We start from the raw sequence: 72,089 nt of genomic DNA on the forward strand, positions 1-72,089 counted from the left end.
TTGTCCAATTTAGGAGGTAGAGGCACTATTGTTTTGTATATGACAATAATGAGACTGAGAGACAGAAAGTTGTCTAAGGTCACATAGAAAGAGGTATGCGTGACAGTTACAAGTTTTCTGATCCCAAGTCCACTGACCTTTCCACCCATGACACCAGCTCCTTCTGATCATATTCTTCCTTCTATCCAAAAGCTCACTTAGCATAGCCAAATGGAACTTTGTCTAGGATAGTTTATGTATAGCAGAGAATACGATCTTTCCTTTAATCAGATACCACTGACCTACCACAGGACTTGTGCTTTGAGTCTTTCTAGTTTCTCAAATAGGTTCACATTTATCCTCTGCCATTTTTCTTGCTTTTCATGATTAATAGCACATATTTCTAATACTACAAGGGCATTTAAAGTACACCCCTTCTGACTTTAAACAGGTAGAATTGTATGAGAGAATTTTAGTCATCAGAAAGAAAATTGCAACAACAGAGCATCCAGGACATTGAGAATTCAAGTTCAAATCATTTACTCAAACAAATCGATCTTCTTAAAGATAGAATAGCTCTGCCTTCTTTTGTATCTAGGGGCCTCTAGCCTAAAGTGTTAAAATTGTCAATTTTATAAAATAAAGTCTCACAATTGAATAAAATGGAAGGAAAAGCAAATACTTTCTTGAGGAGACAGGCTGAAAAGAATCATAAGAAAACACTCTAGGTTTTCAAACATCTACAGAAGAATCTTACCAAAACTTCCTTTCCTCTTATTACATTTTAATTATCACCCTTGATCTTAGGCCTATTTTAGTTCAGTGCATGAAAATCCTAAAGCAGAAGATCTGGAACTTAGAATTTTTAGCAGTTAAAGATTTTTTAATGTCACTTACATTTATGACTTGCATTTTAAAGATGTGTATGTCTTATATCATGAAGGCTGCATTGTTACCCTTGATAATATATAATATATAAGCATGTTATAGACAAAGGTTTTCTGAGGCAAATAAATTTGTCATTAATGGTGGTGTGTAGTCCATATTTCCCTACATTTAAAAAGAAAATAAATATGTTGAGCGAATTTTTAATACCCACCGTTCTGTGGGTGCAGAAAGAGAGTATTATTCATTAAAGTAATGTTTTAAAAAGGAAAACAAATAACAAGAGGTATCCTTTTTACCAAAATTAAACACTTCCAAAAATCTCTCATGGAAGCTGACACAGCCCTTTGGAGGACAACTTGGAAATACTTTTTGCATGTGGTGAACACTTGTATGTGACCACCCATGTGCTACTTGCTCTGAACCCTTTAGCCCTCTTGGTAGGGGCAGTGTCTAAGGACATATATTAAAAATATTCAAAGTAACTGAACATCCCCTAAGGTTTAAAAACTACTGTTTCAGGTGAGCTCAGGTTCTTTGTATTTGAACTGTCAACCTTCCAGTTTTATTCCATTTCCTCGTTCCGTTCCTCTTCCCCGTTTCCATAAGTGGCATCTGGACATAGGAAAGATTTATATAGCATCATAGAAGCACCGGAGGAGAGCTGTCTGGGTCAAGAGTTAGCTTTCTCTGTGAGTACCTACGAACCTCTGGTTAAGACAGAGCTCATCTCTCCTGGTTTGAGTACATGGTCCTGTATTTTTTCTTCATCTGCTACTGAAGTATCTACAGTAAATATAACTTATGGTGTTTTCTCTTGGTAGAGAAATATACAGGGATTTCGAGGATCATCAGCTAACCCTCCTTGCTTACTAGGCTTCCCATCTTGGTTCTTGCTGCTGTGGCTGAGCCTGATCCTCATTGGTATCCTCCATCTAGACTTCAGCTTTGGGATAGCCACCCTGGGGCCTCTGTAATGTACACCCATGACCTTCACCATCTTGACCCCAGAGAATCATATTGACTTCATTATTACATGCCTTCTACTCTCTCCACAGGATCTGGTGGGATCCTCTGGACCTTTTTTTACGTCTTGTGAAAATTATGGGAAAATTGAGGAGGGGACCTTTCTAGACCATCTTTTATTAAATATGTGAAATCATCATTCGTGCCCTATTACAGCCACTCCAGCTTTGTTTTGGGAAGCTGTGAAGCTATTTTTTTCCAGAGTTTCCTAGGGGGAAAGATGAAAAACACCATACACTTTCAGCGTTTCCTTGTCTTTTAAAAATTATTATTAATACAACATTGTCCCCCTCTATTCCCCTACCTTTTCCACTTAAACACAGGGCCAGAGTTTAGGGGATGGGGGCACTGAACACTGTCAGTGATGCATGCACTATCTTCAATAGAGTCCCATCCCTTTTGGCTCTTTTCATGTTTCTCCCAGCATTGGAAAGTTTTTCCTTCCCCATTTTTGTACAGCAGGAACTTAACCTCATGTCATATTCTCTGTCTTATTCATACTACAGGTTATAGTAAATCTCTGTGCCCAGATCCAAGGTATGTTCTTTATATATAAAGTTTTCATATTTTAAAAATCTCTTTCTCCCTCAAAAATATCATGGTTAAAAGAATATTATCTCTATTTGCATTAAAATTTTAACCTCTAGCTGAGAAGTGGTTTCTTTTTTCAAGGTAGTGTCCAATATCCACCAGAAGCAATGAATTTAATCAAGTCAGGAGGTGAAAAACCTCAACACTTCAAGACTTTTAGAAAATGCAGAATTTGAGAAGTATTATTTTTAAAAGTATTAACAAAGTCGCATTAGTAAAATTAAAAATTCTATTCATATTCTTTGCCTTAAGGTACCCCGAAAGCATCTTATACACAAGCAAAATGTAAACATACAAGGATGTTCATTGCAACATTGTTTGTGATAACTAAATATTGGAATCAACCAAAATAGCCACAAACTGGTCACTAATCCATCATATCCATAGAATATGATAATATAGAGTAATTTGAAAGAACAAAGTAGATATATAGTTATAGGTTAAAATGGCAAAGTATGTTCACTTAAAAGACAATTTTCATAAACTGTATATAATATGCACCCAACTGTTTTTCTCTGGGGATGCTATTATCAGAGATTTTCAGTTTCCCTGTTGTATATTTTTATAATATTTGAACTTTTGTTTAATTCATAAAAATATTTTTATATATACAGAAAGGTACCAGAGTATATCTCAAAACCCCAATAGGCAGTATCACTCTTACTCATGGAATACTAGTGACATTCTTATTAAATCCAGAAGAGAATGATAGACATGTCATTACTATTATATATCTTTCAAGATGAATTAGACAAAATAATAAGAAATACAACAGAGTTAGAAGGCAGAATTATTAGAAGGGTAGAAAAGAAATGATCAGTATTTATAAATAATATGTTTGCTTGTGATATTAAATACGATTAACAGACAAGCTGTTAAAACTAAGAAGAGGTCAATAAAGTGCTTAGTTGTAAAACAAAAATATAAAAATCAATTGCTACCCTGTAAAGCAGCAATATGCAATTTCAAAACAAGCCACTCAGAATGTCAAGAGAATATACAAATAGATAAATAAGTTTATACTGTATAGCACAGGGAACTATATTCAATATTTTGTAGTAACTTATGGTAAAAAGAATATGAAAATGAATATATGTATGTTCATGTATGACTGAAGCATTATGCTGTGCACCAGAAATTGACACAACATTGTAAACTATACTTCAATAAAAAATATATACTAGAAAAAAAGAAAAAGAAGAGAATATACAATATCTATTATGGAGTAAAATGAAGAGAAAATGTGAAAGTTTTAGAAAAAAATATTTGGAAGAGAAATATGAATACATGAAGATAAAATCATAAAACATTGTATATTACTAGATGAGAATTTGATAGCATGAAAAGATGTCGATTAACAAATTGACGAACATTTGGATTGCTTCCAAATTAATTTAAAAATTAAAGGTACTTCTAAACAGTATCAGAGTAATGTGTATGGATATATGAAAAAAATCAACCTCAAGAGCAAGTCGGCAATTCTTCAGTATGGTAAACAAAACCCTTATGGATTTGGCCCTAATTTAATCCACGAACCTTCCCTCAGGCACAAAGATGTTCATTACAAAATAATAAAATCCAATTTATCCACAGCTATGTAGCACTTGGTACATACATCAGGAGCATAAATAAAAAAATTAGGTTTTGTAAATAGCGAGTTCTATGGTAAGCCTAGCTTTACATGCATTATCTTATTTGATCTACACAATCATCCTATAAAGAATAATATTAATTATCCTTATTTTTGAGATTAGGAAACAGCTTAGCAAAGATGCCTAAATCAACTCTACTAGTAAGCAGAGAAGCTAGAATTTAAACTCATCTATGTCTGATATCAAAGCTTTTAAGTATTAACCATGATTTTATATTCCTTTTTTAAACAGCAGAAAATTTAATATGGCCTTCAATATTAATATATTTCAGAAAATTGTGGTACAGCCATATGATTGACTATTATATAACTTTCAAAATAATCTATGAAAAATATTGTGTGAAATGCTTATAATATTGGGTAATTAAAATAAAGGGAAGAACTCTGTATTATAAGAAGCTATTGCTACATATGTCTGGAGGTAAATATGCCAAAAGTCAACAAATTTTATACAATTCTCACTCTGACCATGCATTTATTGTAATAAATGCTAATATTCACTATTAACATGAATTACAGAAAAAAATCTACAGATTAGCAATGTTATGTAAGAAAAATCTATAAAATCTAAAGGAGGACTTTTAAAAAATAAAGGATGCCAGAATTTCCACTTCTATCCATGAAGTGCTAATTGATATAGGAATCGCCCTTCTGCCATGAAAACGAGAAAACCAGACAAAAACCTATGACCTGGTGGTTTTAAGACATTGTACAAGTGGCAATACAGGACTGTGATTTCTGAGAAAGGGAAATCAAATAAAATGAGCCCTGTAGTTGGCACAGCCTATCCCCTAAAGGTGTGTTCAAGAGGGAAACCAAGCAGAGTCGTGGGGCTTTGCTGAGCTGAGACAGCTATCAGAGACTGAGGAGTCCAATGTGGCTAGAATTTGTAGGTGAGTATTGGAGAGGAATGAGCTACACAGAGAAAAACCTCACAGGGCTAGAGAAAGTAACACCAGCAAAGAGTAAGCCGAATAATTGCACCGTGCAGTTATGACCATTACAGGAAATGCCCGTCACATTACAGTGGGTCAGATTCTACCTACTTGGAATTTGGCCTTGGACAAAAACATTTGTCCTCTCTGCTCCTCATAATTATTATTTATTAGTAAAGTGAAGATGAAAATAACTTTCTCTCAAAAGATTGGTCAAGTGTGAGCATTTTTTTCCTTCTAGTTTTTTTTTTATATGATTTAAAAATGTTACACTTCATTTACAGTTATTCCAAAATGTTGGCTATATTCCTCATGTTGTACAACACACCCTTGTAGCCTGTCTGACACCCACTAGTTTGTACCTCTTAATCCCCTACTCATGTGTCTTGCCCCCGCCCTCCCCTCACTGGTAATCGCTAGTTTGTTCTCAATATCTATGAGTCTGCTTTTTTTTGTTTTTTGTTATATTCACTAGTTTGTTGTCTCTTTTAGATTCCACATGTAAGTGATACCTTACCTTACAGTATTTGTCTTTCTATATCTGACTTATTTCACTAAGCATAATGCCCTCCAGGTCCATCTATGTTGCTGCAAATGGCAAAATTTTTTTATGGTCATTTTTAAGAATGGTATTCCATTGTATGTGTGTTCCATTCTTTATCAATTCATCTGTTAATGGACACTGGACATTTATGCTGCTTCTATATTTTGGCAATTGTAAATAAGGCTGCTATGAACATTGTAGTGTATGTATCTTTTTTGAATTAGTTTTTTTCTGGATGTGTACCCGGGAGTAGAGTTCCTGGGTCATATGGTAGTTCTAGTGTTAGTTTTCTGAGAAACCTCCATACTGTTTCCCACAGTGGCTACACAAGTTTACATTCCTACCAATGGTGTGCAAGGGTTCCCTTTTCTCCACATCCTCACCAATATTTGTTATTTGTGTTATTTTTGATGGTTGCCATTCTGACAGGTGTGAGGTGATAACTCATTGTGGTTTTGATTTGAATTTCTCTACTAATTAGTGATGTTGAGCATCTTGCCATGCACCTGTTGGCCATCTGCATTTTCTCTTTGGAAAAATGTCTATTCAGTTCTTCTGCCCAGTTTTTAATCGGGTTGTTCGTTCTTTTCATGTTGAGTTGTATGAGATGTTTATATACGTTGGATATTAATCCTTTATTGGTCATATCATTTACAAATATTTTCTCCCATTCAGTAGCTTGTCTTTTCATTTTGTCGGTGGTTTCCTTTGCTGTGCAAAAGCTTTTACATTTAATCAGGTCTCATTTGTTTATTTTTGCTTTTGTTTCCTTTATTTTAGGAGATGGATACAAAAATATTGTTGCTATTTATGTCAAAGAGTATTCTGCCTATGTTTGCCTCCAGGAGTTTTATAGTGTCTGGTCTTATATTTAGGTCTTTAAGCCATTTTGAGTTTATTTTTGTATATGCTATTAGGTTTTTTTTCAGGGATGAAGAAAATGGGGGTACTCCTCATTCCAGGACTGGGAGCCTTCAGTGACCTCCAAATACCCCAATGGTTACTGTGGCTTCAGGTGACACAGAAGGCAGGAAACCTGGGGTACAGGAGTCCTGGGATCTTTTCAGGGCCACGACATTAGACTGAACCAGAACAAGTCTGGGGATACTTCCCTCCCCCACTTCAAGATAACAGAGCCATAGTGTAGCCTGTTCTGGGAGAAGGAGCGGGGGTAGGGGGGAAAGTTGAAAAGGATATACGATTGGAATTTCAAATGGAACTGGATTCTGGCAGTTCCTCCAAAAGTTAAACCAAGTTACTGTAGGACCCAGCATTCTACTTCTAGGTATATACCCAAGAGAAATAAAAATACATGTCTACACAAGATGTAAACATGAGTGTTCACAGCAGCATTATTCATAATAGCCATAAAGAAAGAGCTCAACTGTCCAGCAACTGGCGAATGGACAAACCGTGCTATATCCATACAATGGAACATAATTCAGCCTTAGAAATGAATGAACTACTGATCCATGCTACAACATGGATGAACCTGGAAAACACCATGCTAAGCGAAAGAAGCACATATTGTAAAATTCCATTTATATGACATGTCTGTAATAGACAAATCCATAGAGACGGAAAACAAGGAGTGGTTGCCTAGGACTGGGAGTATGGAGGGGAAGTAGATGGATGACTGATAAAGGGTATGGGGTTTCATTTAGGGATGATGACAATGCTTTTAAGTTGATTGTAGTGATTGTTGCACAATTCTGTGCATATACAAAAAACCCATTTAAATAGGTGAATTGTATAGTATGTAAATATTTCAAAAAGCTGTTAGAAAACATGGAAGTGGACTGAGTCATAATAAATGACTTGCAAATTATTAAAAAAAGACTGGGTAAAGTCTATTGAACACTGCTTTTCTTATTGGGTTCTTTGGTTGAAATGTAAACTCCGTGAAGGCAGGGAATTTGTTTTCTTCCCCTCTGTATTCAGTGTGCCTAGAACTGTGCCTGGCACATAACAGGTGAGCAGTAAGTGCTTACTGAATTAATTAAGAAACTAGCATATTGACAATAAAACACTTTAATGTCTAGCATTGGATTCGATGACTGCTCTGTAACTAGAAAAGACAAATGGCCTTAAAAGTCTCTTCAATTAAATGGAATAGAAATAGATTCTGCAGTAGAACCCATGAGTTTTCAGTTTGGGAATATCTTAGTACCCCGAGGTGAAGATGATTATGTTGTGGGGACTAAAAAACTATCTATATCTATCTATCTATCTATCTAGATATCTAGATATCTAGATATCTAGATATCTAGATATGTATAGTATATGTGGTTTACATTATATATTTTTCTATATGTATGTTACGTACCCATCTATATATGCAGATATATAATATAGAAAAGCAGTTTTGCCTTGCCATCTTCTGCCTTCATGGACCAAAATGATCTGTAAAAGTTTGGAGAGGTCATATCAGAGAGAAAAGAAAAAAGGTTTCAGTTAATCAAGGACACATTTTTTTTCCAGAGGTGCTTCTCTGTAGGCATTTTCAAATGTAAAATATATGCAGTAATTGTGTATTTTGTTGTTTTTCAGTAAATGTACCATGAAATTCTGTAAATAGAATTTTTTTTTTAAGACCTATTTTTTTTTCCATCACGGTAGTGTATCTAGTTACCACTGAAGCTGCTCATGGTTTACTTCAGTCATATCCCTCCTCTCTCTCTCTCTCTCTCTCTCTTTCTCCCTCTCTCCCTCTCTCCCTCTCTTTCTGTCCCTCCTCCTCCCTCACTCTTCCCCCCTAACCCGCCCTGCAGGGCAGATGGGAGTACAAGAGGGGATTCTTCACAGCTTGCAGAAGATGCTACAAATAGCAGATTGAACGGTGGTGACTGATTGGTCACTCCTGATACCTGCTAATAATCAAGCACTGCCAATTGAGCACTGCCAATGTTCTCTTCCTGGCTAAATCCTCACAGTTTTAGTTTTGTAAATATAGAAATCAGATCAAAATTAATGAGATTTTGCTGCATTTACGATCAATACCAGTAGTAACAGCTGAATCGATCAGAGGGTCAGTGTCAGCCATCAAGATGAACGCCATAAACAATGCGTCTTATCTCTCCAATTAGAATCTCTGATGTGAAAGCTCATCAATAAGACCGGGCATAGGGTCTCCAGCTCCAGACATACTGCATTTTCACGTCTCTCTCTCTTTCTCTTTGAGGCCTGGCTTTGCTGTTTCTGGCTCCTGTAAACCCTTAGGTCTTCCTTCCCACTAGAGGGTCAGGAAATATTCACCAACCACTGTCCTGGCCACAGCTCTCCAGCATTCAGAATCAAACACTGAGTATTCACAACTGGCAAACCAAAAAAGCAAAACAAAACCTTTTATTTCTGTACAGTTGTATCTAACTGACGTGTTCATCACGGATACTGGCATTTTCCTGTAATAAAGAAACCAAATAGATCAATGAAATACTAATGTTACTTTGTCACAGTGTAAAATGATTATGTAAACAAGTTTTTGCTATGACGGTATTTCCTAAGATGGAATTCTACCTATACAGACATAATTGTATTTAAGAAATCAGCTACTCTCTTTGTGCCTAATGGGCAGACTAAATTTGATATTAATTAATGGGTGAATTAAAAATATATTTTCTCAAAATAATCCAGTGAAGGGGATACATGAAACAAGAGTGGTCATGAAGCTGCAGACTGGTTTATAGTGGTTTCTTAAATTAGTTTCCCTCTTGTATAGATTTCATAATTTTCACAACAAAGCATTTAGAAATAAAGCATATTGGTCATGTGAAATACAAGGCTAGGCAAATGTTTATGAAGAAATGAGAGCATGGATTAAGTACATAATTTTAGATTTAGGTAAAATCCAAATGAAACACAGCCAGTTACAATTCTAGTTACAATAATTGCATATTGGAAGTAAGCTTGGATTTCTCTTGCTTGTCCAGCAGAGATCGTTCTCTAAATTTGGAGAACAATATTCAAATTTTATCTTTCAGAGGTTACAGTAGCAGTGTACTTAGGCAGTATTTTCAGATAGTAAGGTTCTGCTCTTAATTCTTTTAAAGAATAGCTTTAGCGTTTTATCAAAATTACACATACATATGTTTTCAATTATCAGATAGTACTAGAATCTACGTAACAAAAATTACTAGTTTCCTATCCCACCACTTCCCAGTCTGCAATCCCACACACCGGAGCCGAGCACCTTGGACTCTTTGCTGTTTCATCTGGTATGCACCTCGCTAGGGTTCTCAATAATATACAGGTACATTTTCTTCTACTGCCTTATTATGAAAGAAAAAAATTTAGCTCCCTTAATGCTGCTCACCCTCATTTATTACCTATGTCCTTGCCAAGAGAGTCAAATTCAAATTTCTAATTAAGTTCTCATTTGTGGATTGCTTATTCCCCATTCCTGTTTCTTCTTTCTCCTCTTATTCAAATTTTTTTTTTTTTTTTTTTTGGCAGTTGCTTACCTCCAGTCTTCTTGCTGGGTGTTAAAATCACTATATGTTAGATTTTTCTGTTCTTTGCAGTCAAGAGCATGTTTCTCTTTTTAAAAAATTATTTTAATTAATTTTTAAAATTAAAGTATAGTTTCTTGTTCATTCTAAGTAGCTGGAGCCCCATTTGGGTGACTCTTGGTTTTGGGCTTCATTTCCTGTTTTACTCTCTCCACACCAAGAGAGGTGACTTATTTGACAGATACACTTGGAAAGAATAAATAAAAGAGCATATTCTACTGAGATGTGCCTTTCTTCCTCTTCAGAGTGAGCTGGTCACAGGAAACAGGAGCTGTTTCGCAGTGCTCCTTCAGGGCCGACTTTGCTCTTCCACGGGGGAGGCCTTCCCTTAGCCAGTGTTGCTGTGAGTGGGTGGGCAAGCTTGCCTGTGGTTTAGTTAGGAGGTCCATTTTGCTCTTCACTACGCTTTATCTTCCACATTTACAAGTGATGATAGTGACATTCTGGCCTCCAATCTACTACTCTTTATTTCTCATTTTGCTCATCGTAATCCAGATAGGAAAAAGAAAGGGCTGTTATTGGGCCCCCTCAAAGACACCAATAGTATCCATTTATTATTTATCATTCCATAAAATGTATTCCCTGCAGAACCAGGTAATGTACTGACTGTATTTCCTCTTTTCTACAACTTTCCGTTTTTCCTGGAGGTAAGAATGTCTTTCTTCCTTTTTTTTTCTTACTTTTCATATGCTTTTAACTCTTTCTTTATGCAGCATAAAATCTCTGGATTTCTTTTCCACAGGATAAATTTCATCCAGCAATTTTTTATCCCTTTTATTTTCCTAGAGTCCTCCTTTGGGGGGCCTAATAGTCTCTTCTTCTAATTTGGACTGATTAGTCTCTAAGCCTGTTGCACAGTTGTCATTCTGGAACTTTCTTTTGGGTCTGTCTAATGTGAAATCACTGTTTTGTTTTGTTTTTTTAAATTTGTTTTTTTCTCTCTGCTCTTCAGATTGGATCATCTCCATAGATCTAATTTTATTTACTTATTTTTTGTTGTTGCTTTTTTTTGGGGGGGGGAGTAATTTGGTTTATTTATTTATTTACTTTTAATGGAGGGACTGGAGGTTGAACCCAGGACCTCATGTATGCTAAGCATGTGCTCTACCAGTGAGCTATACCCTCCCCACCAAATCACTGTTTTCTGAATCTCATTTCTCCCTCATTCTTGTTGTATTCTTTACTTTGGTGGAGTATATTCTTTTAAAAAAAACTTTCTGAAGATAATACCTAGGAGGTAATCATTTCAGACTTCAAATATTGCAAATTTATGTATGGTATCATGTTATTTTCAACCAGGATAGAATGAAGATAGAATTTTACATGAGAAATTATTTTTAACTATTTTTAAAATGTTATTCTAGTCTGTTTTATCTTCCACTATTCCTGTTGAGCAATCCAAAACCATTCAGATTCTTCATCCTCTAATGTTACCTGATTTTTTCTACCTGAAATTGCAACAGATGTTGTTGCCTATCCAACATCTATTCATACCAAATCTATTCAGGTATTTACCCCATCCCTAGTTTCATAAGAGTATCCTGGTTAGTTTAAGACAGTCAGTTAATGGTATACCCTATCTGCCAATATAGGTCCAGAAATGGCCATGTGGCATTAATTACCTCATCAAACTGAAGGAAAGGGCTTATAGCATATTGGTGGAGAGGGTTCTCACTTTCCTCCTGAAGGTGAACTATGAAATTTGTAGCCTTCATTGCTACCGTCAACTATCCTGTGCACATTAAGGAAACCAGATTGAGGGAGATCCAAGAAAAGGAAGGGGCAGATGGAACTGGAGTCCTCGATGGCCTCAACTGAGCTTTTGATCATACTGTTACTATGACTGGCACCTACCCTACTTCTATACAACATTTTATTTAGTAAGATAGTTTGCTTATTATTTAACCAGGTTTGAGTGAGAATTTTTTTCTCCTCCAGTTCAAAGAATCCTGACTGCAAGAGGAAGCTTTTATGGTTTTCCCTGTATCCTGAAATTTCCTGATGAGGTCTCCTAGTTTCAGTCATTTTCCTTCCTATGGCTAGGCATTTGGTTGCCCCTTTCAATCTAGGAGCTCATATCCTTCAGTTGTCAGAGATACATTATTTTATCATTGATAATTGCCTTCCTTTTCTCCCTCTGCTTTCTCATTCTGGACTGTCAACATAAACAGGGTCACAGAGTCAAAAGAACCTTTTGTAATAAGTATTCTTAAATGACTCCTAGCAGATTCATGTATAAATTTCAAATGGAATTGTATCCCTTTGAAATTGTACATGAAATACCATTATTTATGTACGTATTCTCTATTTTTCCTGAAAGATAATCTAAAACTACTTTTTATTCTTTTGTTGTCCCCAGCAAATCTAGTCCTTGAGTGTGACAAGACCATTAGCTTGTAAGAAAATGCAATTGTGAACTGCTGACTGGTTTAAAGATGAGGAGGAGAGAGCAAAAGGTTTGGAGAAGGTAATAGTTCCTGATAGGTACACCTGACACTCTATATGACATGAATGGCTGTTGGATTTGCTTCATTCAATAAAGAAAACAGACGTTAAAAGGTGAGCCAGCTATTTGACTGATTTGAAAGGCGAAAGAAAAACATCTGATCTGTTAGTCTAGTGAATGCACAAGCTTTGTGGCTATCAGTTGAATCTTATTCACAAAATGAATGAGATTCAAGACCTTACTATAAAGAAAGAAATGAAAGAATCCTCAATAATGGAATTAAATTCACTTTGTGTGCCAAAGTCTCATATAATATTTCATTATACTGTGAGATGTGTCTTCTGATAAATAATATTCTATGTATGGCTATGTATTTACTTGAGATTTAATGAAAAAAAAAAAAGAAATTGAAACTGTTTTAATGGAAAATCTTTGCAATTAGTCTCCAAAATAGCTTCTTAAATTGCTCAGTTTCAAGAATATTTTTGGCAAAGCAATGTATTATAGTAAGTACAATAATAGTTCTAAAAAATCCTTAAAATCTTTCACTTTTTTACCATTTAAAATTGCTATTAAGTTAATGTTGGCATCATTTCAAACAAGCCATCTTTAAATAGTTTCCTTTATATACTTTTTCTTATAAACTTGTTTCATCAAAATGCCATGCTAATGGGCCTGCAGCTGGTTTCATATTAGAACAGTTCTAACAAGAGCTCTCTAGTCATTCCCAGAACCATAGAATTATAATTTTTGTAGGAAGAAGTAACTTGCTCCATCAATTATCCTCTTTCCTGTATCTTACTCCCCTATCCTGGCACCCTTTCTTGGCTTGAAAACATTTTCAGATCTCCACCATTTGAAACAAATCCTTGTGAACTCCACTTCCTCCTCTAGCCACTGCATATTCCCTTCTTTGACTCACAGTCAAATTGTCTGAAAAGTATACTTCTGAATGCTGATCATAAATAAGTGGGAAGAGGAAGGTGGCAGAAAGTACAGGATTGCAACCTGGGCTGAAGTTTTTAAGACCTAAGAGCAGGAGGAGGTGAGAGGCTGGAGTAACTCCAGATTAGGCATTAATGGTTGTTAAGAGAATGAGGCTCTCAGGTTATATAGATCTGTCTTCAAATTCCTACTTTTTCACTTGATCGTCTCTGACACTAGAGAAGTCATTCAACCTAATAAGCCTCCATTTTCTTATGTGGAAATGAAATAATAATGGTACCTACCAGACAGTGTTAGAACCAGGACTCAATTTGATAGTATAAGAGCTTAATAAATATTAGTTGCGATTGCTACTATTATCAGAGACTGATACGTTTAGCATGAATTTAAGTAAAACCTGAAGCACAACATTCCAAGGTAAAACAGGCTGGTTAATTCAAACAAATGAGGAAAAGCCAACAGCAAGCAATGGGGCTGCAACTAGAGACTGCGAGATAGAACAAACTGCATTGGGTGGACAGAGAGATGGAAGATCTGAATGCCTCTGACATAGAGACAGGACAAAGAAGTACATAGAAAGCAGCTGCATACAGCACCGTCATCTGCAGTCTCCCCCCACAGTGGGATCAGTTCAAGGATTAACTAGTACTTGCTGCTTAAATTTTCTTTTCTGGGTATTCTGAATGTGAAAGGTGGATTCCCATGACTCCTCCCTCAAGCTATACAATTAATGCACTAGGTAATGAAATGGGCCTGGTGTTCTCCGGGTCAAACATCACTTATATGATGTTTCTAATTACCAAGAAAGTTAGTTATGGTGTAGGACACAGCGTATAGGTCACAAGAAGTGGTGATGATGGTCATAAAGAATAGTAAGAGTGAAAGAAGGAGTGGAGAGAAGTTATTGTTAAGCACTGGATGGAGAACAACAAGTTGTTATTCATTGTATAGTAAATAGATTTTGCAATGCTTTTTTTTCAGCAGAAGATATAGAAATTTAGATAATCTCTGCTATAATTTGTACATTTCTATGCGATGCATGCAGGATTTGGGGGGTATAAACAGCACTACAAAAACCCAGAAGTTATATTATTTGATATATTCAGTTTTGTAAAGATTTTGAATTAGTTTGATTGTGGTGGTTGTTTCAGAAAGTGTGCATGTGTAGATTCTATATATATAAAACTGTCAAGTTCTACACTTTAAATCCATACAATTTAAAAAAAGGAATTTATACTCCAGGGCATTGCTGAAAACAATTAAGCAATCTTGGCCTGTAATTTGTGAAATTTAACAGCTAAATTTCTTTAAGGAAACAGTATATGACGGCCCTACATACTACTATCATCATATGGTTACTGTGGGCATAATCAAACTTGTGCCACCCAGAGAAGAAACAGTAGAGGTTTAACAATGTGTGTGGGGGGTGGGGGTGGGGGGAGAGAATAAATCTCTCTAAAATAATGCATCCCATCACTAAAGAAATAATATGTTCCAGAGTAGGGGACCATACCTAGTATTATAACATTATCTAAAATGTCCAGTTTCCAACAAAATTTATAAGGCATGCAAAGATAGTAAAGGATGACCCAGACACTGGAAAAAAAAGGAGGTAACAAAAACTGTGAGTCACTAGATGTCAGATTAAATAGAAAAAAATTCAATGCAGCCATTATACAAATGCTCACAGAACTAAAGATAAACGTGATTAAAGTAGTGAAGGAAGGTGTGATGAGATGTCAAATTAAATAGAGAATCTCAATAAAGGGACAGAAATTTTTAAATAGAACCAATGGAAGTTTTGGAGTTGAAAACTATAATAACAAATAAAAATTCACTAGAAAGTCTCAGCAATAGATTTGAACTGGCAGAAGAAAGAGTTATTAGACATGAAGATAGGTCAATAGAGATTATGCAAGCCAAGGAATAGGGAGAAAAATGAACAGACGCTAAGAGAAATGTGGGGAATCATTAAACATACCAACATACACATAATGGGAGTACCAAAAGGAGAGGAGAGAGAGAAAGAAGAAGAAATAGTATTAGAGTAACTGATAGCTGAACATGGTCCAAATTTACTGAAAAACAGTAATAAACATATTCAGAGAGCTTAACAAATTCTAAGCAGTAAAAACACAAAGAGACTCACAGATACATTATAGTAAAAAAAAAATGGCTGAAAGTCAAAGACAAGGAGAAAATATTGAAAGAAGAAGGAGATAAATGACATGTCACTCACAAGGGAACCCCAGTAAGATTAACAGCTGAATTCTAAGTGAAAAAAACATTGGCCAGCAGGCAGTGGGGTAAATGCTCAAAGAAAAAAATCTAACAAACAAGAATCCTATAACCAACAAAGTTATTGATCAAAAATAAAGCAAAATAAAGCAAAAAGGTTGAATATGTTTCTAGCAGACTTGCCTTACAAGTAATTCTAGACGTTTCTTTAGTTTGAAAACAAATGATCACAGAAAATAATTCAAATCCATATGAACAAAGCACACTAGTAAATATAATAATGTAATTTGAAAATACAATATAAATGCATATTTTTCTTCTTTCTTATCTTAATTGATCTTAAAGCAATTGTATAAAATATACATATAGCATATTGTTGGGCCTATCACATACAGAAATGCAATACATGTGTAATATATCTACCAAATACACTACAAAGGGAAGTGGGTGGGAATAAAGCTATAACGGGCTAAGAAAATGATGCCAGATGGTAAAGTAGTAAGTCTAGCAATGTTATGTTGGTGAGGATGTGGAGGGCTGGAGCCCTCATACACTGTAGGTGGGAATGTGCAATGGTGCAGAAACTGAAAAAGTCTAGCAATTCCTGGAACGATTAAATGTAGGGTTACCATATGACCCAACAATCCTACTCCTAGGTATGTACACAAGAGAAATGAAAATATGTTCATACAAAAACTATTACACAAATGTTCATAACAGCATTATTTAAAATGGCCAAAGGTGGAAACAACCCAAAAGTCTATCAAGAGACAAACAGATAGACAAAATGTGATATAACCATACGATGGAATATTATTTGGCCATAAAAAGAAATAAAGTAATGTTATATGCTACAAGTTTGATGAACCTTGAAAACATTAAAGCTAAATGAAAGAAGCCAGTTACCAAAGACCAAATATTATGTGATTAAATCCATATGGAAATCCACAATAGGAAACTACATAGAAATAGAAAGTAAACGAGTGGTTAATTAGGACTGGGGAGTGATGTACTTTAAGGGTCTTTCAAAATGATTCCTATTATGTCTATTAATAGGAAAACTACATGCTAGACAGAGTAAGTACTTCCTTAAAATCAGATGGATTCTAAAGTTTTTATCCTGCTCTCAGTTACCTATTCAGAAGGCCCTTAATATCTAAGTTTTATGTATAAATTTGGCTAGCCGATTGTACCCAGATCGTTGGTTAACCATTATTCTGGATGTTTCTGTGAAGGTGGTTTTTTGGGGGGGGCTGGGGATTAATATTTAAATTAGTAGACTTTGAGTAAAACAGATTATCCTTCATAATATGGGTGGGCCTCACCCAATCAATTGAAGACCATAAGAGAAGAAACTGACCTCCCTAGAAGAGGAGGGAATTTTTCCAGCAGACTACCTTTGGACTCTAACTGCAACTCTTCCCTGGGTCTACAACCTACTGGCCTATCTTGCAGATTTTGAACTTTCTAAGATTCCACAATTACATGAACCAATTCTTTAAAATCAATCTCTCTCTCTCTCTCTCTCTCTCTATATATATATACACACATACACAGATATAAACACACACATATACATGTACAAACACACAATATGTGTATATACACACATATATACATATAGACACACACATGCACACACATAGCCTTTTGTTTCTCTTTCTCTGGGGTACCCTGACTAAGAAATCAGAAATTAGCCCCAGAATCAGAAATTAGCAGACCTGGGAACTGGTTACCCAGTTGCAATGAATAATTTTTCATTTTACTCTCCACATCTTCCTCACTGATAAATCATCTTTGGATCTGGCTTCTTCAGAGGATATTATTACATGTCCATGCTGTTACCAAATCACTGCTTTCACCAACTTTCCTCGTTCCAAATTTTGCCTCATTCTTTAAGAATGGAATTTTGCTTGGTCTTTGCTCCTCCTTTGTTGTGATTTCAAGACTGAGCCTTAGCCTGTGCCCCAGCCCAGGCCCCAGCCCAGTATTCAGGGACTTTTGACTATGGTTTGATACGTCAGATGTCAGAACTGCCAAACAACTAGACGTTCTAGCGTCAACTACTGTCTAATTCATGTGTCAGATTTTCGTGTGTCTCTCCTAGGGCTGGTTGATATTTTGGAGAGTTCTTTTATTGCTGGCTCAGTTTTCCAAGTTAGAACTTAGCTAGCATTCTGTAAGTCACATCTATTCATGAGCAATCTGAATGTCCAACTTTCTGACTGAATCATTTATACCTGTATCAACAGAGTAGTAGCTTCAAGAAGCTCCAAATTTTGTTCGCTTTGTAAGTAAAAAGATTTTGACCTCATACAGGAAGAAGGTTTAAAGATAGGCCTGAAGTGAGTCAGATGTAGGATTAGGAATAAATCTCCAAATCCCTGACTCAATCTTGCACGATCCAACAAAATCAGTGTCTTCTCTAAAAAGCTTACTGGCAACCAATAAATCATCTGGAGACGTTAAATAGACTTTATTAAACAACATTTTGACTAAGAGTAGACATATGAGAAACACAGATTAAATTTCTTTTACAAGGTTCCTCAGTTTCTCGTCTAAATGGTAAGTTTCTCTTTAGGTACTTTTTGCTCTGAGCTAAGGACTAAGTGTTAGCATGACCTCAGATGTTTATTAAGCCCCAAATATAAACTCATCTGAAAATAGCTCACAAACTATTGAAACAAAGCTGAATAATTGAGCGCAGCAACTGCCTTCCAAGTCATTGCGGCAGAGTTCCACTCACAGTACCTGCCTAGTTCAGTTTTTGATTTACAATATTGTGTTAGTTTCAGTTGTACAGCAAAGTGATTCAGCATATAAATATATATACACACACATATATACTGAATGTATATTCTTTTTCAGATTCTTTTCTAGTATAGGTTATTACAAGATATTGAATAGAGTTCCCTGTGCCGTACAGTGAGTCCTTGTTGTGTATCTATTTTACATACTGTGGTGTGTATCTCTAGTTAGGTATTAATTCTCACTCTTGCCCATGTTGCTGATTTTTTTTGACAAACCTCAAGCCCATAACAAACTTAGTGTCAGCATTCTTTCCAGTGGACTACTTTTATTTCACACATATGACATTCTCTCTTAATTCTAGGCCTTTATAAATTTTTTCTACCTCTTGCAATATTTATCCCCACCCTGGCTAACTTCCATCATCCTACTTCTGAAATCTTTGTGTAATGGCTCAGGACCCTGTGGGGCATTCCCAGGACAGACCCCTCCCCCATATCCTCTTTTGTAGCTCCTCTCTGAAGTACTCAGATAATACTATCTCATGTACATTTCCTGAGTTTTTCAGATGCTAAAACCAAGACCAAAGGGAGGAAATTAACTACTTGATGATCCTGAACACATGGCCCCCAGGCCTTCTGGCGCCTAGGGATTGCTAGCTTGACCACCCTGTTACCTTCCTATCAACCCATCAGAGAATTACACATGAGCTGATCATGCATGTATCCTGTGACTGCCCCCTCCCCACTCACCTGCCTTTAAATATGCTTTGCTGAAACCCTTCGGGGAGTTCGGGGTTTTCTTGGACACAAGCCACCAGGTCCTCCTTGCTCGGCCCGGCAATAAAGCTTTCTCTGCTCCAAACTCCAATGTTTCAGTTTGTTTGGCCTCACTGTGCATTGTGCACATGGACTTTCATTCAGTAACATTTACTGTATCTCCAGGCTGGGTCAGGTGACCTGTCTTTGTGGTCCCATAACACCCGATGTTTATCACATCAGCCCTTACCGCATTGAACTGTGTTTGTGAATTAATCTGTTTACTTTAGAGTATCAGTGCCTTGAGTATAAGAATAGTATTTATTTTATTCACCAATTCTATGCCTTATTCATCCTGGTATTCCCAAGGACTAGTAAATATCTGTTTATGTATTTATGTCCTCACCACACTGAGCATCTCTGTATCTAATTGCACCAGTAAACATTAACTAAATAGTGGCTAGATAGAGGATGGATGGAAAGATTAACATCAAGAAAACAGGCTGTAGTCTGGACATGTAACACAGGAACATTGGGATTGTGATCCAGGGTCGATTTCTGATCCAGGAACTCAATACTTTGGACCCATCTCAGGTACAAATTCAATGCACGTGTGGGATGCCTATAAAATGTAAATAAACAACAAGTCCATGAGCCACCGCTCCAGTCCTAGGTGTTAAGACGTATTTTACACCGTCACCCTCCACAAGCCTTTGCTTAGTGTTTGTATTCTCTATGAAATGCCATTGGAAATCTCTCAAATCCTAGCAAAAGCTTATACATGTCTTCAAGGAGAAGCACTTTTGACCTTTCCTTCATTTTCCCTAATTTCTTTCAAACAGAGTACTCTTTCCCTTGCCCTCCCATTAGATTGTGTCTTCCTGGATTAGAATTCTTCACATATTCTGACTGGTAGAGGAAAAATAGTCACAGCCCTGACCCCAAGGTGCACAGTCAAGAGAGGACTTGTCCATCACAGAAAGCTGACAACATATAAGGCATAATGTGCCTATGTGTTTGCCTTTGTACTGGGCTACAAGCTATCTGAGAATGAGGACTGCTTTGATTCATCTTTGTATCTTCAATATCTATCTAGTTAGAAACTGACACAAGAGTGTTGTTTAGCTAACATGGATCTGACTTGTAAAGATATCTATTATGTTTCTTATTCTCAGATGAGTCAAGAAGCATGTGAAAATGGATGCATGATAGTCAGCTTTTTAGAAAATATTTTATACACACACACACACACACACACACACACACACACACACACACACACACACACATACATACACACACCAAGGGTTCAGATGCTAGGGATACAGTAATAAGCAAAGCATATAAATTAACTGTCATCATGAAACTGACACTCTAAAAGGGGGATATAGACAATAAATGAGTAAACAAATCATACACTCTAGATATTAATAGGTGCTGTGAAGTAAAAGAAGGGCAAAGAGATAATGACTGAGGGTTGGGAACTGTGGTGGGATGGTGACTGTAATGTGTGGTAGTCGGGGAATGCTGCTCTGTAGAGATGAATAAATTAAGTCATGAAAATTCATGATGGAGGCACATTCCTGGCAGAAGGAACTGAAAGTTCCCCTGAGGTAGTAACGTACTTTGTGTATTTCAGGAGCACATAGAAGGATAGCTCCTCGGGATTATTGCTTGAGGAGTTTAGAGAAAATTTTACAAAATAAGTTATTTTGAGCCAGGATGCATTTTTCCACATGAAGAAGGTGGCGGGGGGTGGGGGGGCATTTCAGATTGACAAAACATCACAGGGGTAAAGGGATTATGTAAGAGTTGGGGACAATAAAAATTCCAGTGGTGGAAATAAAGATTTGTGGAGATAGAGAAACGTTTCACTGGAAGTGAAATTAAGAGAAGACAGTGAAGAACAGAGGCAAGAAAGTGAAGGAACTTGGAGTCCATGTTAATGCATTTGGATTTTTCTTACAAGTATGTTTAAAGCAGCAAAATATTGTGTTTTAGAAAGAATACTCCAAGTAGCCCTTGGAGATTAGATGGGAATGAAAGATATTTCTACACAGGGAGACCATTTAGGAGGATGCTCCAATAGCACTGTTGGGACATGATGTAGCAGTGAATATGGGCAGAAGGGGTCAGACTTGAAAGACACTTCTATGGTATGAGCACTTAATGATTTCAGCCCAAGCTCAAGTTAGATATGAAAAAATAAATACATGGAGTTTAAACAGTGCACTGAAAAATAAGACAGAACTCTGTAAATCAAAAGCATTGCAAACACATAAATGCTATATAGTCTTGAAATCCTGGCCCTGCTGAGCTGTAAGTCCTCAAGCAGATCAAGGAAGCTGGGCATTAAGTACCTACAGAGTAACAGGAAGGGAAATACTGAATATGCTGCTAGAAATCTCAGTCAAGTTCACTGAGTGAAATCAGGGTCCCTGACAGAGTTAGCTTCCTGTGAAAGGAGACTGAAAAAGGCTGTAGCCACTGCCTAATTTTTTTTTAATATAAAGCTAGTACACATGTGGTTGGAGGAACCAAAGAAATTCTCAGAGTCTAGGAAAGGGATCAAATATCCCACTGTTTTAGTGACAGTATCTGCCAATTCCCCATTATCTCTCTGCGATGGAAGAGCCATGACACCTGGGTTGTCAGAGCCGAGGTGGAGGCAACCACAAAGCTGCTAGACAGGGATGGTTAAACAGAGCTGGGGTGGGGGAGAGGGCAAAAGAAAAGCTACAGAAGATGTGTCTGAAAATGAAAATTCCAAAGGACACAAAGAAGAGTCTAAGAAAGATTGCCAACACACTTAAGAGTCAAATAACTTCACTGTCAATAGGGTGCAAATAATAAAAGAATCTCAAAATTATTTTTAAGTATTTTTAGAATGTCCAAAGAGAGAAAGGAATGGACAGCACCCATTGAAAAAATAAGAAATCATGAACCCACAACAGAGAAATAAAATTAAAACAGAGTTATAAGAAACATTATCAATCATTTTCATTAAAAAACTAATCAGCAGGACACACTTGGTCAAAAGGAGTCATAGTTAAAAGGAGTATGATAGCAGAAAAGAAAAATTCACTCTGTGGTCTCAATAGCAGATCTGAGATGGCAAAGAAAGTATCAAGTTCATTACTACCAGATCTGTCTTACACAAAATGTAAAATGATGATGGATTGTAACTTGAATCTATAGAAAGAAATGCAGAGTAGCAGAAATGATAACTATGTGGGTAAATATGTGGAGTAGTTACAGATGATTCCTAGGATTCTGTCATGAGGACAGATGGAAAGGGAATATAGAGAGGGGAGCAAGTTTGGGCAGGTCAGAGAGATGCTCAATTCAGTTTGGGCATGCTGACTTTGATCACCCAGTTTCCTCTAGGCATCCCAGCAGAGACTGGAAATTAGGGCAGCCAAAGAAGCCACAAAAATACTGAATAGTGTCAGGAAATCCAAAGGCCAAAAAAAAAAAAGAAAAAAAAAAAAAAAAACAGAGAGAGAGAGAAACTTAATCTTGAAAAAAATCATGGACAATCCACACAGTATATGTTGCAAGAAGATGCAGAAATCATAGCCTGATTGGAAAGGGTTTGGAATCTTCAGTCTGTAAAGTCAAACAGAAATCTATAAGGATTGAATTAGATAGAAAAAAAAAAAAACCAAAAAAAAACAACGTAAATATCTTTTCCTGTAAAATCCACATATTAATCTAATATCGGGACCAGGGACATTCTGAAAACAGGTCATTTTTGTAGATAAAGATAAAGGACTGCTCTGAACTGGAGGCGTTGGTCATGAAAATGTTCTATAGATTAAAAATGTAAAAAGGATCAGCAAAAGTTTAGATCAAGTCACTGATGTAAGATGGAAAATAGCTGAATCAAGGAGACTCAAACTTGGTTCCTAACCTTATAAGGGCAACTTGCATTTTTTTTTCACAGACCAAATCTTTTTCTGCTGTCAGAATAGTCAGATGGACAATTGAGCAGACCTAATGCTGCATGCCTTATACTTTATGACTTCCTGAAGCTGGAAATTGGCTGCAAGTGCTGAATCCAGATGGAATCTGGCCTTCATTCTAAACTCGTAAGTCAAGGATCAATTATTAAAACAGATCTAGAGAGGAAATGTGATCGGCTTTTAGTCTTGTTAATCACCTGAGCCTGTGAGTGTAGTTTTGTGACATTCTAGAGTTGCCCGTTTCATGAGTATTAAATATTTTGAGTAGGTATTTCTGCATAGAAATATACACCATATTATTATATCACACTGTCTGATTTGAGAACAAAACTAATCATGAAAATTGAAATGCAACAGTCAGAATTGTAGGGTTGGAAGAGACCTTAGAGATTATCTGGTCCAGTTTCCTACCAGGCCTGGGAAAGTTCCTGCCTCGGTTCCCCACATGAGCATTAACTCAGCTGGAAATCCCTCAGTGACAGAGAGGGACGACTGTGTCCCATCAGCTGAGCGCTGTTCCACGTGCATAGTGTCTGCTTTCTTATACACCATTTCATATAGCTTTCACTACATGCCTCTAGCAGTTAGGCCATTCTACAGACAAGGAATCTGAAGCTCAGGCATGTTAAGTAACTTGTCTCAAGTCACAAAGTTAGTAAGTGGTGGGACCCAGATACAATCCCTCTTCTTTATCTGACTACAAGCCACACACTTTGTCCATTAATAATGACATTCTAATTCATCACTTTATAAGAAGACCCTTCCACAATTCTCATTATTATAAAAAAAAAAATTTCTCTCAGTTGGGTCTGAAAATCAACCCCTTTTATTTCCAGATCATTCTTCCACATGGATGTGCATACAGTTTGTAAAGACTATCATTGTGTTATCTACAGGTCTTCTCCAAGCTCAATGTCCCCAGTTACCTCTACAGTTCTTCACCGAACAGGGCACATGCCTCTGAGATGGTGATGGTCTCTGTATGCACTCTAGTTTGTCAACAGCCAATTTCACATAATAAAGTAGTGACTTATCTAGCCTTGGTCCTCACAAGAGCAACTTTGTTCATGAGTTCACATCATCCTGTAGGGCCAAACTATTCTAAAGAATGACAAGACAGAAAGGCTTACAGAAGCTTCACTTAAACTTTTCCATGGATCCATTTCAATATACTGATGGTTATGGAAATGTCACTTTGCGACACAGCGCTGTCTTTTGGTTGACAACCAAAACATGTACACACCTCAATATCAGAGAGAATGGGCCTGCAGGGGATTTTTAGAAGTGACTTTTCAGGTTTCAGAAGTCCATCGAACTGTCACATTCTTAATAAAGAAGACTAGCATTCAAAGCACAGAGCAGAACCTCCTTATCTTCCCTGTCACTGCACCACGAGTATCTAATAGAATATTATGGCATATCCTGACAGAACGTGAACCATAAACAATACAAATTGGAATTTTCTTGGCTAATTTGTCAGTGGAGGGGGCCTACAGGAAAGAGAATAAAGACATGCAACAGTGGATACTTAAAGTGGATACTAAGAAATACTGGTGATCTGTACATAAAGAAAATTTAACAAAACCAGAACATTGAAACAATATGTTAATATAATAGGATTTCTTTTAATTTTCATATTCCTTCGAGAGGAATTCATAAGTAAGTTAAGGTGATTTTTCCTGAAGGATGAAGCACAGAAAAATTTAACTCAATGTCATCCATAGAAATATAGATTTGGCCTAAAGGCATAACAGTTTCCCTTCCCATCAAGTGTTACTAATCTTGAAAGTCCATCATTTCAGTGTATTTTCTATGGGCTCTTTGTCAACTGGTACAGATTCTACAAGACTGGTCTTTCAGCAGTATAATCACATGTGTTCTTTGAAATGGTAAGGATTCTCTCTCTCTGACGCTCTCTTCATCTGTGTATGTGGTGTATAGACATAGACACACACACACACACACACACACACACCACCACTTGGCTGTTTAAAAAACTTTCACATCCAATCTCCCAATTATCATTTCAAAACTCTTGCAAAATACTTAACAGAGATTAAAGCCATTGTAAGTGTTTCTAAGTCAGAAAAGTACTCAGTCGCCATTGGCCTCACATTACCCAAGGTGTCCCTAGAGAGACTGGAGGTTTGTTGATTACTTTGCATGAATTATTACAATGTTCTGAAAAAGAATATTTTTGTAGAAATGTGCAAGCTGATTCTAAAATTAATATGAAAATATGAAGGACCTCAAAGAGCCTAAACAATACTTCAAAGGGAGGACCAGGTTGGAATACTATTGTGCCTAAATTCAACAGTTAACTGTTATGTAACCTGCAGTCATCAGGATGGTATATTACTGCTGTAAGGATGGCTGAATAGTTCAAATGCACAGAATAGAAAGTTTAGAAATAAACCTATGTTCAACTGATTTTCAACCAAGGTGTCGATGGGAAATGCTAGCCTTTTCAACAACAGTGCTGGAAAAACTTGAGAGCCATATGAAACAAAGGTATCTTGAACCCTACACCTTACAATATACATAAAACTCAACTTGAAATGGATGATATACTTGAGCATAAACTCAAAAGCTAGAAAATTTTACCTTGGAGTAGATAATAGTTTATTTAATATGAAATAAATTAAAATATCTAAATCTAACAATATACTGACATACAGAATATATAATTAATATAATTCTACAGTAAGCAGACAAGGAACTGCATTAAAATAGATAATTATTTAAGCAGATACTTCATAAAAGAAGATATATGAATGGCCACTAAGCATATAAAAGATGTCCATTTGTCATTAGGGAAATGCATTAAAAACCAGGATGGGATACCACTGCACACCTGCTAGAATAGCTAAAATTTAAAACAGTAAAAATGCTAGTTATTGGGGAAAATACAGAGTGATGAGAATTCCCATACCTTGTTGATGGGTGCATAAAATGGTACAATCAATCACTTCTAAAAAGTCTGGCATTTTCTCAGAAGACTAAACATACTTCCTTGTGAACCAGCAATTTCACTGCTAGGTGTTTATCCAAGAGACGTGAAACATATGTCCACCCAGAGCCTTGTGAATGAATGTTCACGTCAGATTTACTCATAATAGCTAATATATGGAAACAACTCAAGAACCATTAATAGATGAATAGAAAAAGTGCTTGTGATGTACGCAAACAACGGGCTGCAGTGATAGAAAGAAACTACTGAGATAACAATATGAATGAATCTCAGAAATGTTAGGCTAAATGCAGAAAGCCAGTCGCAGAATTTGACAAATGGAATGACTATTTATATAAAGTTCTAAAAGGCAAAATTAATCTTTAGTGACAGAAAGCAGATCCCTGGTTGCCTGGGCCATGGGTCAAGAGATGGAATTGGCCACAAAGGCTCAGGAAGGGACTGTTTAGCTGACAGAAGTGTTCTGTATCTTGATTGTGGTCATGATTATACAGGTGGATTTGACAAATCTCATCACAGTGTTCACTTAGAATGGGTGTACTCTATTTTATATAAATTACGTATCAAGGAAATCGATAAAGAAAAAAACATTATTATAACACTGACTATTTAAATCCTAAGATTTGAATGACTTTATTTACAGGCAATTTAGGATAAAAATGACAGTACCTCCTATTGCCTGTGATTGAGATACTGACACTGATAAGGAAAAAAGCCTTGTAAGTGCCATTAATCAAGCTTTCCTTGTGCATTCTACTTTCCAATTTGACATTTTCTCAATTTAACAGACTTACATGTGTGTGTGTATATATATATATACACACACAAGTGTGTATACACACACATACTCATTCCATGCTTGCACCAACATTTTCAAGGAAGTATAAATTAGTTGGGGAAATTAATGTATACTGTGAGACATACATGAATGCTAGTCTGGAGGTTAATGAGAGGTGCTGTTAGCTGATGGTATTTACATGATAATCCTACTTGTAACTCTCTTAAAGCAGAAATTTCACTGTTGTAGTCAAAGGAGTGAGAAAAAGTATTGATTTACTGCTACCAACTGATAAGAAGCAGGTGAGCCCCCAGGGATCAAAGTGAGACATGAATGCAGAGTTGCTGGCAGTTTGATTAGAGTGGTTAAGCTCTCTTTTCACTTGCTTCAAAATTATGCAACACTTTTACAGCTTTGAATTCTCCGAAGTCTGTCTCCTCACAGACTCTCACACAGCCTTGGCAGGAATTCTCATTTCCTACTTCATTAGTAAAGAAACCAACACTCAGAGAAGTGAAGTCTCCAAGGTCTCCCAGATCTAAAGTGGCAGGTCCCGGACTAGAGGCCAGGGATTCTGACTCCATTCAAGTGTTTTTGCTCTACAAACCCTACCTCCTTACTCTGGCCAAGCTTACTTTTTTCTGATAGAAAAGGAAACCCAACGATAGGAACTCAGTGGAAAACGCTTACATATATATTTCTATCTGTATCATCTCTATCTGTGTCTATTCATTCCCAAAGTTAAGAGGGACAGAGTAGCCAAGGAGCAAAAGTACACACAAAGCCTAAGCAAAGTACATGAAATGCTGAAAGATATATAGTTATTCAAATATAGTTGATTAAAATGCAACTATCAGAGAATCTAAGTCAGGGAAGCATGTGGAAGTAAGCCAAGCAAACTCACAGGAACGAGGGAATGGGCTTTTGAGTGGCGCAGGGAATTACATGGAAGTTTGGGCCAAATTAAGCGGATTGCTGTGAAGGAGAGGGTCTAGTTGTTCCAGTCAACATGGGAGTCGCACTTGTATTTGGGGCAGGATAATATAGCATAGTGCTTAAAAATCGTTTCGGAATCAGATAGTAGGTTCAAACAGATTTCAGCTATAATTCTTTTTCAACCACTTACCTGCTGTGAGACATTGGGCAGATTGCTTAACCTCTCTGAGCCTTGTTTCTATAATAGGAAATGCAGTGGTTCCTCATAGGGTTGTTTGAGGGGTTAGATTAAATAATGATGTATAGTTATTTTTTCATATAAATATCAGCTATTGTTACTATTATTAATAAATAATAATCATCCTGTTGGTATCTCACCCCTGTATACAATACTGCCTTATCTATATTACATGTTATGTAATATTTGCTGAAACAAATTTTTTCTGTCAATATCAAAAGATAATTTATCATTAGAAAAGGGACAGGTAGAGGATCTGCTATTCACAAAGTGCTATTTCTTCCAAATTCCCACTATTTGGTGCTTCCGGGAAAGGCATCTCTCATCTACTAACGTCTAAGCATATGCCCACTCACCACACGGGGTTTTCCTTAGTCTAAAGGATCCAGGCACATCTTCTGAAACAGGCACGGTGCATAGTGCTGGACAATCAACTTTTCTCCATTTCTGTCATCTCACCATGCCTCAAAAGACCAACCACTGTGTGAAGGCCAGCCTTAACCTTTTCAACATAATAGCATCTTAAATATTTAAAAAAATATGCAATATTCAAGACATAAAAAAAGCATGAAGAATAAACGGCATGGAGGAACTGACCCAGTTACCGCAAAAAGTCAGTGGCATGAAAAGATCAATGGCAGGGGAGAACTCCCTGGATTAAAGACACACGAGATCTAACATCTAAATACCATGTGTGGACCTTATGGGCATCCTGATTTGAATAGATTAACTATAGAAAAGGGATTGTGAGGCAATTGAGGGAAGAATTTTTACAGTCTTTTGCTATACATGATACTAAGCAATTATTATTTTGGTTAACAGTAGTGATGGCACTGTTATGGTTTTTAAAATCTCACATTTTGTAGGTATCTACACTGCAGTATGTAGAAATAAACAACATGTTTGGGATTTGCTTTAAAATACATTTTAGGAAAGAAAAGAAGTACAAAGATAAATGAAGCAAATACGGCAAAATGTTGATGATCGTTGAATACACAATTATATAGGAGTTCATTTTACTAGCACCTCTTCTGTGTACATTTGAAAATAACATATATTAGCACCTTTGATGATATAAAGCCATGAATACAACAAATACTCATGTATCCAAACTCAGCTTAGAAAACAAAAGCAAATTCAATTGAATTCCCTTCCCCAACTACATCCATCCCCTACAAAAATGACCACTATATGGATTTTGGTGTTTATTATTGTCTTGTTGCTCTGTATTTTTCCTACAGATTTATTTATTCCTAAGAAATATATCACATTGTTTTGTATTTTTTAAACTTCATCAAAACACTATCCAATTGTAAGTGTTCTGCAACTTGCCTTTTTCTGGTCAATATGACGCGTGTGTGATTCATCTACAGAGCTCCAAAATAGAGCCTTCCAAAAATATCTTCCATATTCTTTTCCTAAGCTGACCAAAGTTTCTACCGGCATTGTGTGTCTTGTCTGTGCCGCTCCTGCAGCTCCTGCTCTGCTCTCTTTATTGGTAAGAAGCCTTGGAATTTCACTGAGCTAGTGTTCTCTGAATGAGGAGTTCTGTGTAAAGTAATTCTGTCTGTAATTCAAGGTTAAAAGAATATTTTTCCTCCCAAATCTCTCTATTAGTCTTTTGAAACCCTTTTCCAGAATAGATTGGTTACGTTTCAGCTGCTAGCAAGTACATTTTTACTCTCTCAGCAAATGAGTCAAATAAAGCATAATGACCACACATTAATTTGCTGCCATTGTTACTGTAGGAGTGGACACCAACAGTGGATGTAGTATCTGCATCACCTGACTCTGAACATAGGGATGGCAAAAGTAAGTAAATACCCACAATGTGGAGAATTCGATACATCCGTGATTTACTTACTGTGGATGCCTTTTGACAAAGACTCCAAAATATTCACTGCTGTGAGCTGTCTCATTCTAGGAGATTTCTGTGCCCACTCTCTTGAAGGGAGACAACCACCAGGAGTAGATACTCAAGAAAGGGGGGAGATTATTATAAAATAATGCCTGAGATCTAGTCCCAAATAGTCTTGGTCACATGGCAGGTGCTCAGTAAATACATATAAATCATCTTCCTCCTGGGTGGAAATGCAGTAAGGACAGAGTCTCTTGGACACATTAATTGGTTATCATTGAAAGCATGTTCTCAAGGAGAAAAGAGAAGGCGAAAGGCATCTGAAGGCATCTCCATCTCTAATAGCTTGTGCCGAAGTGACCTCAGGAGGGTGAGGGGAATATAAAAGGGGGAAAGCCCCTCATCTTTCCTTGCTCCCTGAGGCTCAGTGACAAACCTACACCAAAAAGTGGTTTCTGTAATGTACAGCAGACAGTGACAGGAGTTCCTTCCTCACCTGCCTAGCAGACCCTCTTCCTGACCCCTACAGTGGTGCGGAGGGACCTCTCCCTGCTTTCTTCCTCCCGCAGCCTGGACCTAATTGCATGTAGATTTTTTTTTTCTCTTTTGTCACCCAGAACCCCACCACTGTCCTTTGCCCTTGTTGCATTTTATAATGATGGAACTTTCTTTACCTCACTGACAGTAATTGAACTGTTGACATCCTTGACCTGTTATTAATCATCTCTCCTGTGGTCACCAAAGGCAAGCTTGGTAAGTACAGTTACTTTTGGCCCGTAATTCCTAATCAGAGATTTACTCTTATTGTAGTAGGCCTGCCATCTTAAAAAGCCAGTTTTCAAAGCTCACACACTCTCCAGTAGAAGTTCTCCTGTTAGGCATAACCTAGAGGGACTTTTTATAGTGTACTTAGATTTCTTATAGTCAATTTTCTCCAGAACTGAGGTCCGGTACATTCTCTGTGGTTAAAAACTTGCTTCAAAAGCCTTTTATGATAATCAAATCTGGTTTGGTATAAGAAGCCTTTGTTGCATGTGGGTTCCACCAAGACGGAATGAATTACTCAAGACTCTGTGGAAAAGTCAAGAGAGTGAGAGGGAGTCGGGAGCCAAGTCCAGGAGCCTCTCACTCAAATCTCCCATGTTTATTGAGTACAGTCAAAGGAAGAATGCAGTAATTTAGGGAAGGACAGGGTGGGATCACAATGAGTACAAAGGCTTTGTTTATTGTTGGTGTTTGGCTCAAGGTCAGAAGACCCTTTTTGGTGAATCATGTTCGTGTTGAGCCTTTCAGCTTATCAGGGCAGAACGTATGAGAATCAGCTGCTTGACAACTTGGACTCAGGCGGTGTGCCTGCCTTAGGTTGCCCCCCTCAGGGGATATTGCCCGTCATTGGCTCACCAGCCTTCTCACCTCTGAGTCTGCAGCTTGTTTACCATTCCAGCCCAAGGCTGTTTGGGGGAGAGAGGACTATCTAACAGCAGGCATGCCCCTCCCATGGTTTATAGCCGAGGGCCTGGGTCATTGTTAAACCTCAACTATGCAAGCAAGGCGGTTACTAAGCACATTTGCTCTTTAAAGAGATAAGCGGCTGAGGGCTGTTGCAATTTGTTAACCCAATCATGGGCTCCCACAGTTGCATTTAAATGACCCACAAGCCTGGCACTCAGACTGAAACCGGCTTGGCCCTTTGTTGCTGGAACGTGTTACGGTTCACCCTCTTTCCCTTTGCTCTCTTCGTCCTTGACTCTTCAATTTCACAGGACTGTATTTTTTTAAAATTTGCTCTTATGAACTACTCGGTCACATCCCTCTTGTTTGGCCTTGAACCCCTGCCCTTAGACTCACATTTAGTAGTGTCTTTCTGAGAAGGCCCAAATTATCATAGCAGTTGGTACAATGGGCTTTGACTTTTTCAGTCTCCTTAGTTACTGACCTTGTTTGACCGACTTTTGTGGGATATACCAAGGAGAGAAGACACCTTCATCACACGTCTTGTCTTGGCCTTGGAGGACAGGACAGCCAGCTTCCCTTAGCAGGGGTGGCGGGGCGTTAATGTAGCAATGTTCCCTTCCTTTTATCTTGTCAATGAGTTGTGTATACTATGGGAACTTTGACACATTCATTGGGCATTTTAACATTTTGTGGCACTGAAACCACAATTCTGTAAAATATTGTCTCTATTTATCTCTGTGGGTATCAATACATTTGTTCACCGGTCACTGAGCTCATAATTTTTCAGGCACTACGCTGCATGATGTGGATGCAGATCTCTCAAGAAAGTGATTTTCCCCCAAATTATTTTATTCTGGGGATATTAATAGGTGTTACATAAAGATAAACTAACGAAAAAGTTTCTGTGGTTAAATAGGTTTGGAAAAAAGGAGAGTTAAACGGAGGTATTTCATTTTCTTCTGTCTCCGAGTCCTTAATGCACTTGACATCTAATTCTTATTTATCATAAATGGCCAACAGGGATGGGGGTAGAATAAAAAAGAAAGTGTGTCCCCACATTACCTGACCAGGAAACCCCTTCTTTCCTGACTGTCTCAATGGGCTACTTTTCTTCAGAACACGCTTTGGGAAATGACTGTCCTAGTGATGCAGAAATCACATCAGAGTTAGTTTGATGTCATTATGATTTGTTGCTTCTTTTCATCCTGGAAGTACTTTTTCCCTTGAAACCTGGTACTGATACCGCCACTGCAGCCTTCGTGGGGTTACTGTTCGTGTGGCGGATACATCCACTTACTTCCAGTCTTCCTGTGTCTGTCTATTAAAGTACCCTGTAGATAGCTCATAGTTGTGTTCTGCTATTTTATTGATTCTCACAATCTTAATTTGTGAGTTTATTCCATGAAAATTGTAATATAACTATTGATGTAATTGTGTTAGGAATATCATTTTACTGTTTTCTGTTTTCCCTGTGTTTTCGGTTCCTCTTTCATTCATCTTTGTATAACTCCCTCTCTCTCTCTTTCGTTTAGAGTAAGTATTCAAAAAACATTTGTTGAATTGATTAATGAACAGTCCTCTCCGCTGTGAACTTACCAGATTCCTCCAGGCAGTATGAAATGTGTCTCCCTTCTATACTTGTACAAAATTGACAAAGTGGCCAAACATTTCTCATAGACACTGGAGTTGACCGCCAAAGTATTTCTAAGCCTGACAAGACTCCTGGGACGCCTCTGATACTCACACACGGGCTGGATATTTGAGCACACACAAAAAGAACACTGAGTCATTTTTCAGTGTTTCAACTGCTTGTAATGACACATGGGTTGACATTAAAATTATTGGTAAAATTGGTTTAGAAGGAAAAGGTTACATGGGATATCAGAGTGGCTTAGGCTATCGCTATAAATTCTCGACTGGCACCAGCCCGTTATCCATCCAATATTCACTTGTCTACAAATCAGACTAGTGTTTGCACTAAACACAGTATTTTTATGATTCCCAAGGCTACCACGAGTGCTGAGGGGACTGCGTGGTGGTGGTGGTGATTTGACGGTCACATTGTAGGGCAGTTATTTGCTTATGTGTTGTTGTTCTTCATGAGATTGGCCCTTTCTTTATGGAGACCACAACGTCTGATTTGATGGTGCATCGCTGCCACATAGCACAGCGCCTGGCAAATAGTAGATATTCAACTATTTGGATTAATGAATAATTCATGGATATATATTGAAGAAAACCTCCTGAAATATAACACTTATAGGCACATATATTTGTTTCTAACCTAGGGGAAATGTACTAGGGATGTTCACATTGAAGACTTGAAACCAGTGCAGTACATTATACAGGATATTTGAGCATACACAGAAAGAACACTGAGTCACTTTTCCACCTTAGTGAAATTTGGACCCATATTTTTGTTCTGAAGCATAGAGAGATAGATTGCATTTGTCAATAAGGGCCCCACTGCACCCAAGTCAAACATCTGTGGGTAATTTTGAAAATGTCTGACAACTAATCTTAGCATCTGATTCTTCAGGGTAGCCAAAAATATGTATATGTGTGTGTGTGTGAGGAGGGCGGGCGGGGGGAGAGGGAGGGAGGGAGAGAGAGAGGGAGAGAGAAGGAGGGAGAGGAAGAGGGGGGAGGCAGAAGAGAAGGGAGAAGGAGCAAGCATGAACAGTTGATGATGGAAAACCATATATTTTTTTTCCTCCCTGACATCAGTGACATTACTTATATGAGAGGGGGGGGAAAAACCGGCACTAGGAGAAGGTCCAGAAATGAAAAGAGGTATTTCTTAGTTTTGTCGACACAGTGGTTGGGCCTTCCTTAAATACTGATGGTCTGAAAAAAGGGAGCAATTCAAAATCAGACTTGACACAGAAACTCTGTCCCTCTGGAAAACTAGAAGGGGAGTTTTGTATACCAAGAAAACAACATTTCCTTGCCCCTGGAGGAGGTGCTACACCTCCTTACTTGCATGAACGATAATTGCCATTCTCATGTTTCACTTATGAATATAAGGGGGTAAACATTCTTAAACTATCAAAATATGTATAATTCAACTATTTTAAGACATGGTTTTATATTCATCTCTTGATGTAAAACCTTAAAAAAAAAAAAGCCCTTAAAACTTAAAGGAAGTCCTATATCTTAAACTGTACATTGTCCCTCTTGGCATAAAAAAAAATTGTATTGAGTACAAAATTGTCCATTGAATTGGTAAAATTGAATAGTTTAAATTGAACTGCCTGTATATCTGGGAAAATTGAAAACATTATCAAGCCCTTATCAGAATACATTTAGCAGTACTTGTAGGTGGGTTACAAAGATGATTCTCTAGGTCATTTTATTTCTTTCCTCCAGATTTGTCATGCACGGCATGTGTCTGAGTGCAGTTACTGAATTAACGATGATTCAGCCATTGGAGGATTTCTAGTAGTGACTGCAAAAATATGTTTCCATTGGAAAGAATGAACTACATCTTCCAAGTTTTCATCAGAAACTAATAAATTGCTCTTTCTGCTTCATGTTTCATATAAATCAAAGATTCTCACCGATGTCAGAGATGCAAAACATGCTACTATGAATTTTGAATTATGCCTAATGCAACAAAGCTTGGTGATATGAATTTAATAGCAAAGTTACTTCTCTTGAAATTCTGGTTAGACCTACTGCTATGAATATTTAACCTGGAAAAGAGAATACAAGTAGCTCACCTGCTCAAGAAATTCACAGCGCAGTTGAGTCTGAACCAGCCTCTCAAACACTGATGATAAACACGATCATTTAACATTTTAGATTTATGATATGCATTAATCAATTACTGCAGCAATCATTCTAACTTAATGAATTCTAGTGTGCTAATGATTTTTGAAAATAAGGCAGAAATATCAAGAGACCTTAGATGGAGTCTACATAGAATATCTGCAGAACATGTTTCTGAGGGCCACTCAGAAAACTAAATTCGTCTTATATATATCTCTACTGATTAATTGAAATTTTCTCTCATTTTGGTATGCCTTCTGCATACTCATAAATATTAGATATTGATAACTTTTTATACCCTTTTAAATATATTAAAATATAGAAGAAATGCATACATACTATAATTTTGCTTTGCATCAAGAAATTCCATTGGCTTAAAATACTTGATCTCATTTGAACTTGAAACCATAATTAGTATACTAACGGCAGGTTTAAGAGTGAAATGGAGCAGAACAAGGGAATCCTTGGGGGGGGAACTATTAGGTGTGACAATGTGATGGTGGATGCATGATTATGCATTTATCAAAACACACAGAACTGTAAACAGGGAAAGCCAACCTTAATGTAACCTAGAGACTTTTGTATCAATTATTATGTTTTCATTAATTGGTAATAATGTACCACACTAATGCAACATGTTAATAAACTGCGAGGAAGCGGGAATATATGGGAAATCTCAGTATTAGCTCCATTTTTTTGGTAAATATAAAACTTTCTAAAAACAGTCTGTTGATTTTAAAAAAGGAGTGAAATGTGTATCTTGTTTTTAAAGCAGTCTCACTTCTCTTCTCTGAATGAACTCTCTGCTCATTGTGTATTTCCATTTGATCTTCAAATCGTATTACACTTCCGCTTGATGCGTATCAGATTTTTAGTGTTACTCTCCAGTTCTGATTGTGTCACCATATAAGATTTTATATTTATATATATATATACTATACACATATATAGTGTATATATATATAAACGTACTATAAACATATATATATATATAAACATGTATAAATGTGTGTGTTCTCTGTATCCTAGACAGTGGAGAAGGAGCTTCTGTGCTATTTACCTTGTGCCTTATTCAGCACAATGAACCGGATTACAATTAACGCTACCATTTCCCAGTGGATTTTCTCTTTAATATTCAGAAGCCACTCTTTCTGAACTCAGGAGAGCTGACGTATACCTTTGTGCTTGACTAGCCACAAATACGTACCACACTAGTGATCCTGGCGGCGACAGACTATAGATGATGGACCCCCTGAAGTGGAGCTGAGAGAGAACGTGTCTTGCCACGTGCAAGGCTTGGCACATGCAGTGGAGCACAGGGGCCACTCTGAGTGTGAACACAGCAGCAGAGGGGGCAATCAGTGTAATAGGAATGTCTCAGGAAGTGGGCTTGAGTTACTCTTCAAAGGTCACACGGCTTAGAAGTTGATTCATGCTCACACTCAAAGAAGGAATAAAATGGTAAAGGTAGCAAGTTACACGGGTTTCTCAGACAAAATCACCACTGCATTTCTTGGTGTCTGTATACAGGCTATCCTTGCGGGGTCGGCACAGCTCAGTGGCAGAGCGCGTGCGTAACGTGCACGAAGTCCTGGGTTCAATCTCCAGTGCCTCCACTAAATAAATACATTAATAAATAAATAACCAAGCTGTTGTGTACAGGCAACTTAACGTTTAATCTGTGGAATGTCATGCTTTCTGTTTAAGGTTTTAATCTAACTTTCTGATTAAAGCATTTTTCATCATAATTTCCTAAGAATACTTGGAAGTGGGAATATGTTTCCAAATAAACATTATGAAGTTACTTGAGAGAAGTTTCCCAAATTGTGTGCGTGGCAGGGCTACAGACAATGATGCAGATTCCGTGATAGTGATATCATGTCGAAGAACCGGGAAAAAGGCTTAGAGGAAACTTCCACACACTCTTTGTGGAAAGGAACAATCCACGGTAGGTCTTCTCATCCAGCAAATACACAATTTTAAAGTACTTGACAGTAATAGGCCTTCCACCATGGATCCACGCAAAGTGATTCAGAGTCTTTAAAGGACACCAAGATCTCTGTGGTCTATTCCAGCTCTTCCATTCTGCGAGGTAAGGATAGACGAATGTTTCTCCAGAGTGGATTTGGAGTACCAGAGACTATTACAAACGTGATTATGAACAACCTATGGTTATAATTTTTCAAAACTGTATATTTGTATGTGAGTATGTGTGTGTGTGTCTCAGAAAGTAAATGCTTGGGGAAAATATAATTATTTGTATCGTCAACACATTATGTGTATCTGTGTATCTGATGACCATGAAAGTCCTCCTGCGGGGCCATCATGAGGACCTGTGCTCGAGAGCCGGTGTCTTCAGGGGATTGCCGTCATAGTCTGCCTGCTGGAGCTCATTTGAAATCACTGCAAACCTAAGGGATTTCCCCAAGAGCCAAAGTTAACATTCACTGAGAGCTTGGTGAACAGTTCCCTTCCAGAGAGCCTACCCCTTTATACTTTAAGGACAGCTTTAGACTGCAGGTTTTGACTGGAGGTCGCAGGGAGTATACTCAACTTGCAATCAGAAGACACGGCCTTCAGCCTCACTCAGCTCTGCAGCTTCTAAGCTGCGTGACCTTTGAATAGTAACTCAAGATCTTTAAAAATTCATTGACTAACCCAGTTGTTTTACAGTGGTTGAAAATAAAAAGAATGGTGGCACTCTAACAGCACATAATTAAGAGAAGGAAAAAGAGGTTGAAATCAATAACTATCCAAGTGATGTTGGGATCACTTTAATTAAGACTATTTTAATTGCCAGTTCTCTGCTGCTGCTTACAGCCAGGCTCCTGGATGAAGTGTCTATAAATCACGTCCCCCTTTCGTTTCCTCCCACTTCGCCTTAGCTCACTCTGCTTTCTCTTTTGTGCCCACCACTCCACCAACCCTGATCAATTCTCTAAGCTTTACCAAGGACTTCCTTGCTGCACAACCCAGGAGCTACTTTTCAGATCTCCTGTTAGCTGACCTGTCAAGGGCACCAGCCAAAGTTCTCAACTCCCTCCTTGCTGGAGCTCTCACTTCTCTTAGCTTCCGCTACTCTGGTTCTCCTCCAAGCTCCCTGGCATCTCCTTGCTGGGTGTTCTTTGGTGGTTTGATGTGATTATTAATGTTTAATATTAACGTTAGCTTTATAATCTACCTGATAATGTTGGATTTTCTCAGCTCCTAGCCTTGAGCCCTTTCTGTAATCAAAATTTTTATCACTTGTCTATGTGTTGAGGACCAGCCAGTATCTTCAGTCTAGGCCTCTTCTCTGACTTCCACAGATGTGACAATTTAATGAAAAGCTCTATTTCGTTACCTCACAAGCACTCTACGGTGCCCTCCCCTATGTTTCCTCTATAGCACTAGTCACAGTTTCAGCATATATTTGTGTTATTGTTGGGCCAGTGTAAGTCTGGTCCATGACACTGACACCCCTTGAGAGTAAGAAACATCTGTTTTGTCCAGCATTTCGTGTGGAGTAAATTTTAGGTCAGGATCCAAATACCGATTCACTGCACTTCAGGTGTGTAGTCCTTTTCTGGCCCTCAAATATTTCCCTCGCTTTCAGGCATTTTTCACTCGCTGTTGACTCTACCTGAACTGCTCTTTCACATGGCCGGCTTCTGCTCAGCACTCAGGGCTCAGCTCAGATGTTACTTCCTCAAGCAGGCTTTTCCTGATGATCTGATCTAAAGCGGCCCCCTAATTCCCCCCCAGGCGCAGCACTTTGCAACACGCTAGGGTCTTCTCAACTGGCTTCCTTGTTTATTTATCCCAGGAGGACAAAGCCAGGCCCCTAAGAAGGAGAAAGCTGATCCGCAGTGCTCACCAGGGCAACTTCTTGTGCCTCACGCGTAGTATCAGCTCAGGAAAGTTATTCTTGTTTTAAAAGAATTAACAAAAATTTTCTTTAACCAACTTATAAAAGCATTATATGAAAGCAAGTGATAGATTATGTGTTACTGGGGGTGTGGGAAGACCTTATGGAGAAAGAAACGGTTGAATTGTGACTTCTAAGATACAGAGGACGGTAACTGCCAGAGCACGGGCGTGGGAGTGTCCCGTTCCAGGCTGTGGGGAGAGCTGCAGCTCAGGCACAAACTGGACAATCAGGGCTTTTGTCCCCCATGCCTGGCAAATAGGTCAATATGACTAGAAGGAAAATAAAGCTGAAAAGTCACATTAAGATTATATTGTATGAGGGTTTGCATTAGAATATGTGCACTAAGGGTTAGAGCAGGCAGCTAGCTAAACATGAGCAGAGAAAGGGGGACACAGGCCAAATGGCAGGAACTGGGCAGGAAGGAGGGGCACAGGCCAAATGCAGGAAGCCATACATCATCAGGTAAGCACCAGGGGTCCCTGGGCAGAGAAAGAAAAGCAGGAATCTCCGGGCTGATAAGTGGTCAGATATTTTGGGGTGACAAGCGCCCTGCAGGCCAACAAAGAAAGGTGGGAAAAAGCAGGAATCTCCAGTGTCTGAATGTAACCTTCTGCTCATTATGCCCTCATCACAATAAAACTAGCCTTGCAGATGAGAAGTACCCATCATGCACCGACGCCATGACACTTCCCATCCAGACTAAACAAGGACACAGATCCGTTCTCCCGTCCGGAAGGTGGAGCTGGGATGGAAATCAGGGAATATGACCCCAAACCCTCCCCTCCCCAATGAACATTCTGCCCATTCATTTTTACACCCTGCGTAACCAACTTGCCAAAGAAACTCAGGGCAGCTGCTCACCTGAGCCTGCCCGCTGTCCCCTTGACAGTGGACTATCCATCCCTTAATAAGTCCCCACTTTACTTTCTTAACCTCTGCGTCTTGTCTCTGAGTTCTTTCTGGGACGGGACAAGAAGCTGGACACTGGTTACATCTACTAGCAACAGAAGGAGCATAAAAAGAAAAGGAACAGGACTGCAACCTGATCAGATCTGTGTTTTAAGAAGATAAGTCAAAAAACAGTGTAAAGAAGGATGGCTTAGAGACTAAAATTAGAAAGTTAGGAGATGATTGCAATACGCCAGGAGAAGAGTGGAGCCTGATTTTTGGCTTTGAAAAACTAAAAGAGGTGGCGCTCAAGAGAACCCAGAAGGCTTTGTTTGCTAACCGCATGTGCGTGTAGAATGGAGGATAAGAAGTTTATAATCTGCTTTGATAACACTTACAGTGCTAAGGAGCTTAGTAGCTGGAAAAAGTTAGCATGGTTGGGAAGATGAATTAAGGTTTGGAGATAAGTGTTGATGATTGCTGGATATATGAGTTCAAAGGTGCGGCTGATAGTTAAGTGTTTGGGTCTGGAATTCAGGGAGGGGAGCAGGGCTAGAAATGAATATTTAGGAACCATCACCACATATGTGGTACTTACAACAGTGGATGAAACTTCCCAGGGATGAGAATGAAAGGAAAGAGAGGCCATAGCTAATAACTGAACATTGGTGGAAGTTTATGTAAAAAGGAACTGGAAAAGACAAAAACTCTGTGGGAGAGTACACCAACAAAGAAAAGGAGCAGAATTCAGCTGAAATATGACTTGCGTTTCAATGAAACCCTCTTACTATTCTTAGACGATTGTAAAAGGCAGTGTCATATGGTGCAGACAGCTTTAAATGATCAAATTATTCCCATTTAACTGTGAGAGCTGATGACTTTTTAATGTCAAATGTAAAGGTTGTTAATTCTGCCAAAAATGCAATAGCACATTGGACCTTTCCCTTAGAACTTCAATGATATCCGTGTTGATGTTTTGTGTGCTAATCCCTATTTAATGCAGCCTTTCCAAGGACAACTGGAAATCTTACCAATGCATAGAATTTTAGAACATTTCCTAAAAATGTGCAATATATAAATTTAAATGGTCAGAGCAGTGATTTTTGAATCTTTATGATGAGAAATTTTTGCCTATATGCACTTTGCATCTGTCCTCAAATTCTAAAAGTGTGCCTGTGTTCCCCTAAATTTTAACTTAGGAAAAAATCAAGGATGCTCAATACTACTTTTTTTTTTTTTTTTTTAAGGCTGATGCTGCAGATAAATGGCCTATTTGGGTTACAGTGGTATTTCATCCTAGGGGAGCAGAGGACATAGATTCAAGATGCATTCTGTTGTGATGATATCTTTAGTTGTGAATTCTTCCATTTGGAATTCATAATTACAGTGTCCCTATACTCGAGGTTATTCTCAGCATTCAACCCTCTGATAAATCTGTCTACACAAAACGGCAGCTGGTCCACTGGCAATTGAACTGCTTTTGGTGACATAATTTCACGATGTTTTTTAGAGTTTCTGAAAGAGAGCAGCTGCCCAGAGCTGTAGAAGCATTGCGCATGGGTTACTTTGCTTACATTTTCTCTAGGGACAAGGAAGCTGAGTAGGGTGACAGTCAGTGAGAATTGTCAGGTAAAAATCATCTTGCGGAAAATATCCCTTTGCTGGTTTTACTTCCCATACTTAGTAGAATTACAAGCATTGCTATTGAGGGAAAAAAAGCGGTAATGAGGTGATCTATATAGAACAAGAAAGAAAAATCAGATTTATCTAAAGTCTTTTTAAAATTCAGCCCCCAAATGAGACTATGATAGAAAAAGAAAAAAATAAAATAAAACAGATGGAAAAATCCAGGTGGTCTGAAGGCAGCAGCTATTCTAAATGGAATTAATTCTCTTAGCACACTTTCAGGTTAGGTTTTATGAAATCTATTTGTTTCACACAAAAGGAGAAACAATTTGCATCTGACCTTGTAGTGGGAAAGACTCTGCTGATTTTAGGGCAGCAAGAATTGAATGTGAACCATAGAATTATTACTCTAACCCTTGCTATTTTGAACATCTTCTAAATGATTCCAGCCAATTTGTCTGACCCAAGGGAATAACTTGCTTTCAAAATCCCCTGGCAAATCCTGCCTTATTGGAGGTCGTTAAACAAGGGATGAATGGATACATTTTCTACAAACAGTCCAGAAACAATTTTGTACTGACCTTACCCTAAATCACCAAAGCACAGAACTGTAAGAAATCAAAGTGACTGAACAAATATAAAGGGAAATTTCCGTGATGATGAATTAGCTTTGCATTTTGATTGTGGTAGTGGTTATACAAATCTGCATATGTGATAAAACTGTATAGGACTCTGTGTAAACACTGCACCATTGTTATTTTCCTAGTTAGGTAGAGTTTCCCCATGCAATCATTGGGGAAGACTGAATGGAGGGTACCCAGGGCATCTCCGTACTACCTTGGCAACTTCTTGTGATTCTATAATTATTAAAAAAGTTACAAGTAAAAAATGTGACAATGAGTATATATATGTTCATGTATAACTGAAAAATTGTGCTCTACACTGGAATTTGACACAACGTTGTAAAATGATTATAAATCAATAAAAAATGTTAAAAAAAAGTAAATATGGAAAAATGTCAAAAAAAACTCTTCCCATCACATTTCACCTGTCTCATCCTTCTCATCCACTAGATTTCAACTTAATTTTATCACTTCCATAGAGACCACTTGACTAACGTCCCTACCTAAAGTCATTTCCTTCTATCTTCCATTCTGCCAGTATTTTTCTTTATCTCAGTCCTCTACTTTCCTCCTTCATTGCACTTCTCAGCACTTATGTATTTCTATACTCATTGGTTTCCTTGTTTGATAAATGTCCATTCATTCTCCACTTAACAAATATATACCAAGAACCTACTATGTACCATGACCTATTTTAGATATTGAGAATATAGCAGAAAAGTCAGAAAGGATCCCTGGCAGACAGATAAGGTCCTTAAATATATACATAGCTAAGAAAAATATCAAATAGCAACATATTTTGCAGAGAAATAGAAGATGGTAATGTAATAATTATTAGATGGCCACTTAACATTGCATTATTGAACTGTGCCAGTGAGGAACAGTGAGGTAGTGTTTGAGCAGAGACCTGAATTACAGAGAAGGAGTCAACCATGCAAAAATCTGAGTGGTATGGGGAAGCGGAAAAGGGCATACACCCAGGCAGAGGGAAAAGCAAGTACAGTAGACTGGGAAAGCCCTTGCTGTTTTCAGTGGTTAAGAAGGAAGCCAGTGTAACCAGAGTGGAGTGAGTGAGGAGGGCCTGTAGGAAGTCAGGTGGGAGAGGCGTGAAGGAGGCAGGTCACACAGGGCTTTGAATGCCGGAGTAAGAGCTGTACAGCAGAGCCAAGGAGAGCCGTTAGCTCTCAGTTTTGTCATTTCTCACTCATCATGGATGCAAACCTAGAAACCTTTGCTCATGAAATAAAGTCTAAGTTACAATAAGCACTATTTTTGGTGAGAAATATGGAACCTTATCCCCTTTGGCGAACAGTTTCTTTTAAACTTTCTGCAGGCCTTCCTTTGTGCTCTAAAAGTGACAGTACAAATTCTAAGTTGTCTTCTTCAAGAGATGTGGTGGCCACAGAGAACTTTCTTCACTTGGTGGCCATGGGTAGACTTTAGATGATTTAATGAAAAATTAAATCCAGGTGGCTCTAGAGGGTCTGAGTCCGATGGCTTTGCTTCAGTCAAATGCTCTCTGGAGCGGAGACCCTGAGAACCACTGGGGATGCCACGCCAGCTCCTCCACTCTCGACCTTACAGCTCACACTCAAAGTGCCGCAGGCATTCGTTTCATCAATACCTCTTTACTGAGCTCCCACCGTGTTCCAGGCAACTCCTTAGGAGCTAGGAAGACAGCAAAGAAGTGTACAAATAAGGTATTGTTCTTATGGAGCTAGTGTTTCATTAGGGAGAGCCAAGCAATATAAACTGAAATTAAAATAAACACAGTTTCTGATAGCAATAATTCTGTCATGAAAATGAATCAATTCATGTGATAATTAGGAGAAGACTACTTTAAACGAGGGGGGTGTGCAGGCCAGGTATCACTTCCCTGAGGGACTGCCACTGCCACTGGGAATGCGTGAGGTAGGGTATCTGGTCCCCCCGCCCCCAAGTCAGCTGCTCTGGTTCACATGAAAGAATAAGTACAGTCAGAGCACAAGGCAGGGAACGTTCATGTTTGCATTTTAAGTTCTCCTCTAAGTCTCCTTTATAACGTTTGAAACAAGTATGGAGATGCCACTCGATTAACAGGATTGCAAGACAATTCTCTGCCATCGATGTGCACAGATCTGAAGCCTGGCAGAGTCCCCTTGGTCAGGCCCCTCCAGCAGTCCGCTGCAGGGCACCCCTAGTCATCTGCACCATCCTTTCAACGTGACCATTTGCCTGAGGGGACGGAGATGCAGTGATGACAACCTGCATAAGGCTCCTGTTCAAATATCCCTTAAGTATGACTGCTGAGACTGCAAACCATCTCTTAAAAGGGAGCACAGTTGAATAATGTATTTGCAATAAAAAAAAAAAGGGCAAAAACAAAATCCTGGCATAAACATATATAATTTTTGGATCTTCTGAATATTCTTGTTTATACTTTGTTGGTATTTTGTTTTGTTTTTATAACAGGTTTTGATTGCATGAGGCCGAGCAGTTTCAGCCACCATCAGCTAAGGCCTGCATGGTCCCAAGACAAGAAACAACATGGACTGTCAGGAAGGGCACGGCTGCAGTGACAGACGCTTACATGCTATATGGCTATGGGAAACTTATGAACCTCTTTGAACCTCTGTTTCCTCATCTGTAAAATGGTGATGCTTACATCTACATCATGGAATTATTATTCAGGTTAGAGGTAATGGCTCTACAGAACTGATTACCAAACCTGGCTCATAAAAATCACTCCTAAAAAGACAGTCATTGTAAATAATATTATTAAAATCAATCGTGATTGTTGACTAAGCTTTTTGATCACTTTCCATGTATGGCCCTTGATGTTTGCCAATTGTTTGAGAATCTGCAAGAATATGGCATATGATCGAACTCTGACAAACTACAGTAAAGGCATATTTACAAACATTGGAATCATGTAATTGACATGATTGGCTGCAGCGCTCTGTATATTAATTCTTCTAAAAGGCATTTATGATTTCCCCCCTGCCCAAATCTCCCTGTAAGACTGGTCCAATTGGAATCACTCACTGACACATCTCCTTATTTTTTTTTGATACTGTGCTGAGTATCAAGTTATTCAAGTTATTGTTCATTTACATGAACTTCAGGTAAAAAAACCACTTTGAGCAAAAATACATTCTTAGCATTGCAGATAATTAATTCTACCTGTTATTGGGCCAGAAAGAATGACAATGGGCCTCCCCTTCTCAGATCCCAATTCCTGGGAAAATGTTTTGGAGAATTTCCTGTCACTCTTCTAATGGTAAATTATGAGGTCTGTGCTACATGCTCAGTTTTAGTCATAATCTCATTTAATCCTCACTGCAACCTTGTGGGGTATGTACTATTATTATTCCTATCTCATAGAGGGGAAAACTGAGGATCAAGACTTTGAGATACCTTTGCTAAAGGTCACAGCTAGTTAGTAGCTTATCATGGGTAGAACAAATATTCGTCCACTCTAAGATTAGAGCTCAGGAAAATGGTAAAGCACAAGGTTTTCAGTGGCTTGATTTTATCTGTGTCAGTTCTGTAGATTCTTGAAAGGACTGTGGAAGGCATATTGCAAGTTCCATTTCTCCAGTATGTGGAGTGAGGACATGTAATTGGAGGATGATGGAGTCTGGCACCTGTGAAAGGGCCCCAGTGGGGGAAAAAAAAATGTATTCTCCCACTGCATCCTAGTTGAAAAGGGGTCAAGTTGAGTTATGAACCCTAAAAATTTCCCCAATTCCTCTAGAGACCTGGTACAAAATCTAGGGCTTTGTCTAAAGGAAAAAGAATGCGGATATTCAAAACCAGAGAGAACATAATAGAGGGAAAAATAAATATTAATAGATACATTGAGAGAGTAGGCAAATGAAAAGTGGATCTTCTCTATATAAATCTAAAATTGCACTTGGTCAAAAGTTACTGATAAGGGCTTTATCATGGACTCCACATGAAGATGATTTGGTAACATGTCATCTGAGAAATTTGTCAAATATTTGATTAATATGTTAGATGTTTCAGTAGTACTGAGAATAATTAAGGAACCAAAGACACTTCCTACCCTCATAGAGCTCACATTCTAATGGGACAGACAGACAATCAAACAGGCAGTTTCAATACAGAGTGGTATATATAGTATATAATATAGGATGTACAGGAGATTATGGAAGCTCATAGTAAGGAAACCAAACATTTTTGTAGATCCTGGAAGGATTATAGGAAAAAGAGACATTTACACTGGGGCCTGAAGGATGAGTAGAAGTCAGTCGGTCTAGCAGTGTGAATGATAAGGTGTGTGTACCTGGGGGTGGCGAGTGATTGGCATACTGATGTCTTGGCTCCTGGGGATATACCAGGAGAAGTGAGAAATACAACTCCTTCCCCCAGCTCTGGGAGAACAGGGGCCATACCAGTTTATACACAAGTGAGCTCACTGCCTCTCTACCCATTTCTCCAGTCACAGGTTTGGAGGAAAGTAAGGAGACTACGTGTAAAGCCTGTCAACAGGGATTAGGACAAATGTTTGCAGAACAGGAGAGGATGGATGATAGTTCCTTGAGTGAAGAAACAGTAAATGGCCTTAATATTGAGAGATGGCGACTTTTCTTAGAGACACTGGATAGAACCAGAGATTGAGGTTTATATAAAATGCTAGGAGACTGACATTTCACTCCAACATAGCACCCATGAGAGGTGATGGGACCTCTGAATAAGTTGTATATGGATACAAGGATGGAGGTAGGGAGGCATAGCGTGTGATCAGGAATGAGCACGAAGCCCCTTGGTCTTAATAGCTAAGGCTAAGATCCCTTTACCCACTCTTGTCATACAAATATCGGTGCTTTCCAGGTTAAGTGGGTCACATGAATTCAGACAATAATGAGCATTTGCAGGATGACCACAATAACTAAAACCAGGGCCCCTCTCATGGTTTTTCAGGACAAAGTAAACCTAGGATTATTTTTATGTTGAGAATTATGTTTTATTCAGTGGACTTACAGAGGACTTAAGCCCAGGAGACAGACTCTCAGATAGCGTTGAGGGACCGTTCCAAAGAGTTAAGGGAGGAGCCAGGATATGTTAAGAGTTTTTGAAAAGAAAAAAACCCAAAAAACAAACAAACAAACAAACAAAAAAAACCCCCAAAAACCCAGTTAGTTGGAACATCAAAAGATTTGAAGAAAACCAGACATCAAGTTATGAATTTACTGTTTTTCTATGTATAGGAAGATGCAAAAGTCTAGGACAATAGTAATCATTCCTTTCATATGCACCTTAACTATCTAGGGCCAGTATCCTTTTCTTCTCCATCCTGAATTCCCCTTGGGGCACACCAGCAGGGAATGGCTACAGTGGCTAATGGCTTGATGGTGGACAACATAAACCTGGAATTATTTTAAACCCAATGGAAAGGGGCTCAAATAATGACTGACATTGAATTTCCCAGGAGCCAGGATAGGTTTTAAAATCAGATTTAATTTGAATTAGAAACATTTAAAAATACATTTTGCTCCAAAAAGTTGGTATAATTCATTTCATACCTCAAGGGAGAACATGGCGTATGTTGTGAACTGAAAGTAATTCAAAATCTTATGGGTATAGTGTCATCTAAGCTAAAAGCTGTCAGATTATTTGGTAGCAAACTAAGACAGAAAGGAGGTAGAAAGTTATCTGGGTATGAACATCTCAGGCTTAAAAAAATGTGCAAAATTAGCAGAAGAGAGAGTACGGCATGTGTGAGTACCTTGAGGAAATGTGGCATATACCTCAAGTGCCAGTAGCATCTAGACAACCATGTCTAGAATACAGAAGAGAGAATTAGGTTGGCGAGTTTGTATTTTTCAGTATATACATGGTAACAGAAACCATGAGAATATCTGGAAAGAGGGAAAGGACCTAGGGCAAAAGTATTAATATTTAAAGATGGGCAGGGAAGGGAAGCCTCCAAAGGAGACAAAGAGAGACACTAGAAGAATAAGAAACAAATAGGAGAATGCAGAATCATTTATGCCAAAAAACAAATGTTTCCAAGAAAGGATTGTTGTTAACCTCGTCAACTCCTGTGAAGTTCTCAAATAAGGCAAGGAATGAAGTCTCGTTGTCATATTTAGCAACTAGAATGATTTTGGTCACCTTGGCAAGCACAATTTTCATGTTGTAGTTAAGGCACAAGCCAAATTACAGTGGGCTTTGCACTGGATAAGATGTGAGGACATAGAGAAAGAAAGTGTCGATCACCTTTCAAAAGTTTTGACTAGAAAGCAAAATAAAGAAAAAATATAACACCTTGAGAGTGATGTGGGTTTCAAAATTGTAGTATGGAGACCGTATCTCTGGCATTTATAATGAAATTATAATTTCCTGTTTTAAAATGGAAATTTCCTAACTAAAACGCATCATTTTACACAATATGACTATATGTTAGAGAAATGTAGTAAGGATCTTTTGTATGTATAATGTTACACTAAGTATTATTGGAGAGAATGAATTTATTCAACCTAGATTTATTGAGCGTGTGCTATATGCCAAATACTGTGTTGGTTGCTGGTGGATATAGAGGTGCAAAAGACAGTGTCCTCCTTCTCATACAGTTCCAAGGCTGTAGGGGATAGGGTTGTGTATTAGCAGTCCCAGCTTCTACGTAAACCATATTATTTCCTGAATTTAGCCATGGCTAGGCTTGGTCTAGTTACAATAGAATTCCCAAAGTCTATAGACACGAAAATAGCAGAGTGCTTGTCTCAATGACGATTCTCTAGCCTATTTCAGTAAATTGATTTCTGAGCTCTGGGTTAGAGGAGGTTACAAGAAGAAACTGAAGAAGCCATGAACACAAGAATACTGAGGACTCTGGAAAACATAGAGTGGCCTCTAACATGTCAGCAGCAGTGGTAGTTGACAGGAGAAAAGCCAGAGAGGAAGAGGAATTCACATGGTAGCTATCAGATAGAAGCGGAGGTCTCATTTATAAACACTTTACTGATACTTTCAGATGTTAACTGAGGGCAGGATGTTTGTAGAGGTCTGGAATTGGAATCAGTAGTTTAAAAAGAGAACCAGCAATATATAGCTTACTCTTGTTATTTTTGATTTCATTTAACGATAAGCCCAGAAATACATAGGTCACACATGCAAACAAATGACCACAACACACAGCAGAATTAAATATACATTAGCAAGAGGTGCAAAGTAATTAAGAGAATGAAAAAAAAAATGCAAGATGTAATTCCAAACAGATGAACAGAGATTGCTTTAGGGAGGATGTGGCATTTGGCTATAGTAAAAAGATAGGATTATTTCTTGTGATGTCATAGTCTAGTTATAAAACTATTGCACATAATTGGCACCAAGTAAATCGTTGTTACATGAAGCCATTTTGAAGCAAACTGAGTAAACCCAGAAGAACGATATGAATGGGAGAAATGGGGTTAATTTGGGAATGCTTCTTCACAAGGGCTTTATACACTGAAAGGATTTTCTGTCCTAGGAAAACACTAGGAGGAATTGCTTCACAGAACAGAAAGCAATGAACCGATTGTAACTGGAATGTGGGAAGCAGGAGGAAGGGCTGCAGCTCAGAAGGGCCCCTGAATGGAATTTGAATTTTATTCAGAAAGCTGCTATTTGACCTCAGCATTTTAGAACCTAAAATATACTCACATTTTTTTTTTAACCTTATCCTGGTTTTCATTCATTTTTAAACCATCTCAAAATTGCAAACTCATTTCTATTTGCATTTGTGTTCCCTGGATAAAGCCTTGATTCATAGCACAGAATAAGAATCAGACCAAGTCATATTTAGAATATAAGGTTTTATACTTTCAAAGAGACTTACAGTTTTTAATTTAGAAAATGTTCCTATGAGATGTTGATTTTTTAAACCTGCTTTTACATTTAAATTGGAGTTAAGCTATTTTTCCCCCATTCAGGGATAAACCCTTTAAGGGAATTTAAATGCATTTGCAAACGTACGTGGAAGATTAATACAGGCCTGAACGTTTAAACTTTTTAAATAACCTTACTAAATATTAATTTATAAATTTCCGTTTGAAATTTTTAAAAGTTCAATGAGCTATTTATAGCAACTGATACTTAATTAAGATAAAGGCCAATTCAAAATAGCTTTATTTTTCTGAAAGCTAGCCAAAATATTTGAGGCAAATTTCATTTGAGACCGCTTTCAACTTTTGAAGTCCCTTATATATATATATATATTCAAAATTCTAAACTCCAATCATTTTTTCCAAGCCTATTTTAATTGTTTTGTTTACTTTTTTCTATTAAGGGTTTTCCATTTTGAAAGCATCAGAAAACCATCTTTTCTATGTAGAAGGCAGGATTATAGTCTTTTAATGGTTATCTCCAAAAGGAAGGACTGGTAATTGCATACCTAAAGAATTGGTTGATAATTACCAGCTGCTTGGCCATTTTAAATTTACACATTTACAGTAAGCTTTTCTCTTAACTCTGAAATTTTTTACTGAAAATCCATTTTCAAGCCATTTTTCCATGGAGAAATATTTACTACTGACACTATCACTAGAGCATCTTAAATTAAGATGCTGAAAGACTTTGAGTGGCGTCACTTCTTTTAGGATGCTGCAACTAAACACGAAACCATTCTTGGTTCTATAGTAGGTTTCTGAGAGCAGTAAAAGATGTGAGGACCACAAATATTGATGAAAAATTCAGGTACCTTAAGTCATCGGTACCTCAAATAAGAGTGGCAAAAAGCAAAATTTCTTTCCACTGCCCTTTTGCTGTTGACCGAAGTGCATACAGAGGTGTGTGGCAGCAGAGGACGGTGCTGCCAACCTGAGAACTTTTTCTTGTAGGTCTGTATGACCTTCTAGCTCCTCCACAAATGTGAGTCAAGGACCCCTCATTGAATTTAAACTTCTGCTGAAATTAAACTCTAATGGAGCGACAGTCATTTCAAGCATTGACCAGAAGCTTTGCCCTGTTTCCTTCCTGTACATTTGAAAATTGATGCATTTCCCCCTGCTCTTCATTTCGCCCATACCCAACTTGCCCTGTAAGTGGGGAAAAGTCCCTTGCCTTACCAGGGATTTATGGAAGATGCATTTGGAGATAATGTTTCAAAGAGATGATAAAAGGATTTCTCATAAAACCCTTTCAATTTCCTGGCCCCTGACTTTTCCAGACTGAATCATAGGTAGAGGATAACTCCTGACATATTTAAAATGTGCTAAGGCCCCTAATCCTTGTTTACTTCCTCCTAAATCTCCTGCGGGGGCAGAAGAAAAATGTGAACATCAAGCCAAACTCAGAAAGTTACTTTTACAAAGAAAAAACTCTAGTCAATTACAGGAGCCTTTAGATGGTATTAAACACATGATATTTTCCCCTTTGGCCTAATTTTGAGCATCGCAGTTGGGACTGTGAGCTTTGCTTAGTTTTATGTTGTCACTTCTATTTAATCCCTTCATGAATCTTTCACTAAAAATGAACTTATTTTAAGATGAAGTGGTGAATTAATGCAGTTACATAATCCAGCAAAGACATCTAATTTGAGACTATGTCAATTAGAATGTGGCAGGGCCTCTGGCCTCTGCAATCAAAATACAAGCCCACTATTGTACAGTATTTTTTTTTTTTTTATCCTCAGGTGCCTTTCACTGGGAAGATTCTATTTTTTACTTCCCTCACATCAGAAGTCATCATGTTGTGCTCTGCAGCTTTCGTAGAGGAAGAGGAAAGGCAAAATGAGAGTTTCGTTCCGTAGTCTCAAGCATGGGGCCCCGGGTGTCCTGGAGTGGGCTGCTCCCCCTTAGCCCAGCAGGCAGCCGGTGGCAGCAGTGCTGAACTGCAGCTGTGAGCTTGATGCTAACTGGAGCCTTTGCAGAGGTGTGCCAGGTCACGGAGTTAGTGCTACTCAGGTAAGCATGTATTTACTGTGGGAGTGAAGTCGTTGAGTATGTTGTTCCAAGATAAATGTTAGGTTGGAAAGAGTGGGCACATCAAAATTGATATTTCCAAACATAATTTTTAAAAATGCGCCATATAAACTTATTCCTCTCCTGGTTTCTAAATGTGATCTGTAGATGGTTTTCTGATAGAATTAACACTATGATGGTGTATGTTTCAGATTGATGTTTGAGCTTTTCACATTTTCAGTGTAGGACCCTGATTAAATAGGTCAAGAAGGGGCCTCTTCTGTGGCCAGAATGAGGGCAAGATGCACATGTGTGCAGGTTAGGGGTAGTGAAATCTACTGGGCAGGGTGGGACAAGGCATACTGCTCTCAGCAGCTGAATCCTTCTCTCGGAGAAAGGGAACCTTGTCTGAGAAATCAGACTAATTACCCTCAGAAAACCTGGTCATCACAGAAGTGATAGTTCCCCAGTATCATCACACAGAGTTTGGGAATGACAGTTTATTGCTACAATCCAATTCTATCTTTTCTTTCCTACCTTACTGACATTGGCAAGATTTTCCACAAAGGAGAAACTACTGAAAATGAGTAGCAAACAGCAACCCTTAAGAGTGGCCACAGATTACAGACATGGGAACAGGGGTACAAATGACAGTTGACTTTTCAACATAACTAATGGAGGACAGAGGATAATGGGTAAATATCTTTAAAGTACAAGAGGAAATAAACTTAACCTAGGTTATCTTTAGCAAATATATCCTTTATAAGTAAGTCAAAGAAAAGACATTTCAGAAGAACAAAAGCTCAGATAATTCATCATGAATTAATAAATGATTAAAAAATTATTTTCAACAAAAGCAGAATATGTATTCTTCTCAAGTGGACATGGAACATTTACCAAGATAGAGCATATTCTGGGACATAAAACAAACTTCATAGAATGAAATATTGGAAAACTAGAAGTAAAACACTTGTTATTCCTAGAAGATTTGTAATGTAAAAAACTTTCTGGAGTCTAAAAACATTTTAATAATCAAAATAACATAAACAATTTTAAAACACTAGTACCAAACTAATTTAGCAAAGCAGCATGTTATGAAGTCAACGTAAAATTTCTATTTCAGTTCTATGCACCAGAAGCAAACAGTTGGAAAAAAAAAAATAATAGCACCAAAAGAGATCAAATATCTAAGAAAGAGTTTAATGAAGATGTGTAATGCCAGTACACCAGAAACTACAAACACCTCTAAGAGAAATTAAAGGATAGTGAAATAAACATGGAAAACTTCCATGTACTGAAACTTGCAGTCTTACTGGGCTCTCATTCTCCTGTAATCTGTCTGTTATGCAATCCTTATCAAAATTTGGGGATGAATTTTCAAAAAATAATTATCTGTGAACCAAAAAGATATAACATATCCAAAACAATCTTGAAAAAGAAAATATGGAAGATTCAACCTACCAGATTTCCAGGCTTATTCTAAAGCTGTAGTGGTCAAGACAGTGTGGTATTAGATAAAGGTTAAACAAGAATAGATCAATGGAACATAATAGATAGTCCAGAAATAGACTCACACACATATAGCCAAGAAATGGTATATCAAGATGCCAAATCAGTTCAATGGAGGAAAGATATATCTGCTTAAAAAAATGGTACTGGGAAATTGCACGTTCACATGGGGAACAAATGCACCAGAACAGCAATCTCAATCCATACACAGCATTAGTCTGACATTGATCATGGACCTGAATGTTAAACCCAGAAGTATAAATCTCCCAGAAGAAAATATTTGAGGATATTTTGTAACCTCAGGGTAGGCAAAGATGCCTAAGAGAGGAACACACAGGAACACACAGAAATACTTCAAATGGAAAAGAAAAAAGCATTACCTGGGCTTCATAAAAATTAAAAGTATATTTTAATCAAAATACACCATTAAGAAAAATAAGAGGCAAGTGAGAAGTACAAAGGAATTCTCAGCACCCCTGCACTAAGAGGCATGACCAACTCTAGCATGGCTTCTGGCAGCCTACGGGGCCCATTCCCTGGCTGACCCAACCCTCCTCTGAGTGCCTTTCTGTTAAAAAAAAAAAACAAACAAAACAAAAACAAAAAAAAACCCTCAGGGTGGTCCAAAGAATTTTCTGTTTGTCCCAACCAAGGCCAGACAATATGCCCCTGACCCAGCCCCGCTTTCTTAGAGCATTTTCTACAAAGAACTTACAGCTATGAACCCTTCCTCTGTCCCTTTGCAGTGTGTATGTATCTTTTGCAACTCAGGCTCTTTCTCAAAGACTTGGAAGCCATCCTTTTCAATGTAATCTTCATGAAAGACAGATGATGACTGTCTCCCAGTCTCTGTGGCAGGATCAAGTCTCAACTTCCATAATTGCCAGCTAGCAGACACTGAGAGCCTAGTCACATTTACAGTGACCAACTCTGTAATTTTTCACTTGAGTCCCTGCTCACTCCCCCTACCTACTGAATAAAATCTGTTTTCACCATTTTAACTATTGTCTGGCTTTGTTTTTGACACACAGAACGGGAAAAGCATTTCTAGTTCACATGTCTGATAAAATTTCCCCTATCCAGGTGTATAAAAATACTGTTGCAAAATAATAAATATACGTCTTTGTGTACCTGGTGTATGTCTCTATGTACATATGTATGTGGCCAATAAGCATGCAAAATAAAATCCTAATGAGATAAAATTTCACATTCAATGTATTAACTAAGTTTTTTTTTAACGTTTGACTACAGCAAATTTTGGCAAGGATGTGCATTGCTAGTGAGAATGTAAAATAGTACAACCACTTTGGAAAATAGTTTGGCAGTTTCTTACAAACACACATTTACCTTATGACCCATCAATTCTATTCCTAAATATTTACTAGAAAGCATGAAAACAGACATCTAAAAACTGACTTATACAATAGTATTCATTCACAGCAACCTCGTTTATAATTGCCCCAAACTGGAAGCCAACCCAAATGCCTATCAATAGGAACATGGATAAGCACACTGAGGAGTATTTATATGATGGAATGGTCCTCAGCTATAAAAAGGGCTGGCGTAGAGATAAATGCAACAACATAGATGAATCTCAAAAACATGATCTTGAGTGAAGGAAGTCAGACACAGAAAGTACATACTGTATGACCCAATTTATATAAAACACGAGAACAGTCAAAACTAATCCATGGTGAAGTAAGTCACTGAGTGGTTGCCTCTAGATGGGTGATGTGGAGATCGGTTTGGCAGAGGCATGAGGAAACTTTCTGGGATGATAGACATATTTGATCTCTTCATTGGGCTGGAAGTTTCAGGGGTTCAAAAACTTGTCAAGTCATTGAACTGAACACTTAAGACTTATCCATTTTATTGGTTGCATATTATACCCTAATTGAAATCAAGTTTAAATTAGCAGTTAGGAGACAATTCAGAAAATGAAATGAGTGACTGGTGTAATGACTTTTTCTTCCATACTGGATTTTTTTTTGCAAATGTCCTATGAGTTCTATATATAGAACATAGTAAAAAATAGCCTTAATCGCACAACTGATTTTGGAAAATACCTTCATTGCTTAAAAATTCTTAACATAGCCTAAAAATCTGTTTATTTCATTGTCTATTTTCTTGATTAACATAGGATCCTATAACTTAAAAGCTGAGAGATTTGGGTAAGTCCTGAAGATTCTCAGTTGTTGAAATGTGAGAATGAAAATACACTTAATGAATGGTAAGTCAACGTAACAATTAAATTAGATAATAGTGTTAGCCAACATACTGAGCGCTTATGACAAACTGGGTGCCCTGCAAAGTGATTTACATGTGTCATATACTTCACTCCTCTGAGGTAGTTACTACCTGCCTATTCATGAAGAAACTGCAATATGGAGAGGTTACCTTAACTTGCTCAAAGCTATAAAGCTAGTAAGTGTATCGCCAGGATGTGATGTCCGTTAGTTTGTTACCACTTCTACCACTGATTGGCAGTGAAACATAATACATCAAATATCCAGTGATACAAATGTCAATCAGTGTTATTTATTACAACTTTAATAAACGTATTTTCATGTTCATTCATGTTAACAGATATACTAATCAGTAGCCACCCCGTGTCAGGTAAGGTGGTGCGATTTGGGTCAATCAGGACATGTAAGTGTCTGAGTCCGGGAGTGCTCGCAGTATATTGCAGCATTCGCAAAGCACGGTGGGAGCACAGATGATCTACGTTCTGTCTGACTTAGCCTAGAATGCGATGTTTGCTCTGGGCCATAATAAATGAAAAATGGTGTTCCAGGGAGAAAGAATGATATGTGCAGAGGTGAAAACAAGGACGAAAGGATTTTGGAAAGGACTTCTATTTATTTTAAAGGGGACATGAGATGATATAGTAAGATAAGACATTGGAAAGATAGGTGGGGAACATGGAGAGTCTGGACTACGTAACATATTTGGAGATTTCACCTTGCACCGTAAAGGTTTACAGACTTTTTTTCCAAGGGGAAACTTATGCAGGATCCAATACATAAACTAGATCTAAGAATTGACTCTAGTTGAAGTGGAGACAGGGCCACCATTTCCCTTGTAGTAGTGCCATTTTATTAGACATTTGAATATTTTCCTCACAACTGAGAATCTTCAAGACTTACCCAAATCTCTCAGCTTTTAAGTTATAGGATCCTATGTTAATCAAGAAAATAGACAATGAAATAAACAGATTTTTAGGCTATATTTAGAATTTTTGAGCAACTTTACTTAGCCTAGAATAAAATATTTCATCTTCCATGCCTAGGGACCTCACCCCTTATGAGCCAGAATAAATGTCATACACTCTGTAGAATAATAGCCCTTTTAGGAAAAACACTTGAAAAACAGTACTGTAGGCAATGGAGGGTTATTTAAGAGTTTTAAATAGGTTGAGGGGGGAGGGGTGATGATCACATTTTTGGTTGAGAAAAAGGGACTGTGGCAAAAAAGGACCAAGAGAGTCAGTGATAAAATATGATGGTGGCAGAAATGGAGGAAGGAAGATAGGTAATAAACATTACTGAAGCCTGCAACTTGAATAGGAGAGAAAGACAGAGGAAGAAGTAAGTTTGTTTGTTGATGTGGTACCATTACCAGAGAATGTTATGTTCGGTACAACACAGGGTTTAGTAGAGATGAAAATCATGGGTTTGCAGAATTCATCACTGGTTATTAATCTCAAGGCAAGGATATAAACAGGTATCCAAAGTTGATATTCAGAATTCACTATTAAAACCTCATAAATACCCTATTAACATAACTTGGAGAGAGCAGATACTTTTGGGGAAAAAAAAAAGGCAGAACAAGGAGATTGGAACAAGGAATTCTAAAGCACGATGGTTTGTATTAAATAACCATGTAAGAGTGAATTTGTTTGCCCAGGGATATACTTGCCATGGTTCTAGCCCTACAAGGAACAAAAGGCACCTTCCAATCTCTTCACTGGATTCATGGATGGAAGAGAAAGAGGAAGAGAAGGAGCGACGATTTGGGTCAGGAGATGTTGATGGTTTCCCACTCAGATGGCAACACCAAATGCTCCTATGCTCCTGACAGACAAATAAATGAATCAGTTTTTTTTTTCTTCAACTTGACCCAGTCCTGGCTTCTGGATCCTTCTCAATTCAGCACAGGTACTATCAATTATAGTTGACACAGGAGATAAACCTATTTGCCATCTCTGATCTGGAAGATACATGTTGAACATTCAGGCGGGAAAGTCAGTGAGCATTTAGATACATGAGTCTGATTTTCAGGAGGGTGAACAAAAGTAGAAATATATATTTGCCAATATTCACTACATAAATGGCGGTCAGGCTATGGATGGGAATGAGATGACCCAGGGAAAGTCTGTCTTAGAGTGTAAGGACACTTCATTCTTTGAGGAAAAGAGGCTACCTTCTATTTCTTTATATTGTCCCTAGACTGAGCACAGAGGTTAGCCTTGGGGGATATTCACTTGTTTCTGCAATCTCCTAAACTTTTTCCAAATATGGACTAGAATCACCTTCATTGAAATACCTAGAGTAGTGACTCTCAAAGCATGTTCTCTGTAGAACACAATCACCAACCCCTGGAAATTTGTTAGAAATGCAAATTCTTGGGCTCCACCCCAGCCCTACTAAATCAAAAACTCTGGGGATGTTTTTGGGATCCAGAAATCTGTGGTTTAGTAAGCTTTCCCAGCGATCCCAGTGCACACCCAATTCTGCTAACAGATACCCTTAGCTGACACAGATAAGCCTGTCTATTATATCTCTCAGGACCAATCTGTGCTCTACCTTGTCTCATTATAGTTAATTTTACACTCTTAAGTGTGCCAAGATGTAGACAAACCATTCACATCTACAAGTTAATAATTCTCTTGATGCCCAAACTCCTTAATCCCTTATCTAACCCAGATGTGACAAAGAGCTTTTGTTCTACAGACTGACTCTACTTGTTAATGACTGATTGAAGATTTATGTTAGGAAACACTCTGGGGGAACACACAGTGTCTGTGTGAAAGAATGCCATGATAAGTTAGTTAGGTCCACCATGGGTGCTTCTAGGGCTAATGTTAGGTACTCCTTTCTCATCCCGCCAGAGTGTTGCACTGAATCTACCAATTTCCTGCAAAACACCAGCCTTCTCAATGCACTATGAATGAATAACTATACATAGGCTCAAATCTTCTCTTTAACTGTGGCATCTTCCTCCAATTCCTAATCATAAATTAGTTCACACACAGAGCCCACTTGGTCTGAAATACAGAAACACAGGTGAAAAATAAATAGGTGGAATTTATAAACCACCAGCGTAATCTGCCATATATATTAGAATGTAGAAGAAAGCTCTCCATTAAGTTATTTCCCTCTGTATGCTCAATCATAAATGATCTTAGAGTTTATCCAGCATCCTGGCGAAGCCTGGTTAGTTCCTGGCTTTATGTCAGCAAATTACCCTAAGGACATATTTTACCAATTATCCTAAGGATATAATTTTACTTAACATCAATTCTAGAGAAGCACTGCAAATGTGGGAAAATATCAAAAGCGTTTTTAAATAATTTATGATATCCATTTATTCAACAAATAATTAATGAGTACTAAGTACTAGGTATTGTGTAAAGGCTTAGCAATCAGAAACGGACCGTCCATAGTGCATGCTTCCGGCGACTCTAGAAGAAACAGTGATAGCGCCCTGTGCTGAGTGATAGTGGTGAGCCCAGGTAGCAAACGGACGAGACAGCATCTATTATATGTGAAGATAGGATGGGAAGGCTAGAAACAGAAGGCTTTTCACGAAGAAGCAGAACAGGAGCTGAGTACAGAAGGACAAATACGAGTTGCATGGAAGAGGGGGCAAGAAGGGAAAGAGTGGGCTAACAGAGAAACTGCTGTGTGAAAAGTTAGAGGGGAGAAACAGCATGATGTTTTATTAACTGCGTGAAGTTTCATGTGGCTAGAGACCAAGGTGGGTTGGGAGGGAAGGAGGAAGTGACTATGATGAAATTTTGGCTGCAGAGATGAGCAGGGGCAAGAATCAACCAATGCCAGGGGGAAAGTTCATTTGAGGACTAACTAGCTTTGAGTTAATTTTGATTTCTGCTTTGCCATCATTTCTCTGTGCTAATGTTCAGAGCAATCCTGGAACATCCATTTCACTCCACATCAATTTCATCCATTTGGAAACTAGTCTGGTAAATATAGGTTCAAAGAAATGATTTTGTCCTGGAAAATTTTGAGGAGCGAAGGTTGCTGGCATGAGTGCATGGCCATTTCTGTCTGGGAAGCATTGCTGCTGGATATGGCTGTTGCTGACCTTCTCCTGGTGTACGTGGGCAATTTGCCTGCCTCCCTGAATTTTGATAGGGGTTACTTAAGGGTTTTTAGAGGAAGTAGAGGGACCTTTTCAGAGTCCCACATTCTCAGAAGAGCCCTCAATGAGCAAACCTTATCAGGTTCAAACATCCCTTCTAGCAAGCCCCTCTGAACCAGTTGATAAAAATAGAAAACTGAAAAACAGGGGATTAAAATGGGATGTTACTTTTTTCTTTTTCCCGAGTCTACAGGTAGGCAGTCTGGGTCTGGGGCAGTAGCTCTGGGAAGTCAATGTCCCAGGCTGCTGCTTTCCTTCTGTTTTGCTTCCCATGGTCTGTCTCCCATCCACAAGGTCAGCTCACGATCTCACTGATCGCTGCTGCAGCTCTAGCCATTTTGCATCCCTCTGGGGAGAAAGGGGCAAGAAAGAGTGGGGAGGGGTCAAAGTCTGTGTGCCAGCAGACTCACATCCTTTTGACAGTTTTGTTCAGAAACCCAACCCACTGACGTTTACTTATACCTCATTCACCAGAACTGCCACAGGACAACTTCTTGCAAAAGGGGAATTGGTCATGTTGCTATCCAAAATCAAATTGTGGCATAGTCAGGAATGAGGAGAGGATGTTTACTGGATAGACAGTTAAGAATCTCTGCCACAGCTAACGTTCCGCCTGAAGCTGGCATCTGGATCTTGTAACTCTGCGAGTTTCACTCTCCCTCTTTCTGTCTCTCAAAATCTAAGCGCTCTGCCAGAATCCTCCAATTCTGCAGTTCCTCATTTGTGTTTGCTGTGTTATCAGCACTGTACTACTGAGCCACTTGCCTCTTGTTGGCACAGTTCTTTTTCATTCCGTCTTCTATTTCACCACTGGCATTAATGTATGGGCTCACGTAGGTGCACAGAGATGTCCATGTATTCAGGTGTTTCTGACTGCTCTGAGCTCATACACAAACATGACACTATCTCCAGAGGCAGGCCAAAATGTTTTGTATTTGTGTTTAATGATCTCCGTCCATGACAGAACTCAATTGTTTTTCAACCCCTTCTCTGCTGTTGGAAAATTTCCTTGAAGAAAACACAGTGCGTTGTGCCATTTGTCAGCAAATGAAATGAAAAGAAAAAGTTAAAAAAAAAAAAAAGGCCCACGTCTTTCATAATTAGAACTTAAGTTTACATTTGTGTCCTGGAAATTAAGACTTTAAAAATAATTCCTTAAGGGCTAATTAGAGGAAAGTTGGGGGTTGTGTGTTTTGGCAAATTTTTTTTTTTTTTTTGCAATAAGATATTTAGAAAAGATGGAAGGATGGTTTCACAGCACTGTTCTGAGTTCAGGGGTCGGGGGAAACTTCAGCTATTGGCATACTGAATATTTTATCAAGCATAAATTTCCAAATTTAGCTCATTCCCTGGATGTTGCCTTCCTGTAATCAGTTGGAGACAGCTAAAAATTGAAATGTAATAAAATTTCATTAGATGACACACTTTCACATGTAATATACAGAATCATTCAGAATAGATACAGGTCATGTTGTCTTTGGAAAAGGTACTGGTTTAAAGGCTCTCTGCAGATGTCTCACTCCTTGGGTATGAGCTAAGGAAGGGTACATGGGAGGTAATCATTTTCAAAACTTAACAGGCAGATGGGAAATTTCTTTATGAATGAGAGGAGTTGTCTGGCAAAGAAGGGGTGATCCTGTTAGAGCAGGCAGATATGAGCAGAGAAAGGGGGACACAGACCACATGGCAGAAATTGGGCAGAAAGGAGGGCCACAGGCCAAATGCAGGAAACCATGTATTAGGTAAGCACCAGGGGTCCCTGGGCAGAGGAAGAAAAGGAGGAACCTCTGGGCTGATAAGTGGTCACATCTTTTAGGGTGATGAGTGGCCTGGTGGGAAAAGGCAGGAATCTCCAGTGTCTGAATGTAACCTTCTGCTCATTATGCCCTCATTTCAATAAAACCAGCCTTGCAGATTAGAAGTGCCCATCATGCACCGACGCCATGACACTTCCCATCCAGACTAAATAAGGACAAAAATCCCTCCTCCCCTCAGGAAGGTGGAGCTGAGATGAAAATCAGGGAATATGACCCCGAACCCTTCCCTAACCAGTGAATATTCTGCCCACTCATTTTTAAACCCTATGTAACCAAATTGCCAAAGAAACTCAGAGCAGCTTCTCTCCTGAGCCTGCCCGCTCTCCCCTGAGAGTGTATTATCCATCCTTCAACTTCACACAAATGTGATAGAATGTAAACTTACTTTACTTTAAAAATTCTTAGATCATACCAGTTCCTGAGTTTCCAAGAAGGAAATCAATAAAAATGCACTTCGGATTCTATAAAGTACCGCCTGAGTGCTAAAAATTATTTCTGGATAAAGGTTGAATTATCCTGTGTGTGCTTAATGCTTATTTGACCTAAGCCACGTGCGTGTATACAATTTTGCATGAACACACACATATACACATGCACAACCGTTTAATGTACATGAGATTATTTCTGTTCAAGTCCTAGAACTGTCTTTGCAGGATTTAAATAGTTTATGCATTTTTCATTTTGATAGATTAATGCCAAATTGCTCACCCAGAAAGGATGCATAAATCTACAGTCTTACCAACCATTCATGAGGTTGCTTATTCCCCCATATTTTCATTAATAGGGCTTGTTAGCAAACATATTTTTGCTAATCTCCAAGCTGAAAAATGTCATTTCATTTTCCTTTACACTTTGGTATTAATGAGGTTGAACAGTTTTATGTTTATTGACAAGTTGCATCTCCTGTTCATATTCTTTTTGTGTAATTGTGGAGAAGACATTACAGGCTTGAGAACTTGTGGAGCAATGGCAAAATAACAGCCCAAGAACTGTCAGGTCGGCCAGCATGTCTGGAGTGCAGGACAAGCAAAGGGCAAGGGAAATGGCACTAGGAAAACTGCTGTACATATCAGCCAGACGGATCAGGTTAACACTATGCATGACTATGCGGACGTTATTCCTTGTTGCCTGGGTGAGACTCTGTGCACAAGCAATACTGCGGATTCATATTCAAGCTGGGGACCACTGTTCGCCAACTGCATGGTGAGACATTTTAGGTACTTTATCAAAGTGAACGATGAAGATTCAAATAGAAAACAAACAGCATTGCAGCAAGCAGCTGGGAAACACTGGCTACAAAAACATCACGGAAGCAGTACACGTGCTTTTGGCAAGACCCCAGTTGGTTTGGGGAGTCAGTAAACCTGGATCAGTTTCAGCTTTGATACTGACTCACGGGGTGACCTTAAGCAAACCTCATCTTCAATTGTCTGGGCTGTTTCCTCATATTCAAATGAGGTGGATCAGACTTTTACATTCTTTATATACTTCTAAATCCTGTCACTTAAATGTATGTTCATTTCATTAGCTAGTCCCACTGCACGATGGGCCTTGACATTTATTTGTTTAATCTAGAACACGAAAGAAGGCTGAGGATATTGTGGTCATGTCTGAGCGCTCCTTGGAACCCCATTCAGTGCCTGCTAGTTAACTGTGGAAGCACAGCAGTAACTTTCCGGGTACATTTCTAGGGCTACAAATAAAGTGGAAAAATCTGACATTTTCAGGGTCATTCTACCTTCTATTTTTAAAGATATATGTACTATTTTCAACTCCTCAGAAAACTCGCTAAGCCTCATATACATTCTCTTTGATTCTTCCTTTAGAAAAAATTTAATGGGGGAAGGTAACTAGGTTTATTTATTTATTTATTTTAATGGAGGGACAGGGGATTGAACCCAGGACCTCATGCATGCTAAGCATGCGCTCTACCACTGAGCTACATCCTCCCCCTAGTACTTCTTGATTAATGCGTTTTGAAAGCAAATCGCTCACTTGTCATACATGTCAAGTTGTGTGCAAACTTCTTACTAGTACGGCATCAGTAAGGAAGTTAGACAAGAATGAGACTTCTTAGAGGATCCAGGCATGACTTCATTATTCTCTAATGGAACATCTGTTGCATCATTAGATGTTTTATGGGATTAAAGAAATTTCTCGTTGCTCTTTCATACATAATTGGTACCAAAACTTGTTTCTGGATAGCTACATACTCATGAGTAAATTCATTTTATCTTAAATTAATAAAAAGAAATTAAGTGGAAAAACAACAACTGGTAAAATGAAGGGTCCAGTATTTCCACAGTCACACCTATAACATTGTATTAGAGAAATTTTGTAGTCTCCAGTATGGGTATACTTGTGTATCATTTATTAAAATACACCAACCCTTTCCTTTCAAAGACTTACTTTGTTGCCATCACTCTTATGCTAGATGAAAAATTTTAGTATCAAAGCTAAACAGTAAAAATGTCTTTACTAATATTTTCAACTGAGCATCAACATTTTTCAGTTATTAAAATTGATGCAAATCTCTCATAATTAAAGTGCTCTATTTTATTTAGGAAATCTTTTTTTTTCTCTGAAAATGTTTTACAGACTATGTATCTATAAATTCTGGCTAATGCCATATTTTGATATGTGCTCAGGAAGTTAACAAAATCTGTAAGAGAATTTTATTTCCCTATCCCTAATCCCAAATTAATACTACAAGTAATAATAAGCAAACAAAAACCTTTTTGATAAATGAATTAACCAAAAGGCTTTCCTTCATAAAGCATTTCAATTTAACAAAGTCATGATATATACACACTAAAGAAGACATTGTCCTTCCATTTAGATTCTAATGTTACAAAAACAAATTACTTTTTGTTTTGTATAAGGCACTTGAAAGGCAAAAGAAAGCAATTCGTTACTCATGGACATTATCTGGACTGAAGCAAAATTTAGTTTTCTTTGTCAAATCGACATCACAAACTTTCTAATAAGCCCGAACCAGTATATCATAAAGTCAACCCAAAAATGATTTGGGAGATAGTGAGATTCTCTTCCCTCACCCTCAATGAACCTGTCATGGTCAAGGTTACAAGACAAATGAGAAAGGGCCTGGGAAGCAGTAGGAAATGAAAGTATATGGTAGGGTCCACAGAACAGGAAAAGGCTAGCCAGCTTTCCAGAGCGCCTCTGGGTCACAAACCGATGAGAGCCAACGGTTTTAGAGACTGAGGAGAGGTAAATACCGTTTTCCTGAATAGGGAGCTTCACCAAGTGGATGAATATAGAAGCTCTAGTTAAACACACAGACCCCAAGCATTTTCCCTTTGCTGATTTTTGGCACTCTCAACTGGAAAAATCTATTGGCAGGGGAGGACCCTTCACACACAAAAATCTAACTATTGTCTCTAGAGTGGCATTTTCTAGAGTGAAATTTTCTAGATATAAACTATGAGAATGAAATGGGCCTGCACTATAATTCAGAAATGCTGCACATTTCAAAGATGCCACTCTCATGAATACCTTCTAGAAGAAAACTGAGTAAGGTGACAGGTACCTACCCTGTTTGGACGACTTCCTGATGGCAACCTCATTAATTTAAAGGCGTCCTATTTCAGTTTCCCCAAGTCCATCCACAGTTCAACCGTAATCACTTAACCTCAAGCACTGAAAAATAAAGGTAGGAAGACTTATTTATAAGGTGCAATAACAAAATAAATAAATAAAAGGAAAATGGCACTAACTCTCCATGGCCTGAATTCCTACGCTAATCCCAAAATAGAAGATTTTCATAAACTGTGAACTTCCTCAGGGCTCATGCGTCAGAGAATGGGTATTATAATGTTGACCTCTCCTGGGCCAACATTTCACTTCTGCGCCCCCACCTTTTGTTTATTTGTTTGTTTTTACAGGATAATTCAAGATGGGGTCAAAATGAAATTCAAAGCATCATCTGTAGTAGTAAAATATGTACCATAGCAACTTTATCTCCTGATTACAGCCTTCTAAAAATGGCCCTCCGCATTGTTCCATACCATCCAGAAGGCAGGGTGTGGCATCTTCGCACTGCTTTCCTCTCCTCAAAGGTTCCATTGCTACAGAAATGGAAACTCATGTTTCATTCTCTAATTAGTTTAGTTGACTTGGGAAAATAAGAGATGGCAAGATCAGATGTCAAACATTTATCTGGCCAGTGAGTGCTTATCCAAGCAAAATGATACCCAATCTATTTTAAATAAAATAATTCTGCAAGGTCTGAACATTAGACAGCCCACATTTTTCTTTCTAAAGGGGAGAGAAAATAACAATATTCAGAATAAGAAAATCCTTAATTCACAGGCTAATACCTGCTTCATCCTTTCTTGTTCTAATCAGGATTATATAATTATAAATAGAATTTCAAGACATACCTCTCCATTCCCTGGATTGCCAATGTTATTCAGACATGATGTTCATAGTACAGTCTGAAATGGTGAAAACAAGCTCTAACGGATAGCAGGTACAGCTTCACACGAGGAGTAGCGCCTCAAAGATACATTCTATTTAGTGAACAGAAGTGGAGTTTTCCATATACCAGGAATTTAGGGAGACACACAAAACTTGACCAAATGGCTGAGCTGTTCCAGGATGCACACCAATAAAAGGGTTCCTTATGGAACCAGTGAAGATCAGTGTCTTCATTTACTTGTTCTTCAAAACTGCAAGCCCCTTGAAGGCACTATAGTATGCTTTGTGCCTCTTCATTTTTTTTTAAAAAATTACCATGATTGCTAAGAAGAGTTCTGGGAACATAATGGATGCCTAATAAGTATGTACTGGTTTTCTCAATAGACTGTAAACTCTAGGATGGCAGGGACCATCAGTCAGTCCTGTACATGCCTGTACATCCAGTGTAGGCTGGACATCTGATATATTGTAGAGGTTCAAAATATTTGTTAATAAATCATCAGTGAGTGAATGAATGGCCTCACCATGCTCCAGCAATAAGTGAATGTGCACATTTTGAATAAAACTGTATTTATTCAGTCCTTTCTATTCAGACACATTTGAAGAAGAGACCCGGAAGTGGGTGTCTCGATATGGTTTAATATGCCTAGTAAACTTTTCGATTCATTACATAATTGAGTCATGGAAAAAATTTATCCAAGAATCATGATAGTACAGATGGCAAGACCTGTACAGCTAATTCTGAGTCTCACATATTGCCCTTCCCCAGTTCCCTGGACATTCTGACAGGGAAATGCTGAAAAGGTCAGAAGGCACACCTTGAGAAGGAGGTTTTTACTCTTAATATCCCTCGGATTGAAAGACCAAGGTAAGTGACCTCAAATGAGTCCAGAAGAGCCTCCCTCAATCCTCCTTACATTAGCTAAAGGCAAAGTGTACAATCACGTGGTAAGTTTGCAATTTGTTCACACATGTATGCCTTGCATAGCAAACCTCATTTTACTAGAAAAACATTTGTTATTCTATGACTCCATTGGCTAGTGTCAGTTGGCATCTATGGAAGACTGTTAAATGTAGGAATGTCCCCCGAAGCTGCAACCTAAAGACCAAACTCTCCTGGTCCCTACTAATCCATCTGTACCAGACGTTGTAATACTGATGGAAATGGCAACAGAGAGCTCTCTCTGTGGAGTTACCTACCACTTATGAATATGTCTATATAGGTTGACCTTTACAACTAGAACTTGATTGTAATTTAATTCATTAAATGACTCATTCTGCAAATATCAAAGTTTCTATCATGTTCCAGCCATAGTAGCAGACATGAGAAATACAAAGTGGAGTAATACACATACCCTGCCTTCAAGACTATTGCAGCAAAAGAAAAAGCTTATGGTACAGCTTTGGGCACAATGCTGTGAGCACACAGAGAAGGTGGGGCTTCATTGCCCTGCATGGTAGAGAAGATTTTGAAGAAGAAATTACATTGGTGCAGCATCTTAAAAAATGGAACAGATATTCAGTAGGCAAGCAAGAGTAAAGGCCTTCTAGGTAGAGAGAGCAATATTTCCTGAGAGTGTGTAAGATTTGCACATTTGGGGAAGAAAGAGAAGCACATTTTGCTAGAGAGTTGGATGTTTAGTTGGACTGGGTGGTAAGTGAGCAGCTAAAGAGAAGCTTGGAGAGTTGAGATTGAGTTAATAATTTGTTTGTATTTTCTATTTTAAAGTGTTGACTCTTCCTGGTAGCTGAAAGGGAGTCACCAAAACTGTATAAAAAGAGATGATGGTAGCTTGACCTAGATCAGTAACAACAGGAAAGGCAACAAGGCACTGAATTTCTCAGGTGGAATCCACATATTTTGGTACCAAGGCGGCAGAGCAGATTTGCTAGAGAAGAAGGACTGGAAGCTGGTTACATAATTATGAACCAGGATGGTTAGACAGGTCACTGTAGTAAAGTTTGTAAATAAAGGGCAACACAACAAACAAGATGACCTTGGTAAAGTCACTTCTCTTCACAGAGGTTCAGTTTACTCAACAATAAGTGGGTAAGTACTGAACTTGTCATCTTCAAAATTGTGCCCAATTCTAAAGGTACATGGAAAATGATTTGATTTGATTTTTTAAAAAATGCTTCCTAGTGAGTGTCCAGGTTTCCTATTTCCTTAGATGTTATTACTAAGCCTGTACATTGGTTTCTGCTATTGTCAACTACAGTGATCATTGGAAAGGAATGGTAGAGAAATGTTCTCATTATTGAAAAGCCTATTTCCAGAGAACAATTAAATGAAGTATTCACTGAGTGACAGAGCTTAGAATTTTTAGCATGATTTTGCTTATATGCTTTCAGATTTGCTCTGCCATAATTAAGAGATGCTAATAAGTTTGCCAAAGTCTTAGAAGTAAATCAAAAGAAGAATTCCTTTTCCATTTGATTCATAAGTATTGATGCTGCTAATATCTGTATTAAAAATCTCACCTTTTGGCTGAATTCCAAGAACATATTGAGGAACAATTAAAGTAAGGTTTTGTATGAATAATGAAATTTGGTGATAAAAGACTGTACTCTGCCTTGAATGAAGTTTGCATTTCTACTTCCATTTTAATTCCACAAAGTTCACTAAAATATATTTTGGGGAACAAAATCTTTATCTTGATGACAAGAGGTCTTTGCCAGAAAAAAAGAAACAAATTAATGCTTTCAATTAAAGATGAGAAAATGTTGCCAAAAGCAATAAAAGACCCCACTAGAATTTGGCCTTACCTGAGGCCCAAAATACAGTCAATTCTTCCACCTGTTCCCCTCCCACCCCCATAGATTCTTGGAGTTCAGACTTTGATCACAGGTAGGTTACTCACGCCCTGGGAGTTGACATTTCCTGTTAAAGGTTCTAGAATTTCAGATCCAGTTGGCCCTGAGTACTTCCTGATTCTCCTATTCCTATTTTAATGCCACTTCTAGGAAAACTTTCCTTATTCCTCCAACCTTCAGTCATATTCTAATAGTTTCCTCTTCCACGATACCACAGGGCACTGGTCTTGCAATTTCTAGAGATCTTGACGCTTGTGTTGTAGTTACTTGCTTACACGTATATACAAACATCTCATACTTGATGGTGAGCTCTTTGAGATGCCTAATTTACCTCTGGGCCATAATGCCCTAGAAGCTTCAGACTGAACTACATTCCAGGACCCAGGTAAAGTCTAAAGCCACAGCAAGACATAAGGCTTTGGAACTCTATAAGCTAGAGGTAGATCTATCTCAACATCACTAATTTATCTTCTTAACCTAGCTTGTTTCATTTGTGGAAGTATTAGAGCTGTTGACAAGAATGTCTCTCTCACCAAATTATGATCTGAACAGAGCAGAACTGTGTGAGATTGAAATGCTTCATGAAAAACTCATGGACATTGGAACCATTTATACCTGGGTTCAAATTCTGTAACTGTTATTTATTGTGTGTGCTGTGTACTGGATACAAATGTCCTTCCATATCTATTTTCCTCCCTCCTCCACCCTACTTTCTGCCCAGTGGGCTGACTGATATGAAGTGCATAAAGAGGCTCATCTGGTTTAGGGTTGAATTTGATCAACAGAAAACTCCAAGGAGGAGATCTGAAGGATGGAAGGCAGTGAGATCAAAGCATTTATTCCTGGTGACCTCTCTGTTAGGTGGGCCATGCCAGACTGGTTGTGTCTCTAGACTGTCACTATTTCTCTAAGGAGTCCAGCTTTACATAATTCCCTCCCCCACCCAGGTCTTTTCACACTAGGAGTGGCAGCAATTTTACTAGCACTAACTGAGGTTCCTGTAATATCCTTTGAGTTTCCTCTTTATCTCACCCACACCTTTATAATTAGTTCCTTTATGAAAACCTACCCTCCTCCACAAGTTATCCTAATTTGAATGGGTTCTTTGTTTCTTTTGGAGACCCTAACTGATAAATATTAGAAAAATCATTAGGGCTATTAATCACTGTCACTCAAAGTTCTTGTGAGGAATATATAAGAAAGGACATCCTAATTGTCTGCCTACCACAAATCCTGCTGCATAACAAGCATTCATGAGACAGTAGTAATGATTATTGTTTTCAGGTCTATACTCCAGGCACCAAGCACCAAATCCATCTTGAACTCACTGAATATTGGTAAGTGAATGAATAAAATCACAAAAAATAAGGCGAATTTAGATCTGTTATTTAAAAATGGATCCACTATCCTTCTACTGATTTTAACTTTCCTCTATTCTTCCTCATGGTTTTCTCTCATGTTGAAATGATTTATATATATGGATATACAATCTGCCTCTAGGACCTGACCTATATTTTAGGGACTGTAACTGTAGCTCCTATTTTTATTATTTCTATTCCTTCTAAAGGACTGCTCCCCACACAGTGGGCACATATCTTTTGTGGGCTTTAGGGATGGACTACCCATTCTGAAAAGTAATTTCATGCATTTCTAATGCTGTGTTAAATATAATTCATTAAGAGCACATGACAGGTTGCAATACCATTTTGACACCTAAATACTAGCAACATTCAAACAGCAGTGTGTTGCTGGAGAAAACACGCACGTCTGGGGCAAAAACTTTACCATTGCACCTTTACAGTTTGTAATGTATTTCCCATCTCATTTCATTCTAATGGAACATAATTTCCTTTGTACATTTGTGCCCCTTGTCCCGTTCAGTCACACTATACAGACAGGCCCCTTTCACTTTGTTTTTCTCTTGGTTTCAAACAATGCCAATAAACTCAATTTATGGCATAATATGACATTATTACCAAGTGATCATCATACCTACCTCACTTGGAATTATTTGAAGTGACAAGCCTATTGTCAGAAGAGGGACTAAAGGTTTTTTAATCATTTTACAAACCAAATAAATAGGAAGCAAGACTCTTTACTTGACACCAGAAGAATAGAGTCTATAGCAAGTGAATGTTTTTAGCCTTCTCCATTTCATTAAAGGCTAAATGACAAACTGGGACCAATAAAAAACTATTTATTTTCTTTCATTGTGTATACATTTTGATTTAATTCCTTGAAGAATTCAGATGTATCTCATTTCCAAATTAAATGTAGTTTACATATTTGAATCCCTGCCATGAAGACAACTGTAGGTTTCCTAAGTGTATAAATCCCCAGTGCTTCACTCCAGAGGCACGAGATAATAAGATGGTAGATTGAATATACACATCCAATTTCACTTCCTCTGAAAACTCCACTAGGACCTACAAGGACAGAGAGAACAGGAGCGAATAAAACAGCAACAGCATTTTGGAAGTTGGAAAGCAAATGAACCAGTGATAATTAACTTAGCAGAACTAAGAAAACTGAATCTCAAACAGGCCTTAGGAAGAGCTGAGAACCAACTAGATGTATATTAAAGAATCCTCAAAGATTCAGGAAGTATTAGCTCAGGTACTTATGGGATTGGGCACAAAAGGGAGAGGTAAAAAGAAGGGACAGGGTGTGCATGTATATGCATGACTGGGACATTGTGCTGCACACCAGAAACTGACACACTGTAACTGACGGTACTTCAACAAAAAATAAAGAAAGAAGGGATAGGATTAAAACTGTAGAAAAACACTAGATTTCTAGATCACCTTATTTAGTCTATGTCCCTAGGGAACTCTCTCTCCCACTTCAGCAGACGCCTGGAGGTTTATTCTCCAGAAATATCAGGCAAAGTTGAGGGCATGTGCACTAAAAACCAGGGATGTTACATGAGGATGAACCATGTCCATATTTAACACTGGAAATTCCTGGC

General features: G+C 38.1%; 1 long non-coding RNA gene across 1 annotated transcript; it reads right to left on the reverse strand.

Moving 5' to 3' along the window:
* Positions 1-16,048: 16,048 nt before the first annotated feature.
* Positions 16,049-39,551, reverse strand: LOC116662032. Its single transcript, XR_004318014.1, has 3 exons — positions 39,479-39,551; positions 31,567-31,571; positions 16,049-16,064 (listed from the first exon to the last, which is right to left on the reverse strand). It is a non-coding gene; the product is annotated as an uncharacterized LOC116662032 (long non-coding RNA).
* Positions 39,552-72,089: the final 32,538 nt, after the last annotated feature.

This window comes from Camelus ferus, chromosome X (assembly GCF_009834535.1).
Source record: "Camelus ferus isolate YT-003-E chromosome X, BCGSAC_Cfer_1.0, whole genome shotgun sequence".
Classification (NCBI taxonomy): Eukaryota; Metazoa; Chordata; class Mammalia; order Artiodactyla; family Camelidae; genus Camelus; species Camelus ferus.